The sequence below is a fragment of the Cervus canadensis genome, chromosome 24 (genome assembly GCF_019320065.1).
Source record: "Cervus canadensis isolate Bull #8, Minnesota chromosome 24, ASM1932006v1, whole genome shotgun sequence".
In the NCBI taxonomy this organism is placed as follows: Eukaryota; Metazoa; Chordata; class Mammalia; order Artiodactyla; family Cervidae; genus Cervus; species Cervus canadensis.
The window spans coordinates 15307135-15376571 of record NC_057409.1 but is presented as its reverse complement, the minus strand read 5'-3'; the positions used below and the strand labels follow the sequence as shown (position 1 = coordinate 15376571).

Sequence of the window (69437 nt, the reverse complement as noted above, 5' to 3'; positions counted from 1 at the left end):
GTGGATGTTGGCAATTTGATCTGTGCTTCCTCTGCTTTTTCTAAATCCAGCTTATACATCTGGAAGTACTGTTAGGGCTTGAAGGATTTTGAGCATTACCTTGCTAGCATGTGAGATGATTGCAATTGTGCAGTAGTTTGAACATTCTTTGGCATTGCCCTTCTTTGGGTTTGGAATGAAAACTGATCTTTTCCAGTCCTGTGGCCACTGATGAGTTTTCCAAATTTGCTGGCATATTGAGTGTAGCACTTTCACTGCATTATCTTTTGGGATTTGAATTAACTCTGCTGGAATTCCATCACCTTCATCAGCTTTGTTCGTAGTAATGCTTCCTAAGGCCCACTTGATTTCACACTCTGGGATGTCTGGCACTAGGTGAGTGATCACACTATCGTGGTCATCTGGGTCATTAAGACCTTTTTGTACATGCTGTTACTTAAAAAAATAAAAACTTATTTATTTTCCACTGCATAAGGTCTTCATCCTTTGTGAGGGCTTGCTCTAGTTGTATCACACGAGAGATACTCTCTAGTCGTGGGGCACCGGCTTCTCATTGCTTTGGCTTCTCTTGTTGTGGAGCAGAGGCTCTAAGCATGTGGGCTTCAGTAGTTGCAAGTCATGGGCTTTAGAGGCAGGCCCAGTAGTTGTGGCACACAGGCTTAGTTGCCCCACAGCATATGGAATCGTCCAGAACCAGGGGTCAAACCAGTGTCCCCTGCATTGACAGGGGAATTCTTACCCACTGCATCACCAGAGAAATCCAGTTTTGTGCTGTTATTGATGTAGACCTCCAGGCACCCAGAGCAAGCTTCACCAATGACAATGGAGGTGGGGTGCTTCAAACTGTTTGGTTTTGTTTAAAGTTTTATGTTCAGGGCTGACTTCCTGTCAGCTCTGTACCATGGGTGATGAGCTTGTGTCGGGGTGAGGAAGTGGCTGCCACTTCTGTGGCTGTTCCCTGGTCTGGATTACAGGTATTATTTGTATTATAGTTTTTTTTCACAGGAACTTTTGGTAAGCCACTTGTTTGTTTTGGAAGATTCATTTGTTTAAAACTACAATAGATCATACAGTCTATAAACTTTCTTAGCTCAACACACTCAACCTTACTCTGTCCCAGCCCACTGGAAGTGAGGAAACAGGGAGGAGATGCTATGTCAGCCCCCTGCCTGTAGCATCCGTATTCTCTTCTCCAGGACACCTACCAACCATGCTGGAGGGTGGGTGCCTGGTTGAAACTGTTGTTGATGAAAAATGAATCAATGATGATCTAAAGAGATAGAGAATTTTATTTGACCCATGAGGATTATAACTTGAGAGAGAATCTTAAAAAACTCCAAGGACTGTCCATACACATTTGTGAGATAGAGGATCATACATGAAAATGGCACACCCACATATTACACTTAGGTGTAAGATACAGGGTTCAGATAAGCACAAACTCAGCAACACATCCCAGGACTCCTTATGGGATTCGGACCGAAAGGTAACATTAAAGGAGTTATGGCCTTTCTCGCTCCCCGGCCATCCTGGCGGCTGCTCTTGGTTGGGGGCGTCCCGCATCTAAAGCAGGAAGATGGTGGCCACAAAGAAGACGAAAAAGTCACTGGAGTCCATCAACTCTAGGCTCCAGCTGGTTATGAAAAGTGGAAAGTACGTGCTGGGGTACAAACAGACTCTGAAAATGATCAGACAAGGCAAAGTGAAACTGGTCATCCTCGCCAACAACTGCCCAGCCTTGAGGAAATCTGAAATAGAGTATTACACCATGTTGGCCAAAACTGGTGTCCATCACTACAGTGGCAATAACATTGAATTGGGCACAGCATGTGGAAAATACTACAGAGTATGCACACTGGCTATCATTGATCCAGGTGATTCTGATATTATTAGAAGCATGCCAGAACAGACTGGTGAAAAGTAAATCATGTACAATTTTTCTTTAATAAAACTGGCCAGGGCTTGTTTTAAAAAATAAATAAATAAATAAAAATAAAGGAGTTATGTTGCTTGTGTCAGAAAACCTTGATACAGCAGGTGACTGAAGCTTCCAGAAGTACAGAATCCTAACTACTGATAGCTTGAGGTGAACAGTGTCAGATTCGTGATCTCTGAAGAAGATTTCACTTCGGGACCAGGGACCAGGCTTGATCATTCAAGAGCCTTCATGTAGCAGAGTTTTATTAAAGGAACAGAGAAAGCTTCTGACATAGACATCACAAGGGGGATGGAGAGTGACCCCCTAGCTAGTCTTATCAAGGCTGTATATACTTTTACAACAGACATCTTAAATTAACAAGATTAGAGCTAGCAATAGGGAGGTCTTAACCAGATACACTCCCACAATACAAGTCTTAAGATAACAAGATTAGTCAGAAGGTTCTTGTTAGGGAGAAACGTGTCCTTGAGCAAGATACTTTGTTATATTGACTAGGACAAAGCAATGTAGGAAGAAAAAATGTTTGTCTTTTTCTCCTTGAGAGCCCCAGACCCTTTTCTCCTTCTCAAGGGCTCTGGGCCCCTTTCTCCTTTTTGGGGACCCTGGACTTCTTATCAACCTACCTAGGAATTGACTCTCTCACTACTGGACTGCCAGGGAAGTCCTGAAGTAGAGAATTTTATATCGCCCAAGTGAAGATTATAACCCAGTAAGAAGTCTTTCAGAAAGCTCCAAGGAATGCTCCTACACATTTTTGAAATAAAGGGATCATACATTAAAAGGAGATAGTCATCTTTTCCACAAAATTCACCTAAAAAAACAGAGTCCAGACAAGCACATACAAAGTGAGCAACAGGTCCCAGGATCCCTTATGGGATTGGGAAAGAAATGGAACATTAAAGGAGTTACATTGCTGGTGTCAGAAAAAATAAACAACATTGATCTTCATGATAGAGCAGGCACAGAGCAAGTGCTCATAGCTTCAAGAAGGTCAGCTTTATGTATAATGCAGGTGCAGGCTGAAGGTTGGGGAGGGCCCACTACAGCAGGGAGTGCATTATGCTTAGATTGTCCTGAAAAGTGAAAGTCACTCAGTTCTGTTGGACTCTTTGTGACCCCGTGGCTATACATTCCACAGAATTCTCCAGGCCAGAATACTGGAGTGGGCAGCCATTCCCTTCTCCAGGGGATCTTCTCAACCCAGGGATCAAACCCAGGTCTCCCGCATTGCAGGCAGATTCTCTACCAGCTGAGCCACAAGGGAAGCTGAAGAATACTGGAGTGGGTAGCCTATCCCTTCTCCAGCAGATCTTCCTGACCCAGGAATTGAACTGGGGTCTCCTGCATTGCAGGTAGATTCTTTACCAGCTGAGCTAAAGATTGCCTTGTCCTTCACTAAATACAAATTTTATTTCATCAAGATAAAGTCTCCAGCATGGAGATAGACATTAAATAGGACCAGGGCTGACTGCCAGGGTTGCTGTAGCAAGGCTGGAATGAGATAAAGCCTGGAAGAGCCAGGCACAAAGCAGGCACACTAGGAGGCCTGATGTCCCTTCAGCCAACCCACTGAGATCCAAATGGGAGACCTGGAGCCCTTGGGTCCCAGACAAGACTCAGGCCAAACAACTCCCCATGACTAGGTGCATCACTCCCTACAGAGTTCAGACTGGGCTCTAGGGGGCGTCTAGGTTCAGTCCCAGCCAGACCTGTAGCACAGCCCATCCCTGGCTCCTGGAGTTCCTCCTTTCTCCCACCCCTGGTCCCTGCAGCAAGCCCAGTGGGGCTCTGGTGACCACACAGGATGCTTCCTGATGGGTAGTCAACGATGCTGCCTGGAAACCTCGGGAGACCTCAGATGAGATGACCTTTGTCAAGACCTTGCTGCTGACACTCCCATCTGAAGCTGTGACCTCCCTGCTTCCAGACATAGGTCTCCCCACTTGCTCAGCACCCGCAGACTGGCTGTAGTGCCTTCCAGGATACCTCCCTCATCCCTGTTTCTGGTAGGACTGGGGGTGCAGAGACCTGCAGAAAGCTAAGCCATATTCTTAGTCGCACCCTCTGATCTAAAGTGACCCAGGGCCTGCTTCCTCCAAGTGAACAGAGCTTCGGGGTTGCTCCTGCACACACGTCAGGCCACAGCTCAGAGTCCCCTTGACATGACATCGCCACCAGGGATGCCCAGTCTATGCCACTGTGCCAGGCACAGTGCCCAGGATCCACTTGTGTGTCCCTGGAGAGGCCCCTCAATGAAACTATGAACCATGCTGCATAAGGCCACCCAAGACAGACGGGTCATGGTGAAGAGTTATGACAAAACGTGGTCCACTGGAGAAAGGAATGGCAAACCACTTCAGTATTCTTGCCTTGAGAACCCCATGAACAGTATGAAAAGGCAAAAAGACAGGACACTGAAAGACGAACTCCCCAGGTTGGTAGGTGCCCAATAGGCTACTGGAGAAAAGTGGCGAAATAACTCCAGAAAGAATAACGAGACAGAGCCAAAGTGAAAACAACACCCAGTTGTGGATGTGACTGGTGATGGAGGTAAAGTCCAATGCTATAAAGAACAATATTGCATAGGAACCTGGAATGTTAGGTCCATGAATCAAGGTAAATTAGAAATGGTCAAACAGGAGATGGCAAGAGTGAACTAAAATGGACTGGTATGGGCGAATTTATTTCAGATGACCATTATATCTACTACTGTGGGCAAGAATCCCTTAGAAGAAATGGAGTAACCATCATAGTCAACAAAAGAGTCCAAAATGCAATACTTGGGTGCAATCTCAAAAACGACAGAATGATCTCTGTTCATTTTCAAGGAAAACCATTCAATATCACAGTAATCCAAGTCTATGCCCCAATGAGTAATGCTAAAGAAGCTGAAGTTGAATGGTTCTATGAAGATCTATAAGACCTTCTAGAACTAACACCCCAAAAAGATGTCCTTTTCCTGGACATTGCATTCCTGGACTGGAATGCAAAGGTAGGAAGTCAAGAGATACCTGGGTTAACTGGCAAATTTGGCCTTGGAATACAAAATGAAGCAGGGCAAAGGCTAACAGAGTTTTGTCAAGAGAACTCACTGATCATAGTAAACACCCTCTTCAAACACAAGAGATGACTACACATGGACATCACCAGATGGGCAACACCAAAATCAGATTGATTATATTCTTTGCAACCAAAGATGGAGAAGCTCCCTACAGTCAGCAAAAACAAGACTGGGAACTGACTGTAGCTCAGACCATGGACCCTTTATTGCAAAATTCAGTCTTAAATTGAAGAAAGTAGGGAAAACCACTAGACCATTCAGGTATGACCTAAATCAAATCCCTTGCAATTATACAGTGGAAGTGACAAATAAATTCAAGGGATTAATTCTGACAAAGTGTCTGAAGAAATATGGACAGAGGTTGGTGACACTCTATAGGAAACAATGATCAAGATCATCTCCAAGAAAAAGAAATCCAAAAAGGCAAAATGGTTGTCTGAGAAGGCCTTACAAATAGCTGAGAAAAGAAGAGAAGCAAAAGGCAAAGGAGAAAAGAAAAGATATACCCATTTGAACGCAGAGTTCCAAAGAATAGCAAGGAGAGATAAGAAAGCCTTTCTCAGTGACCAATGCAAAGAAATAGAGGGAAACAACAGAATGGGAAAGACTAGATAGCTTGTCAAGAAAAGTAGAGACACCAAGCGAACATTTCAAGCAAAGATGGGCAGAAACAGTATGGACTTAATAGAAGCAGATGATATTAAGAACAGGTGGCAAGAATGCACAGAACTATACAGAAAATATCTTCATGACCCAGATAACCACGATGGTGTGATCACTCACTAGAGCCAGACATCCTGGAATGTGAAGTCAAGTGGGCATTAAAAAGCATCACTACAAGTAAAGCTAGTGGAGTGAAAGAATTCCAGTCGAACTCTCAAATCCTAAAAGATGATGCTATGAAACTGCTGCACTCAATATGCCAACAAATTTGGAAGGCTCAGCATTGGCCACAGAACTGGAAAAGGTCAGTTTTCATTCTAATCCTGAAGAGAGGAAATGCCAAAGAATGCTCAAACTACCACACAATTGCCCTCAACTCACACGCTAGCAAAGTAATGCTCAAAATTCTCCAAGCCAGGCTTCAACAGTACGTGAACTGAGAACTTCCAGATGTTCAAGCTGGATTTAGAAAAGGCGGAGGAACCAGAGATCAAATGGCCAACATCTGTTGGATCATCAAAAAATCAAGAGAATTCCAGAAAGACATCTACTTCTGCTTTATTGAGTATGCCAAAGCCTTTTGACTGTGTGGATCACAACAAACTGGAAAATTCTTCAAGAGATGGGAATACCAAACCACCTGACCTGCCTCCTGAGAAATCTGTATGCAGGTCAAGCAGCAACAGTTAGAACCGGACATGGAACAACAGACTGGTTCCAAATTGGGAAAGAAGTACATCAAGGCAATAAGTATATTGTCACCCTGCTTATTTAACTTACATGCAGAGTACATCATGAGAAATGCTGGGCTGGATGAAGCATAAGCTGGAATCAAGACAGTCAGGAGGAATATCAATAACCTCAGATATGCAGATGACACCACCCTTATGGCAGAAAGCAAAGAGGAACTAAAGACCCTCTTGATGAAGGTGAAAGAGGAAAGTGAAAAAACTGGCCAAAAACTCACCATTCCAAAAATGAACATCAAGGTATCTGGTCCCATCACTTCATCGCAAATAGATGGGGAAACAATGGAAACAGTGACAGACTTTATTTTCTTGGGCTCCAAAATCACTGCAGATGGTGACTGCAGTCATGAAATTAAAAGATGCTTGCTCCTTGGAAGAAAAGCTATGGTTAAACCTAGACAGCATATTAAAAAGCACAGACATTACTTTGCCAACAAAGGTCTATCTAATCAAAGCTATGGTTTTTCCAGTAGTCATGTATGGATGTGAGTTGGATTATAAAGAAAGCTGAGCACTGAAGGATCGATGCTTTTGAACTGTGGTGTTCGAGAAGACTCTTGAGAGTCCCTTGGACTGCCAGATCAAACCAGTCAATCCTAAAGGAAATGAGTCCTGAATATTCATTGGAAGGACTGATGCTGAAACTGAAACGCCAATGCTTTGGCCACCTGATGGGAAGAACTGACTCATTTGAAAAGACCCTGATGCTGGAAAGATTGAGGGCAGGAAGAGAAGGGGATGACAGAGGATGACATGGTTGGATGGAATCACCAATTCAAAGGACATGAGTTTGAGCAAGTTCTGGGAGTTGGTGATGGACAGGCTTGGTGTGCTGCAGTCCACGGGGTCAGAAAGAGTCGGATATGACTGAGCAACTGAACTGAACTGGACTGGTCTTTCAGGGAGGAAACGGCCACCCTCCCATCCAGATGTTGAGGTCACCGTCCACCTCAGTAGGGAGCACCCAGCTCTATGCCGGTTCTGGTCCTTTCTCTGCTCACCAGATTTGTCAGTTCCTGGTCATCAGCAGCAGGGCACCCCCTCTGCCCCCACCCCAGCCTGGGCTCCTCGAGCAACAGGAAAGGCATCACTTTCGGACCTCTGTCAGCAGTGACCGCGGTCAGCAGTGACCGCCATGGTTTGGTCCCTTGGGAAGCTAGGAGGGTTTTTTTTTTAATGCAAAGTAGACATGGAGAGACATGGTTTTGCAGCACCAGGGGACCACGGCTTGTAGATCTGAGCTGCCTGCCCCCCAGTGAATCAGCTTGAGCGGCAGCCAGAGGCTCGCAGGTCTGGGCCCAGCTGAGGTCGGGGGGCCAGGCGCCATGTCCTTTTCCTCTGACCCAGTGAGCTCATGCTGGCCCACAGCCCGGCTGCAGGGCTGCTCAGAGGGCTGGACCCGAGGGATGGGCGGTGTGTCCCCCGCAGCCCCTGCAGTGGGAGCCTCCCACCCTGTGCAGGAGGCAGGGAGCGTGGGAAGGAGGGAGGCATCCACGGGCCTGGCTGGGCTGGGCCCTTGTTGAGGACAGTAGGCCACAGGGCAGAGAGGGACTGAAGGACACCCCCATACTAGTGTGGGGGGACATGGTCAGTGGAACCTGAGGGTTGGTGCCTCGAGGGTGGCCTGTAACCGAGTGAGGGCTGAGAACCCCACCAGGGCCAACAAAGAGGCCCCAGATGAGCCATAAGCCATGTCCCGTGAACAATGTTTGCGACAAAGGCTGGTGTTGGGTCTGCAGGCCTGGTAGACTGGGGTCCCCTTGAATGTATGGGGCAGGGACCCCACCAGGACACCAGGTCTGAAGACCAGTTCCCAGGAGGGCTCTGCAGGATGGGTCAGGACAGAACAGGGCACGACTAGCTTTCCCCAAAGGTGAAGGGGACTTGGAATGTGTGACCCCAGCCCCTGGTGGTCTTGGACATGAGGACAGTGGTTCTGTGGCTGCGGCAGGGGCCAGTCACCCTGGCCAGCCTCAGGGTGAAGTCCACCCTGTCAGAGTCCTGCTTAGCTACATGCTATCCAAATTCGGGGTATCCTCCAGGAAAAGGGAGTCTGCAGAGAAAGGACTTCTAGGGGGAGGATGGGCTGAGATTCATACTGTTCTGAAACCTTCAAGAATCCCATGAATTTTAAATAGCATGTTCAGAGGCCTGCATTTTTCTGTCTACAGTCTTGGACCTGTTTGGTTCTAATCAGTTTATGTGGTCCCCTCAGGCTATGTCATTCTGTTAAAAGTTGTGCCTTGCCGCTTCCTTCCTGTTTCAAGACCAGATAGGCAAAACATAAAAAGATTACTGATAATTAAAGAAAATCAGTCATCTCATCTTAATGAAAGTTGTGATGTGATGGTTTATAGGCTGCAACATCTTTTGTTTACTGATTTGACATGGAACTTTTTTTTCATTGACATGGACCAGCAATTGCTTGGGGCAACAGTTAAGCTGGTTAATCAAGTGCAAGACTGATAAAAGGTCTTGAGTTCCTTGGATCAACCTTTCATCAGGGACCCTTAAAGCCTTTTAGATGAGAATGGATAAAATGGCCAAGTGAGGGGGCGGTGATAAAAAGAAAGATTTCTGGGACTCCTTGCAAGATGGAGACTTGTTAAGGGGGTCCTAATGGAGGCTCCCCTGGTGGCTGAGTGGTAAAGAATCCACTTGTCAAGTAGGAGATGCGGGTTTGATGCCTGGGTCAGGAAGATCCCTTGGAGGAGGAAATGGCAACGCACTGCAGTATACTGGCTTGCAGAATTCGATGAACAGAGGAGCCTGGTGGGCTACAGTCCATGAGGTCACAAAGAGTCGGACACGGCTGAGCGAATAACGCTTTCTAAATGTAATATACCTCCTGGGGCACATGTGCCATGGATTTACCCAGAGTAGAACTGAAACAGGAGAAAAGAGGGCAGGGCACAAACTTTAAAAGAATGACATAGCCCAAGGATACGACATAGACTGATTAGAAGCAAACAGGTCCAAGATGGCAGATGAGTTCACTTACAGGAGGCCTTGAGCCTCAGTATACAATCACTGTACACACATACACAAGCTATGTGACACACCCACAGGCACCATGACAGCTCTGAGGCCAACCATCAAAGACCAAACAGTGGGGTGGCTGTTGGCTCAAATCCTGGAAACCCTGCCCTTTCTCCTGAAGTAGATAAAATAAACCTCCCCCCTCACTGGCCTATGAAATTACCCAGACCATAAAACTAACCACACCATATTTCAGGTCCATGCTCACCTTCTGAGATGGTCAACACTCTGTCTGGAAAGTGTGTTTCTCTCTACATGAATCCAATACTAACCTATCACTTTGTCTTTCACTGAATTCTTTCTGCCATAAGACATCAAGAACCTGAGCTTCATGAATGATCCTGCTTTCAAATATTTAGGATTGTGGTTGCTGTTGTTTAGTCCCTAAGTTGTGTCCAAGTATTTGTGAACTCATGGAATGCAGCACACCTGGATTCCCTGTCCTTCACTATCTCTCAGAGTTTGTTCAAACTCATCCATTGAGTCAGTTAGTTCAGTCACTCAGTTGTGCCCAACTCGTTGTGACTCCATGAACTGCAGCACACCAGGCATCCCTGTCCATCACCAACTCCCAGAGCTTGCTCAAACTCACGTCCATCGAGTCAGTGATGCCATCCAACCATCTCATCCTCTGTCATCCCCTTCTTCTGCCTTCAGTCTTTCCCAGCATCAGGGTCTTTTCCAATGAGTCAGTTCTTCCCATCAGGTGGCCAAAGTATTGGAGTTTCAGCTTCAACATCAGTCCTTCCAATGAATATTCAGAACTGATTTCCTTTAGGATTGATCATCCTTGATCTCCTTGCAGTCCAAGGGACTCTCGAGAGTCTTCTCCAACACCACAGTTCAAAAACATCAATTCTTCAGCACTCACCTTTCTATATAGTCCAACTCACATCCATACATGACTGCTGGAAAAACCATAGCTTTGACTAGACAGACCTTGTTGGCATAGTAATGTCTCTGCTTTTTAATATGCTGTCTAGGTTTAATCATAGCTTTTCTTCCAAGGAGCAAGTATCTTTTAATTTCATGGCCACAGTCACCATCTGCAGTGATTTTGGAGCCCAAGAAAATAAAGTCTGTTTATTGTTTCCCCATCTATTTGCGATGAAGTGATGGAACCAGATGCGATGATCTTCATTTTTTGAATGGTGACTTTTAAGCCAGTTTTTTCATTCTCCTCTTTCACTTTTATCAAGAAGCTCTTCAGTTCCTCTTTGCTTTCTGCCATAAGGGTGGTGTCATCTGCATATCTGAGGTTATTGATATTTCTCCTGACTATCGTGATTCCAGCTTGTGCTTCATCCAGCCAAGTGTTTCTCATGAGGTACTCTGCATGTAAGTTAAATAAGCAGGGTGACAATATACTTATTGCCTTGATGTACTTCTTTCCCAATTTGGAACCAGTCTGTTGTTCCATGTCCGGTTCTAACTGTTGCTGCTTGACCTGCATACAGATTTCTCAGGAGGCAGGTCAGGTGGTCTGGTATTCCCATCTCTTGAAGAATTTTCCACAGTTTGTTGTGATCCACACAGTCAAAAGGCTTTGGCATACTCAATAAAGCAGAAGTAGATGTCTTTCTGGAATTCTCTTGCTTTTCTGATAATCCAACAGATGTTGGCCATTTGATCTCGGGTTCCTCTGCCTTTTCTAAATCCAGCTTGAACATCTGGAAGTTGTCGGTTCAAGTATTCTTGAAGCCTGGCTTGGAGAATTTTGAGCATTACTTTGCTAGCGTGTGAGATGAGTGCAGTTGTGCAGTAGTTTGAACATTCATTAGCAAAGACTTTCTTTGGGATTAGAATGAAAACTGACCTTTTCCAGTCCTGTGGCCACTGATGAGTTTTCCAAATTTGTTGGCATATTGAGTGCAGCACTTTCACAGCATCATCTTTTAGGACTTGAAATAGTTCAGCTGGAATTCCATCACTTGCACTAGCTTTATTCATAGTGATGCTTTCTAAGGCCCACTTGACTTGGCATTCCAGGATGTCTGGCTCTAGGTGAGTGATCACACCATCGTGGTTATCTGGGTCATGAAGATCTTTTTGTATAGTTCTTCTGTGTATTCTTGCCACCTCTTCTTAATATCTTCTGCTTCTGTTAGGTCAATAATTAAGTTAGTAGTGGCATCCAACCATCTCATCCTCTGTTACATGCTTCCTCCTCTCCTCAATCTTTCCCAGCATCAGGGTCTCTTCCAATGAACTGGCTCTTCACAAGAGGTAGCCAAAGCATCGGAGCTTCGGATTCAGCATCAGTCAGTCCAATGAATATTCAAGGTTGATTTCATTTAGAATTGACTGGTTTGATCTCCTTACAGTCCAAGGGGCTTTCAAGAGTCTTCTTCAGCACCACAGTTAGAAAGCATCAGATCTTTGGTGTTCAGCATTCTTTATGGTCCATCTCTCACATTCATACACGACTACTGGAAAAACCATAGCTGTGACTCGATGGACCTTTGTGGGCAACGCGATGTCTCTGCTTTTTAATATGCTGTCTAGGTTAGTCATAGCATTTCTTCTAAGGAGCTAGCATTATTTAATTTTGTGGGTGCAGTCACCGTCTACAGTGATTTAAGAACCCAAGAAAATAAAATCTGTCACTGTTTCCACTTTTTCCTCACCTATTTGCCACGACGTGATGGGATCGGATGCCATGATCTTCATTTTTTGAATGTTGAGTTTTCAGCTAACTTTTTCACTCTCCTCTTTCACCTTCATCAAGAGGCTCTTTAATTCCTCTTCACTGTCTGCCATTAGGGTGGTATCATCTGCGAATCTGGGGTTGTTGATATTTCTCCCAGCAATCGATTCCAGCTTGTGAGTCATCCAGTCTGGCATTATGCATGATATACTCTACATAGAAGTAAAATAAGCAGCATGACAATATACAGCCTTGATGTACTCCTTTCCCAATTTAGAATCAGCCCAGTGTTCCATGTCCGGTTCTAACTGTTGCTTCCTGTCCTGCATATAGGTTTCTTGGGAAACAGGTAAGGTGGCCTGGTATTCCCACACTTTAAGAATTTTCCACAATGTGCTGTGATCCACAGAGTCAAAGACTTTAGCACAGTCAATGAAACAGAAGTAGATATTTTTCTGGAATTCCCTTGTTTGTCTATGACCCAACAGATGTTGGCAATTTAATTCCTCTGCCTTTTCTAAATCCAGCTTGTACTTCTGTAAGTTCTCGGTTGACCCCTGCTAGCCCTTTATAGAAACCTTACACAGACACAAACAGCCGAGCGCCCACCCGACCTGCCCAGGCCAAGTCTGGTGAGGAGCTGGGCAGGGGGTGGGGCAGCCAGGCCACTCCAGTATCTCCCTGCCTCCAGGCCTCATGGCAACAGGAAACCAAACACAGGCCCTGGGCCCAGCTGTGTGCTTCCAACCCCACCTCCCTCAGCACTCAGAACCAAACCAGGCTAAAGCTGACTTTTAAAAACTACAGAACATATGAGGAGAAGGAAAGATGGCTCTCCCACAGGACTTGGTGAGCAGAGGGATGGGAGCAGCTTCTGACAGGACCTCGAAAATGTTCCTTAGGCCAAAGACAACTGCACCTTAATTCCCACCCCACCCTTAGGAGATCACTTGTGAGAGAGGGACCTGCCTCCTCAGGACCCCTGCTGGCTCAGCCACACCCACCACGTCCCTCTGGCAACAGGGCTCAAAGTCATAGGGCAGGTGAGGGGCAGGGTGTGGCCACCCGGGGCACTGGGAGGGACACTGGAGACTTTTATAGCAGGGAATTAAGCCCGGGCAGCCAGTGTTGCAGCTTGTAACCTGGTGTCCCAGCCTTGCCCGAGACCCGGCCTCCCCAGGTCCCATCCTGACCCTCCGCCATCACACAGCCATGCAGGTGGCCTGCGTGCTGCTGCTGCTGGGCCTGCGGCTACAGCTCTCCCTCGGCCTCGTCCCAGGTAACCAGGCGGCTCCTGAAGCCCCCCACTCACAGGGGGCGGCCCCAGGCTCACCTGACCTCCACTCTCCCCTTGGGCAGTTGAGGAGGAAGACCCTGCCTTCTGGAACCGCCAGGCAGCCCAGGCACTTGATGTGGCTAAGAAGCTGCAGCCCATCCAGACAGCCGCCAAGAATGTCATCCTCTTCTTGGGGGATGGTGAGTGCGCTAAGCTGGTCCACCCCCTGTCCCCCCACAGTCCTGGAACCCTGGGCTGCTGGCTGACCCAGGCTGGCCCCAGGGACTCAGACCTGACACAGTGTGTATCTTCAGGAATGGGGGTTTCCACGGTGACAGCTACTCGGATCCTAAAGGGGCAGATGAATGGCAAGCCGGGACCTGAGACACCCCTGGCCATGGATCAGTTCCCCTACATGGCTCTGTCCAAGGTAAGGGCCAAGTGACCTCAGGGTGGTCTACACTGGAGGGGTGGGTGTGGGCCTAGGGAGCGGGGTAGGAGGGAAAGCCCCAGGAGGGCTGGGGTCTGAGATAGGGGCCAGGAGCTGTGAGGATGGGCCCAGGGCCTGGGTCAGGAGCTGGGTGTCTACCCCAGCAGAGCTGAAGGCATCTCTGCCCCCAGACATACAACGTGGACAGAGATGTGCCTGACAGCGCAGGCACGACTACCGCCTACCTGTGTGGGGTCAAGACCCGTATGAAGGTCATCGGTGTAAGTGCAGCTGCCCTATTTAACCAGTGCAACACGACACGTGGGAACGAGGTCACATCTGTGATGAACCGGGCCAAGAAAGCAGGTGGGTTTTTCCATCAGTTTCCTGGGCAGGGGCAGGTTCAGAGACCTCAGGGGCCCACCATGACCTCTGCCACCCTCAGGGAAGTCAGTGGGAGTGGTGACCACCACCAGGGTGCAGCACGCCTCCCCAGCCGGGGCCTATGCGCACGTTGTGAATCGAGACTGGTATTCCGATGCTCAAATGCCTGACCAGGCTAAGAAGGAGGGCTGCCAGGACATCGCCACACAGATGGTCTACAATATGGACATTGACGTGAGTTGCGACATGAAAGGCAAGGGGCAGGGCTGGGCAGAAGGGATGGGACACACATCTGACAGTCCTAGGTAACCCACAGCGCTGGGGCCTTGGGAGGTCTCTGTATGTTTGCAGGCAGTATTGTTGGCAGAGGTTGGGGTGGGGTGGGCGTGGGGCACAATGTAAGAATTAGAAGTGGGGACAGGCCTTTCTCACAGACCTGGTGGGTGAAGAGTCTAGGGGCTCTGTGTAAAAGGAGCAAAGGGCCAGCCAAGACCCAAACCCACCTGTCTTAATCTCTGGTCCCAGGTGATCCTGGGTGGAGGCCGAATATACATGTTTCCTGAGGGGACCCCAGACCCTGAATACCCAGAAAATGGCAGACAGAACGGAGTCCGGAAGGACAAGCGGAACCTGGTGCAGGAGTGGCAGGCCAAGCACCAGGTGATGGGGGCTCACGGGCAAGGGGGTACAGCGGGGCCGGGCCCGGGGTGTCAGGCTATGGGCTGAGGCCTGGTTCTGCCCCTCTCAGGGAGCCCAGTATGTGTGGAACCGCACGGCGCTCCTTCAGGCGGCCAATGACTCTAGTGTAACACACCTCATGGGTAACAACCCCACCCTCCCCCACTGGCCTCCCCAGGAAGGGTGCCACGGGCCCCCCATTCCCATCCCCAGCTTGCAGGTCACCACTGGTCCCATTTCCCACAGGCCTCTTTGAGCCGGGAGACATGACCTATGACATCTACCGAGACCACACCAAGGATCCATCCCTGGAGGAAATGACGGAGGCAGCTGTGCGTGTGCTCAGCAGAAATCCTCGGGGCTTCTTCCTCTTCGTGGAGGGTGAGTAGCAGCTCCTTGCGGTTCAGAGGGGAAAGGCGTGGCACTCAGGGTGGTTTTGGCATCACCCACCTTCCACATGACCTTCTTGCAGGAGGCCGCATTGACCATGGTCACCATGAAAGCATAGCTTATCGGGCACTGACGGAGGCGGTCATGTTCGACAATGCCATCGCCAAGGCTAGCCAGCTCACCAGTGAAGCAGACACACTGACCCTTGTCACCGCCGACCACTCCCATGTCTTCACTTTCGGTGGCTACCCACTTCGTGGGACCTCCATTTTTGGTAAGCCAGGGATAGTGGCAAGTTCTTGTCCTAAGTTATGTTGCACAAAGTGCTCTTGAGTCAGCTCCCTTATCTGCAAAGTGGAGTAATATTAATAATAGCGGCTGCCCTGCCTGGCTCTGCTAAGGATTAAGCCAGTGAACAAACCAGAGGTGCCTGAGCTCAGCACCCAGGAGGCACCTCAAAAGCTGGGGTCAGTGTGATCACGGGGTCCCCTCTTCCCTGCAGGGCTGGCCGATGGCAAGGCCAGTGACCACAAGTCCTATACCACCCTCCTCTATGGCAACGGCCCAGGGTTCCGGCTGAACATGGGCTCACGACCTGACGTGAATGAAAAGCAGAGCAGTGAGTGCAGTGGGTGGGCCCTGGGGAGCAAGGGAGGGGCGCATGGGAGGAGGGAAGACCCTACTACGGAACTCCTGAGAGGGGGAGGCCGCCTCCCTGCCCACCCTGAACCCCCTCCCTCCTCTCAGTGGATCCCGAGTACCGGCAGCAAGCCGCCGTGCCCCTATGGAGCGAGACCCATGCTGGTGAGGATGTGGCAGTGTTTGCACGAGGCCCGTGGGCACACCTGATGCACGGCGTGCAGGAGCAGACCTTCGTGGCGCATGTCATGGCCTTTGCTGCCTGCGTGGAGCCCTACACCACCGACTGCCGCCCTCAGCCCCCCAGCAGTCCCTCGGACACCGCCCACCAGGCTGCCTGCCCATCCTCACTGGCACTGCTGGCCGGGGCCCTGCTGCTGCTGCTGGTGCCCACTCTGCACTGACCCCCACCCACCCGGGCCTCAGGGCCTCCTCCCCACCCCCAACCTTAGTGGGCCCAAACCACCCTGGAAGCTGAGATCCTGACTTTCCTGTGAGAGCCACAGTCCTCGGTGCCCCCACCTCGGTAGCCTCAGATTTTATTGGAGCTGCCCGAGACCCCAGGAAAGGCAGGGGCTCAGACCACCCAGTCTCTGCTCCCCACCTAGTAGCCCTGCCTGAGGACCAGGCTGGCACCAGAGGTGACCCCCCGCAGGGAACCAGGACCTACCAGCCCCCCACTGGGGGCTTCCGGGAGTCGTAGCTTCTTGTTGCGTGACTTCCGGGAGGCGTGGTTTCTGAGGAGGTGTGGTTACTGAGGAGGCGTGGCTCCCCGGGAGCTATGACTTCTGGTCGTCCTGGAACCCATCCTGTGGGCACCTCGTCGGCAAAGGAGACGTCTGGGGCCAGGAGCGCTGGGGGACCCTGGACACAGAGTCTTATTGGCCCCTCCTAGGAACCCAGCGGTACCATTACAGAGAGGGGACAGCGACACAGAGGAGAGGACACTTGTCCCAGGTCCCTCAGCTGCTGTGAGGGTGGCCCCGGTGCCCCTTCCAGGCCAGGAGCAGCGGGGGAGCTGGGGGGTGGGGACACAGGCCACACACTCCTGGGAGGGAGGAAGCAGCCCTGAAATAAAACTGTTTCAAGTGTGATACGTGTGGGAAGAGAAGCCCTTAGCAGGTGGGGGCACAGTGTGTGTGTGTGTGTGTGTGTGTGTGTGTGTGATTCACATCAGGAGGTCAGGGAGGGGCTGATGAGGGGCTGACATTGAGCAAAGGCCAAAGGTGGTGAGGGCGGAAGCTACGCAGGACAGAGCAATTCTGATAGCTCTGAGGGAGCGTGGGCAGGGCCAGGTGAGGCCAGCAGCGGGACCAAGTTGGGGCTTTCCCCTCCCCGAAGCCAGGCTTTCACCTTCTCTGAAAACAGAAGGACATTCCTGAGCTTCAGTGCTCACCCCTCCTACCTCCCTGCCTGACGCCCAGGTGGTCATCTGGTGGCTTGTCACCTCCTTGGTCCCGTGAGGTCCACTAGATGCAGCCCTCAAAAGATAGAGACCAATATAAACTTGTGTTTCCTTTCTGCATCCCTGCTCCTGGAGGCGGGGGGGGGGGGGACATTCATACCACTCCCTACAAGGCTCAGTTCAGTTCAGCCATTCAGTCATGTCCTACTCTTTGCAACCCCAAGGGCTGCAGCATGCCAGACTTACCTGTCCATCACCAACTCTCGGGAGCTTGCTCAAACTCATGTCCATCGAGTCGGTGATGCCATCCAGCCATCTCATCCTCTGTCGTCCCCTTCTCCTCCTGCCTTTAATCTTTCCCAGCATCAGGGTCGGAGGCGAAAACAGGAAGTGGGGAGGAGGTCCAGGGAACTCTTCCTCCTAGAAAGGGGCCCTCCATTTATGCAAAGTGCTGGGCTTGGGGGCAGGGGTGGTGGTAGTGATTTAGTCGGTAAGTCGTGTCCAGCTCTTTCAACCCTGTAGCCCACCAGATTCCTCTGTCCATGGAATTTCCCAGTCAAGAATACTGGAGTGGATTTCCCCATAAGATCTTTAACTCAGGGATCAAACCCAGGTCTCCTGCATTACAAGCAGATTCTTTACTGACTGAACTACTATGGAAGCTCCCCCCAACCAGGGGGAGAGCCTTTCTGTTCCCAGCTGCTGTCCTGCTCCCCCTGAGGATAGAATTCTCACTGAATCCTGCAGGGGACATCCTGAGTGGGTGGTGGGATGCAAGCAGAAAACATCTCCCCATGGATCAGCTGGGCTTCCCTCGTAGCACAATCGGTAAAGAATCTGCTTGCAATGCAGGAGACCTGCGTTCGATTCCTGGGTTGGGAAGATACCCTGGAGAAGGAAATGGCAACCGACTCCAGTATTCTTGCCTGGAGAATATCATGGACAGGGAAGCCTGGCAGGCTACAGTCTATGGAGTTGCAAAGAGTGGGACATGACTACACCACCACCACCACCTATCAGCAGGTGCTGAGCTGGCCTTCATATTGCCCAGCCAGTGGCAATGCCTATGTCAATGTGAAAACTTTGTCTCACATCTTGTTGAGTGTGGAGCCAATAGACACCACCAACCCAAACGTGAGAAGTAAGGTTTTATTATGATTAGCACAAAGTAAGAACTCTGGACCTTTCCCAAAGTAGTGTCTCCTTGAACAGAAAAACTGGGGGAGTGGTTTTTCAATCTTTTAAAATAAATATTTATTTTTAATTGATGATTGGTTTATAATATTGACTTGATTTCTGTCATACATCAACATCCCTCCTTCCTGAATCTCCCTCCCAACTCCCACCCATTCCCACCCCTCTAGGTTATTACAGAGCCCCAGTTTGAGTCCTGAGTCACACAGCAAATTCGCATTTAAGTCAAAGCGAGTTTTAGGCATATTCATGAGGGACTTGAGCAGAGGAGGATTCAGCATAGGACTGGAGCAAGTTCTATAGTTAGTGATAGTGGCTCAGTCGTGTCCAACTCTGTGTGACCCCATGGACTGAAGCCATCAGGCTCCTCTGTCCATGGAATTCTCCAGGCACAAATAGTGGAGTGGGTTGTCATTTCCTTCTCCAGGGGATCTTCCCGACTCAGGGATTGAACCCAGGTCTCCCGCATTGCAGGCAGATTCTTTTTTTTTTTTTTTAATGGTAAATGACATGTTATTTATTTTCAATTACTATGGGGGGGAAAAAAGAATGCAGTATTCATACATGCTACAACATGAATAAACATTAAAACCATCTTTAGTGAAAAAAATCCATATAGAAAAGGCCACCCAGATCCCATATTTGCCATGTCTGCTTTAAATCCATCAAGTTTGTCCAAATAACTGAAAAATCTCAGTAACACTCCAGACAAACTTCAAGGGAAGCTATGATGCTCACTGCCCTTGAAGGAGTCCACACGGAATGAAGAAGTACTGTGGGAAGTCTATTAGTAACCACCATGTCTTGGGTTCTCTGGATGACCTTCTCGCGCAGCTCCTCATCCCCTACCACCGGAAAGGCCACCGGACCCAACCGCCCGCCCGGGACGCAATGCCTTCCAGACGTCCCTCCCTCCCTTCCTTTGCAGGCAGATTCTTTACTGTCTGAGCCACCAGGGAAGCTTCATTGAAATCAAGAGGGTCAAAACCATCATCCATCCTCCACCTGGTAGGGGCCTTAGGACCAGCAATTCTCCAAGATTTATTTGTGTAAATCCCTAAGGAGGGTTGTAGAGCTCTGCTTTATCTGCACTATTATTTGACTGCATTTTTTCTTGCATTCCTTTGTTCTCTTAAGATAAGTAATTACTGAGAGCTTTTCAAGGTCAAGCACTGAGCTCAGGCTGAGATTGAAAATAACTTAGGTCAAACTGGCTTCTCTTATGTCTTAAGCCCTTGGACAGCAAGGAGCAAGGTTTGATACCAGCCAAGTCTAAAGGAAATCAAGTCTGAATATTCATTGGAAGGACTGATGCTGAAGCTGAAGCTCCAATACTTTGGCAAACCTGTTTCCAAGAGCCAACTCATTGGAAAAGACCCTGATTCTGGGAAAGTTTGAGGGCAGGACAAGAAGGGGCTGACAGAGGATGAGATGGTTGGATAGCCTCACTAACTCAATGGACATAAGTTACAGCAAACTCTGGAGATGGTGAAGGACAGGAAAGCCTGGAGTGCTGCAGTCCATGGGGTTGCAAAGAGTGGGATGTGACTGAAAAACAACAATAAATGTCAGGTAAACCATTCCTAGTCTCTTTCTCTGGGTACTCCCTAACTTATCTGCTTACACCTATGTGGGGCATCATGCTGGGGGCTAAGACAGGCCCCAGAGAGCCCAGGGTGGTAAATGGGGACACTGGTGGAGGGTGCTGGGCTCCAGATGAGACCGCACAGGACTAGGCCTTCTTCCCAGAGAAGAGGGAGATCCACAACCATCTCCCACAGAGCAGGCTCCATGGAGCTGACTATCCCCTGGCCCCAGGCATCTAAAATCTCAGAGTACAGGACTGGAGGTGTTATCTCTTACTGCAGAGCAGAAGTCATGCAGTCTGCTGCCTGGTCATCCCTGGGCCCCAGGGGAGGGGGCATGACAGCCTCTCATCTCACTCAGGTGACTCAAGCCTGGGGTAGGGGGCGGGGTGGGGGGGGTGGGGGGAGCTGGTGGCCAGGGGCCCTGGTGGGAACTTGGACAAACATTTTTATTTGCTGCAGTGACATGTGGTTTGTATTTGGTCTCAGGCCCTACCCAGGCCCAGGATAAAATTCACAAGAAATCAAGCAAGAGCATAGCTGATGATCACTTAATGTTATCATAAGAAGAACATTCAAAGACACTTTAGGAACTTCCCCAATGATCCCAGTTGTTAAGAATACTTCTGCCTATGCTGGGAACCTGGGATCAGTTATCTGGTCCAAGAAGTTCCCACATGCTGCAGGGCAACTAAAGCTTTGTGCCACAATTACTGAGCCAGCGCTCTAGAGCCTGCTAGTCGAAACTACTGAGCCCACATGCTCCAGAGGCTGTGCTATGCAACAAGAGAAGTCACCGCAATGAGAAGCCCTCACATCACAGCTGGAGAGTAGCCCGTGCTCAGCAACAAAGACTCAGTACAGTGAAAATAAATGAATTTTTTTAAAAGAAGAAACTTTATATGCCACACCTATCAGAAGGGCTAAAATTTTAAAAATGTAAAAAAAAAAATACCAGTGTCAACACCAAATGATGGTATGAATGGAGAGAAGCTGAATCCCTCACACATTGCTGATGGGAACGCAAAATGGTGTGAACACTGGAAAATGGTTTGGCAGTTCCCTTCTTTTTGAGCAGGAGTCGGGATCAAGGGGAGATCTCCTAAAACAAAAATCAAAAACAAAAACTAAACATGCAACAACCATGAAAGTGAAGTGAAAGTTGCTCAGTCATGTCCGACTCTTTGGGACCCCATGGACTATACAGTACCTGGAATTCTCCAGGCCAGAATACTGGAGTGTGTAGCCATTCCCTTCTCCAGGGGATCTTCCCAACCCAGGGATTAAACCCAGGTCTCCCACATTGCAGGCGGATTCTTTACCAGCTGAGCCACAAGGGAAGCCCAAGAAGACTGCAGTGGGTAGCTTATCCCTTCTCCAGAGGATCTTCCCGATCCAGGAATCAAACTGGGGTCTTCTATATTGCAGGTAGATTCTTTACCAACGTAGCTATGAGGGAAGCAATTGCATTCCTGGGGGCTTACCCAGAGAAACTGAATGCAATGAAATGCTCACACAGAAACCCATTCATGAAGATGTGTGGCTGTTTTCCTTTTTCTCTTTAGGCCTCACTGTACAACTTGCAGGATCTTAGTTCCCTGACCAAGAATCGAACCAAGACCCACAGCAGGGGTAGTGCCCCTTCCCAACCCCAGGACCACCAGGGAATTCCCACAGCAGCTTTATTTATAACAGACAAACCTGGAATTGGCCCAGAGGTCCTTCCACACATGAACGGTGAAGCACGGCCTAGGGTCCACTCCATCTCAGACACAAGGAGTCAACTCCTGAGCCCTCCTCCAGTGAATGCCCAGGGAGTTAGGCTGAGTGGGGGGAAAAGCCATTCCCAAAGATTGGCTGATTCCATTCCTGTAACTTACTTGCATTGACAGGGTTTTGGGTTTTTGTTTTTTTGGTTGCACCATGCAGCATGCAAGATCTTAGTTCCCAGGCCAGGTATGGAACACCCATTGCCAGCAGTGGAAGTGTGGAGTCTTAACCAGTGGACCAAGAGGGAGTCCCTAAAATGACAACATTTTACAAACACAGGAAGCTATTAACAGAGGGCAGGGTGATTATACAGGGGTCCTAGGGGTTGGAGCTGTTCAGCGTCCTATGGTGTGATTACATGAACCCACATGTGTGATAGATGGTACAGAACCCACACACACGCAAGTGAGTACAGGTAAAACGGCCGACTCTGAACAGAAATGTGAAAATCTGAGTTATACCCTCAGAGAAGATTGGAGAAAGCATGCAAAGGATGTCTGTGTTATTTCTTATAATCACATGTGAATCTACAGTCATTTCATGTCAAAAATTCAAATTTAACAAAGGGACTGGGAATACACTGGACTGAAGACAAATCTTGCAGTAATAAAAATTTAACTTACGGACTGATCAAAAGAATCAATTAATAAAGGGCCTGCCCAGGAGTTAGTCCCTCCTGACATTTGGCCAAGAATTTTCTGAGCACAGGACTATGAGGGGGACAGAGGCAGCTGTGGGGCAGCTGGCAAAGGCAGGAAGGATGCCCTCCACCCCAGCAGGCAGGTCCCCTAAAGCAGGGGTCTCCAACCTTTTCGGCACCAGGGACCAGTTTCCTGGAAGATAAATTTTCCACAAACTGGAAAGAAGGGGGATGGTTTCGGGATGATTCAAGTGCATTACATTTTATTGTGCTCTTTATTTCCAATCAAATTCTGCCACTGATCTAACAGGTGGTACCAGTCCTCAGGCTGGAAGGGTTGGGGACCCTTGCTCTAGAGGGTAAGTAGAGGATACCCTGGGTTAGCGTGCTGAGTGAGTGAACAGCAGGTCAAGGGAGGAAGAGCCCAGAGGCTCTGCCTGAGGGGATGGCACGCTGGAGAGCTGGCTACCAAGGTCCACTGGGGTGGGCGGGACTGGGAGGAAGGGCTTTTTTTTTTTTAATTGTTTTTTTTGGACATGTACATACTGCTATTTATCATTTAGTTATTTATTTTTGGCTGTGCTGGGTCTTCCTTTTGCATGGGGGCTTTCTCTAGTTGCAATGCAGAGGCTTCTCATTGTGGTGACTTCTCTCGTTGCAGAACACAAGCTCTAGAAGCACAGCTTCAGCAATTGCAGCACTCTGTAGTTGGAACTCATTGGCTTTCCTGCTTGCGAGCTTCTGTAGCTGCAACTCAGGAGCTCATGAGTCGTGACTCCCAGTGACTACAGCGTTTGGCCTTCAGTGGTTGTGGCACAGCCTAAGTAGTTGCAGCTCCCAGGCTCTAGAGTGCCGGCTCAGTAGCTGTGGCACCCAAGCTTAGTTGCTCCATGTCGAGTGGAATCAACTCACCAGGGATCGAACCCATATCCCCTGCACTGGCAAGCAAATTCTTATGCCCTGGGCCACCAGGGAAGTCTGAAAAATTTCTTAATTCTGATAAAAAGCACAACATAAAAAGTACCATCGTGGGACTTCTCTGCAGTCCAGGGATTAAGATTCCACAGCAGATGGCATAGATTCCACCCATGCTTGGGGAACTAAGATTCAGAGTGCTCTGTTGTGCATTAAAAAAAGAAAGAAAGAAAATTTAAAAGGGAAAAAAAGTTACCATCTTCACCATTTTTATACCCAGACCATTAATGTTATGTCTATTCACATAGTTGGTCACAGATCTACAGAACTTTGTCATCTTGTAAAACTGAAAGCCTGTATCTTGAACAAGTCCACAGTCCCCCTCCTTCCAACTCCTGGTGCCACAATCCAAATTTCTGATTCTAATCATTTGACTACTTGAGATCCCTAGTGAAGTAGAAACACACAGCGTTTGCCTTTTTCTGACTGACTTTTTTCACTGAGCATCATGTCCACAAGGTTCATCCATGTTGTAGCAGGTGTGAGACCCACCTTCCTTTATAAGGCAGCATAGTATTTCACTGCATAGATACATCACAATTTGTTTATCCATTTGTCTGCTGTGGATGCTGGACTTGCTTGCACCTCTTGGCTACCATGAATAAGGCTGCTACAAACGTGGGTGTGCAAATTCCTCTTCCAGATCTTAATGTCAGTTCTTGGGGATACACACCCAGAGGCGAGATTGCTGGATGGGAGGATTGCTTTTGAACCCAACCTGGGGTTACTGAAACCTTTTAGCTCCTAAGCTATTCCTGCGAGAGTGTGTGGCCTGTGGAGAGAACAGACTCACCCCCAGCTTCTATCTATCTGTCCAAGCGAGCAGAGGTCAATGTCACGTACAGGGCACTGGGCTCACGCCTCTCAACCTATTTCAGGCACCTTACACACACACACACAAACAAACAGCGGTGCAGACCCAGCACTTCAGTAACTGAAGACACAGGCAAGGCCCCCGCTCCGCTCTCACCTCCAGCCCCATCCTTCTCCACAGCAGAAGCTGGGCCCAGGCTCCCAGGGGCCCCCACTAGCCCAGTGCCCACACCTCCTGCCCAGGTCAAGTCTGGTGAGGAGCTGAGCAGGGGGCAGGGAAGACAGGCCACCCCATGGAACTCTGCCTCAGGGCACCAGGGAACTAACCCAGGCCCCGGGCCCAGGCTGTGTCCCTCAGCACTGGGAACCAAACCAGGCCAAGGCTGAGTCTCAGAAAACACTGAACACGTGAAGGAGAGATGGTTCTCCCACAGGACTTGGTGAGCAGAGGGCTGGGAGGAGCTTCAGTCAGGACCTTGAAAATGTTCCTCAGGCCTAAGTCATCTGCCCCCTAATCCCCACCCCACCCTGAGGAGACAAGACAGCTGGGGACCATCCTGTGAGGGAGGGACCTGAATTCTCAGGACCCCTGCTGGCTCAGCCACACCCACGACCTCCCCCTGGCAACAGGGGTCAAAGTCAGAGGGCAGGTGAGGGGCAGGGTGTGGCCACCCGGGGCACTGGGAGGGACACGGAGATTTTACAACAGGCAACCATAACCTCCCCAGATTTAAGCCCAGGCAGCTAGTACTGACCTGGTACCTGGTGTCCCAGCCTTGCCCGAGACCCGGTCTCCCCAGGTCCCATCCTGACCCTCCGCCATCACACAGCCATGCAGGGGGCCTGCGTGCTGCTGCTGCTGGGCCTGCGGCTACAGCTCTCCCTCGGCCTCGTCCCAGGTAATCAGGCAGCTCCTGAAGCCCCCCACTCACAGGGGGCAGCCCCAGGCTCACCTGACCTCCACTCTCCCCTTGGGCAGTCGAGGAGGAAGACCCTGCCTTCTGGAACCGCCAGGCAGCCCAGGCACTTGATGTGGCTAAGAAGCTGCAGCCCATCCAGACAGCCGCCAAGAATGTCATCCTCTTCTTGGGGGATGGTGAGCACGCTAAGCTGGTCCACCCCCTGTCCCCCCACAGTCCTGGAACCCTGGGCTGCTGGCTGACCCAGGCTGGCCCCAGGGACTCAGACCTGACACAGTGTGTATCTTCAGGAATGGGGGTTTCCACGGTGACAGCTACTCGGATCCTAAAGGGGCAGATGAATGGTAAGCTGGGACCTGAGACACCCCTGGCCATGGATCAGTTCCCCTACATGGCTCTGTCCAAGGTAAGGGCCAAGTGACCTCAGGGTGGTCACTGGAGGGGGGGGTGTGGGCCTAGGGAGCGGGGTAGGAGGGAAAGCCCCAGGAGGGTTGGGATCTGAGATAGGGGCCAGGGGCTGTGAGGATGGGCCCAGGGCCTGGGTCAGGAGCTGGGTGTCTACCCCAGCAGAGCTGAAGGCATCTCTGCCCCCAGACATACAACGTGGACAGAGATGTACCAGACAGCGCAGGCACGAGCACCGCCTACCTGTGTGGGGTCAAGACCCGTATGAAGGTCATTGGTGTAAGTGCAGCCGCCCGCTACAACCAATGCAACACGACACGTGGGAACGAGGTCACATCTGTGATGAACCGGGCCAAGAAAGCAGGTGGGCTTGGGCGTCAGCTTCCTGGGCAGGGACAGGCTCAGAGACCTCGGTGGCCCACCGTGACCTCTGCCACCCTCAGGGAAGTCAGTGGGAGTGGTGACCACCACCAGGGTACAGCACGCCTCCCCAGCCGGGGCCTATGCACACACGGTGAACCGTAACTGGTATTCGGATGCTCAAATGTCTGCCGGGGCCAAGAAGGAGGGCTGCCAGGACATCGCCACACAGATGGTCTACAACATGGATATCGACGTGAGTTGTGACATGAGGGGCTAAGGGCAGGGCTGGGAAGAGACAGTAGAACACATGTACCAGTCTCAGGCAACCTACAGCCTGGGGTCTTGCAAAAGTCTCTGTGTGCTTGCCGGGATGGGGGGAGGTAACCATGTAGGAGGTACAGGTGGGGACAGGCCACTCCACAGACCTGGTGGATAGAGTTAGGGGCTGTGTGAAGGTAGAGCCAAGGGCCAGCCCCAAACCCACCTGCCCTAATCTCTGGTCCCAGGTGATCCTGGGTGGAGGCCGAAGGTACATGTTTCCTGAGGGGACCCCAGACCCTGAATACCCAAGAAATAGCAGACAGAACGGAATCCGGAAGGACAAGCGGAAGCTGGTGCAGGAGTGGCAGGCCAAACACCAGGTGATGGGGGCTCACGGGCAAGGGGGTACAGCGGGGCCGGGCCCGGGGTGTCAGGCTATGGGCTGAGGCCTGGTTCTGCCCCTCCCAGGGAGCCCAGTATGTGTGGAACCGCACGGCGCTCCTTCAGGCGGCCAATGACTCTAGTGTAACACACCTCATGGGTAACGACCCCACCCTCCCCCACTGGCCTTCCCAGGAAGGGTGCCACGGGCCCCCCATTCCCATCCCCAGCTTGCAGGTCACCACTGGTCCCATTTCCCACAGGCCTCTTTGAGCCAGGAGACATGATCTATGACTTCTACCGAGACTACACCATGGACCCATCCCTGGAGGAGATGACGGAGGCAGCCGTGCGTGTGCTCAGCAGAAATCCTCGGGGCTTCTTCCTCTTCGTGGAGGGTGAGTAGCAGCTCCTTGCAGATCAGAGGGGAAAGGTGTTGCACTCAGGGTGGTTTTGGCATCACCCACCTTCCACATGACCTTCTTGCAGGAGGCCGCATTGACCACGGTCACCATGAAAGCATAGCTTATTGGGCACTGACGGAGGCGGTCATGTTCGACAATGCCATCGCCAAGGCTAGCCAGCTCACCAGTGAAGCAGACACACTGACCCTTGTCACCGCCGACCACTCCCATGTCTTCACTTTTGGTGGCTACCCACTTCGTGGGACCTCCATTTTCGGTAATCCCACAGACAGTGGCAGGTCCTTGCCCCTAACTTACCTGGCACAACATGCTCTGAGCCAGTCCCCTTATCTGCCAAGTGCAGGAATATTATTACCAACTGCTCTTCTGAGTTCTGGTGAGGAGTAAGTCAGTGAGCAGGCAAGAAGTGCTTGGGCTCAGCACAGAGGAGGCACCCCAAAGACTGGGGTCAGTGTAATCACGGGGTCCCCTCCACCCTGCAGGGCTGGCTGATGGCAAGGCCAAAGACGGTCGATCCTACACCTCCCTCCTTTATGGAAATGGCCCTGGATTCCAACTGTACTGGGGCTTACGACCTGATGTGGATGAAATCGAGAGCAGTGAGTGCATTGGGTGGGCCCTGGGGTGCAGAGGGTGGCAAGAGGGGAGAACTCAGGCCTGGAACTCAGGCGAGGCCATGGCCAGCTCCTTCCCACACTGAACCCCCTCCCTCCTGCCAGTGGGCCCCAGCTACAAGCAGCAAGCGGCAGTGCCCCTAGGGAGCGAGACCCATGCCGGTGAGGACGTGGCAGTGTTTGCACGAGGCCCGTGGGCACACCTGATGCATGGCGTGCAGGAGCAGACCTTCGTGGCGCATGTCATGGCCTTTGCTGCCTGCGTGGAGCCCTATACCACCGACTGCCGCCCTCAGCCCCCCACCAGCCCCATGGACACCGCCCACCAGGCTGCCTGCCCATCCTCACTGGCACTGCTGGTTGGGGTCCTGCTGCAGCTGCTGGTGCCTGCCCTGCACTGACCCCCCACCGGCCCAGGCCTAGGGAACTCTTGATTCCCTGCCTGGAATTTTCAGTGGACCTGAACCACCTGGAAGCTGAGTTTTGACTATCCTGTAATACCCACAGTCCTCAGTGACCCCATCTTGGTGGCCTCAGATTTTGTGCAGATCTGCCCCAGATCCCAGGAAAGACCAGGGCTCAGACCACCCAGTATTTTCTCCTGACCTAAGAGCCCTGCCTGAGGACCAGGCTGGCACCAGTGGTGTCCCCCAGGGGGCCAGGACCTACCAGACCCGAGGTGGGGCTTCTGGGAGGTGTGGCTTCTGGTTGTGTGGCTTCCAGGGAGCTGTTGCTTCTGGGGAGCTGTGGCTCTCTGTCCTCCTGGAACCCAATCTGTGGGCACCTGGCCGGCCAAGGAGGCGTCCAGGGCCAGGACGGTCTTGGGGCCCTCGACACAGAGTCCTCAGCAGCCCCTCCTAGGAACCCAGCGGTACCATTACAGAGAGGGGACAGCGACACAGAGGAGAGGACACTTGTCCCAGGTCCCTCGGCTGCTGTGAGGGTGGCCGCGGTGCCCCTTCCAGGCTGGGGGATCCCAGGAGCAGCAGCGGGGGAGCTGGAGGTGGGGACACAGGCCGCACACTGCTGGGAGGGAGGAAGCAGCCCTGAAATAAAACTGTTTCAAGTGTGATACAGGAGTGATACGTGTGGGAAGAGAAGCTCTTAGCAGGTGGGGGCACAGTGTGTGTGTGTGTGTGTGTGTGGTGGGGGTGTGATTCACATCAGGAGGTCAGGGAGGGGCTGATGAGGGGCTGACATTGAGCAAAGGCCAAAGGTGGTGAGGGCGGGAGCAATGCAGAAGGACAGCGCTACAGGGACCCCGAGGGAGTCAGCAGGGCCAGGTGAGGACCTAGTTGGGGCTTTCCCCTCCCCCAAAGCCAGGCTTTCACCTTCCCTGAAAACAGAGGAACATTCCCGAGCCCCAGTGCTCACCCTTCCTACCTCCCTGCCTGATGCCCATGTGGTCATCTGGTGGCTCGTCACCTCCTTGGTCCCGTGAGGTCGACGAGATGTGGCCCTCAAGAAAGGCCTTCCCTGGCAGCTCAGCTGGTAAAGAATCCTCCTGCAATGTGGGAAACCTGGGTTTGACCCCTGGGTTGGGAAGATCCCCTGGAGAAGGGAAAGGCTATCCACTCCAGGATTCTGGCCTGGAGAATTCCATGGACTGTATAGTCCATGGGGTTGCAAAGGGTCAAACACGACTGAGTGACTTTCACTACTTTCACTATAAGCTTGTGTTTGTTTCTTGCATGCCAGTTCCTGTGGGGACATTCATACCACTCCTACGGGGCTAGTGGGAGACAGAAATGAGAGGTGGAGGTGAGGGCCCAGGGAGCACTTGCCCTAGAAAGAGAGCCTCCATTTCTGCAAAGTTTGGGGAAGGAGTGGCTTGGTTTTAGATCTTCAAAGCCCTTCTGTTCCCAGCTGCTGCCCTGCTCTCTTCTGGTGGCAGGACTGTCACTACATCTCCAGGGGACATCCTGAGATTGGGAGGGCAGGAGGCAGGCAGAAGGCATTCCCTCCCCACCCCCATGAGAGAGCACCTCCTGGTGCTGCAAGGAGCTCAGCATCGCCCCCTGCTGACAGTGCCTACCCTGGGGGTTGAGACAAGGCCAAGAGAGCCCAGGGTGGCAAATGGGGACAATGGTGGAGGGTGCTAAGCTCCAGGGTGGCAAATGGGGACAATGGTGGAGGGTGCTAAGCTCCAGGTGACACCCCACAGGACAAGGCCTTCTTCCCAGAGAACAGAGACTGGAACACCCATCCCCCACAGAGCAGGCTCCATGGAGCTGGCTTGGCCTCCCAGGCATCCATAACCGCAGAGTACAAGACCAGAGGTGTTATCTCTTACTGCAGAGCAGAAGCCACGCTGCCTGCTGCCTGGTCATCCCTGGGCCCCAGGGGAGGGAGCATAACAGCCTCTCATCTCACTCAGGTGACTCGGGCCCAGAAGCGGGTAGCCAGGTGCCCTGGTGGGAGCTTGGACAAACACGCTTTGTTTACTGCAAGTGACACATGGTTTATATTTGGTCTTCAGTCCCGCTCAGGCACAGGAGAAAATTCCTAAGAAACTGAGAGTGATCATAGCTCCTGATCATATAATGTCATCATAAGAAGAATATTCAAAGAAACTTTAGGGACTTCCCTGGTGGTCCAGTGGCTAAGAATCCTTCTGCCAATGCAGGGAACCCGGATTCAATCTCTCATCCAGGAAGTTCCCACATGCTGCAGGGCAACTAAGTCCTAGTCCCACAACGACTAAGCCAGCTCTCGAGAGCCTGTGCTCTGCAACAGGGAGAAGTCACCACAATGAGAAGCCATCCCACTGCAACTAGAAAGGAGTCCCTGATCACCGCAACCACAGAAAGTCCATGCTCAGCAACAAAGACCCAGGGCAGCCAGAGTAAATAAATACTCCATACCTATCAGAATGACTAAAATTAAAAACAGTGGCAACACCAAGTGGTGTGAATGGAGAAAAACTGACTCCCCCATATATTGCAAGTGGAAATGCAAAGTTGTGCAGCCACTCTACAGAACAGTTTGGCAGTGTTATTTTTTTTTTTTTCGGGGGAGGTGTTGGGGGAGGTGAGATCCTAAAAAAAAAAGAAGAAGAAAAAGCTACACACACAGCAACCATATGACCTAGCAATTGCAGTCTTGATCATATACCCAAAAAAACACAATAATAACAGCCAAACCTGGAATCCACCCAGAGGTCCTTCCACATGTGAATGGTTAAACACCAGCCTAGGGTCCACTCAACCCCATATACAAGGTGTCAACTACTGAGCCTTGTTCCACTAAATCCCCACAGAATTAGGCTGAGACTTAGGAATTAGGGGAAAAAAGGCCATTCCCAAAGATTGGGTGATTCTATTCCTGTAATTTATTTGAAATGACACGGTTTTATTTATTTATTTTTTGGTTGCACCATGTAGCATGCAGGATCTTACTGAGTTCAAAGGCCAGGTATGGAACATCCACCACTGGCAGTGGAAGTGTGAAGTCTTGACCAGACCAAGAGGGAGTCCCTAAAATGACAACATTTTAGGAACACAGGAAGCTGTTAGGGACAGAGGGCAGGCAGGGTGGTTATAAAGGGCCCTGGGGGTTGGAGCTGTTCAGTGTGCTGATTGTGGTGTGTTTACATGAACCCACACGTGACAGAAGGTACAGAATCCACACACACGCAAGTGAGTGCAGGTAAAATGGCAGACCCTGAACAGAAATGTGAAAATCTGTGAGTTATACTGTTGGAGAAGATTGGAGAAAGCATGCAAGGGATGTCTATTACTTCTTAAAGCCATGTGTGAATCTACAGTCATTTCATGACAAAAATTCACATTTAACAAAGGGACTGGGAATACACTGGACTGAAGACAAATCTTGGAGTAACAAAAACTTAACTTATGGACTGATCAAAAGAATCAATCAATTAATTAAGGGCCTGCCTAGGAGTTAGTCCCTCCTGACACTTAGCCAAGAATTTTCTGAGCACAGGACTATGAGGGGGACAGAGGCAACTGTGGGGTGGGGGACAGAGGCAGGAAGGCTGCCCCCCACCCCCAGCAGGCAGGTCCCCTAAAGCAGGGGTCTCCAACCTTTTCGGCACCAGGGACCAGTTTCCTGGAAGATAAACTTTCCACAAACTGGAAAGAAGGGGGATGGTTTCGGGATGATTCAAGTGCATTACATTTTATTGTGCTCTTTATTTCTAATCAAATTCCACCACTGACCTAATGGGAGGTACCAGTCCTCAGTCTGGAAGGGTTGGGGACTCCTGCTCTAGAAGGTAAGTAGAGGATACCCTGGGTCAGCGTGCTGAGTGAGTGGAACAGCAGGTCAAGGGAGGAGAAGCCCAGAGGCTCTGACTGGGGAGGGGGCTACCAAGGTCCACTGGGGTGGGCGGGGCTTGCAGGAAGGAATTTTTTCTTTGGAAAAGAAATGTTTTTTTGACACGTACACATTGCTGTATTTATTTGCCTGCATGCTAAGTCGCTTTAGTGGTGTCCAACTCTTTGCGACCCTATGGACCATAGCCAACCCACCCCACCCCCCACCCCCCAGGCTCCTCTTTCCCTGGGATCTCCAGGCAAGAATACGGGAGGGGGTTGCCATTTCCTCTTCCAGGGGATCTTCCCGATCCAAGGATTGAACTCATGTCTCTTAGGTCTCTTGCATTGGCAAGCGGTTTCTTTACCACTAGCACCACCTGGGAATCGTGTATTTATTTATTTATTATAGGCTGTGCTGGGTCTTCCTCGCTGCACACAGGCTTTCTCTAGTTGCAGGGAGTGGGGCCTACTCTCTGGTTGAGGTGCACAGGCTTCTCGTTGCAGTGACTTCTCTTCTTGCAGATCATAGGCTCTAGTGGAGCAAACTCTGTAGTTGTGACTTGCTGGCTTCAGGGCGGGAAAGCTTCAGTAATTGCATCACTGGTGTGCATTATTTGGGGCTCCGAGGCTCTAGAGAGGCAAGCTTCAGTAATTGTGGAGCACAGCCTAAGTAGTTGTGGCTCATAAGCACTAGAGTACAGGCTCAGTAGCTGTCTCATCCAGGTTTAGTTGCTCCAGGGCATGTGGAATCTTCCCGGACCACGGATCAAACCCGTGTCCCTGGCACTGGCAGGCGGGCGGATATTATCCACTGTGCCACCAGGCAAGTCTGAGAAAAGATTTCTGATTAAAAAAAAAAAATGTAAATTTTACCATCTTGGGACTTAACCTGCGGTACAGGGGTTAAGATTCCCCACTTCCACCACTTGGGGCAGGTTCCATCCTTTCTGGAGGAACTAAGATCCTGAATGTCTGGCTATGCAGGAAAAAAATGAAAACTTAAAAAGGGAGAAAAAAGTTACCTTCTTCACCACTCTTTTTTTTTTTTTTTTGAAACTAAACACATTTTAATATTCACCACTCTTATGACCCAGTTCAGTAGTGCTGTCTTTTCATATGGTTGGCCACAGAGCTCCAGAACTTTTTCATTTTGAAAATTGAAAGTCTGTATCTGTTAAACAAGTCCCCAGTCCCCTCCTCCCAGTTCCGGAAGGCCACCATCCAACTTTCTATTTCTATGCATTTGACTACTAGAGCTACCTAGTGAAGTAGAATCACATAGCATTTGTCTTTTTTGTGAGTGGTTTTTTCACTGAGCATTATGTCTACAAGGTTCACTCATGGTGTAGAAAGTGTCAGACTTTCCTTCCTTTCTAAGGTTGCATAATATTCCATTGTATAGCTGTCTCACACTTTGTTTATCCATTTGTCTGCTGTGGATGGTTGAGGATGGCTGCACCTCTTGGCTACTGTGAATAATGCTGCTACAAACATGGGCGTGCAAATACCTCTTCCAGATCCTGCTTTCAATTCTTGAGGATACACAGACAGAATTGGGATTGCTAGATGGGAGGAATGCTTTTGAACCAAACCTGGGGTTACTGAAACCTCTTAGCTCCTTATGATGAGCTACACTTGTGAGTGTGTAAATGACCTGTGGAGAGAATAGACTCGCCCTTGCCTTCCATCTATCTGTCCAAAGAAGAGGAGGTCAACGCCACGTACTGAGCACTGGGCCACCCCTGCCGGCCCTTTACAGGCACCTTACACACAAACAGGGAGAAATATCAGCAACCTCAGACATGCAGATTATACTACACTTAAGGCAGAAAGCAAAGAGCAATTAAAGAGCCTCTTGATGAAAGTGAAAGAGGAGAGTGAAAAAGTGAAAAACTCAACATTCAAAAAACAAAGATCATGGCATCTGGTCCCATTACTTCATCGCAAATAGATGGGGAAACAATGGAAACAGTGACAGACTTTATTTTCTTGGGCTCCAAGATCACTTCAGATGGTGACTGCAGTCATGAAATTAAAAGTTGCTTGCTCCTTGGAAGAAAAGCTATGACTGACCTAGACAGCATATTAAAAGGCAGAGGTATTACTTTACTGACAAAGGTCCATCCAGTCAAAGCTATGGTTTTTCCAGTAGTCATGTATGGATGTGAGAGTTGGACCATAAAGAAAGCTGAGCACCAAAGAATTGGTCCTTTTGAGCTGTGGTATTGGAGAAGACTCTTGAGAGCCCCTTGGACTGCAAAATCAAACCAATCAATCCTAAAGGATATCAGTCCTGTATATTCATTGGAAGGGCTGATGCTGAAGCCGAAGCTCCAATACTTTGCCACCTGATGCGAAGAACTGACTCATTGAAAAAGACCCTGATGCTGGGAAAGATTGAAGGCAGGAGGAGAAGGGGATGACAGAGGATGAGATGGCTGGATGGCATCACTGACTCGATGGACATGAGTTTGGGCAAGCTCTGGGAGTCAGTGATGGCCAGCATGCTGCAGTCCATGGGGTGGCAAAGAGTCGGACATGACTGAGCAACTGAACTGATTGATTACACACAAACATCAGTGCTCACCCAGCCCGGCCTTCGGTAATCAAAACAAAGACAAGGCCCCGGCTCTGCTGTCACCTCCAGCCCTGTCATTCTCCATGGCAGAGGGGCCCCATCTAGCCCAGTGCCCACCCTACCAGCCCAGGTCAAGCCTGCTGAGAAGTAGAGTGTCTCTCTGCCTCAGGAAACCAAACCTAGGGCCCCAGGCCCAGGCTCTGTGCTTCCAAGTTCACCTCCCTCAGCACCCAGCACCAGCGCTGAGTCTCAGAAAATACAAATGAGAAGGAAGGAGAGATGGTTCTCCCACAGGACTTGGTGAGCAGAGGGCTGGGAGGAGCCTCAGTCAGGACCTTGAAAATGTTCCTCAGGCCTAAGACATCTGCCCCCTAATCCCCACCCCACCCTGAGGAGACAGCTGGGGACCATCCTGTGAGGGAGGGACCTGTATCCTCAGGACTCCTGCTGGCTCAGCCACACCCACCAGGTCCCTCTGGCAACAGGGCTCAAAGTCATAGGGCAGGTAAGGGGCAGGGTGTGGCCACCCGGGGCACTGGGAGGGACACTGGAGACTTTTATAGCAGGGAATTAAGCCCGGGCAGCCAGTGTTGCAGCTTGTAACCTGGTGTCCCAGCCTTGCCCGAGACCCGGCCTCCCCAGGTCCCATCCTGACCCTCCGCCATCACACAGCCATGCAGGTGGCCTGCGTGCTGCTGCTGCTGGGCCTGCGGCTACAGCTCTCCCTCGGCCTCGTCCCAGGTAATCAGGCGGCTCCTGAAGCCCCCACTTACAGGGGGCGGCCCCAGGCTCACCTGACCTCCACTCTCCCCTTGGGTAGTTGAGGAGGAAGACCCTGCCTTCTGGAACCGCCAGGCAGCCCAGGCACTTGATGTGGCTAAGAAGCTGCAGCCCATCCAGACAGCCGCCAAGAATGTCATCATCTTCTTGGGGGATGGTGAGCACGCTAAGCTGGTCCACCCCCTGTCCCCCCACAGTCCTAGAACCCTGGGCTGCTGGCTGACCCAGGCTGGCCCTAGGAACTCAGACCTGACACAGTGTGTACCTTCAGGAATGGGGGTTTCCACGGTGACAGCCGCTCGGATCCTAAAGGGGCAGATGAATGGCAAGCCGGGACCTGAGACACCCCTGGCCATGGATCAGTTCCCATACATGGCTCTGTCCAAGGTAAGGGCCAAGTGACCTCAGGGTGGTCACTGGAGGGGTGGGTGTGGGCCTAGGGAGCGGGGTAGGAGGGAAAGCCCCAGGAGGGCTGGGGTCTGAGATAGGGGGCCGGGGGCTGTGAGGGCCTGGGTCAGGAGCTGGGTGTCTACCCCAGCAGAGCTGAAGGCATCTCTGCCCCCAGACATACAACGTGGACAGAGATGTACCAGACAGCGCAGGCACGAGCACCGCCTACTTGTGTGGGGTCAAGACCAACATGAGGACCATTGGTGTAAGTGCAGCCGCCCGCTTCGACCAGTGCAACACGACACGTGGGAATGAGGTCATGTCTGTGATGAACCGGGCCAAGAAAGCAGGTGGGCTTGGGGGTCAGTTTCTTGGGCAGATACAGGCTCAGAGATCTTGGTGGGCCACCGTGACTTCTGCCACCCTCAGGGAAGTCAGTGGGAGTGGTGACCACCACCAGGGTGCAGGATGCATCACCAGCCGGGGCCTACGCGCACACCGTGAATCGAGACTGGTTCTCCGATGCTGACCTGCCTGCCGATGCACAGACGTATGGCTGCCAGGACATCGCCACTCAGCTCATCTACAACATGGACATTGACGTGCGACATGATGGGCACGGGGTGGGGCTGGGCAGAGGGGGTGGGACACACTCTCAACACAGTTCCAGGCAGCTCAGAGTCCTGGGGTCTCGCAGGGTCTCAGTGTTGCTGGGGTTGGAGGTCACCTGTAGGAGTTAACTGGTGGGCAGGAGTTGACTGGGGAGGCAGGGACTGTGTGAGGGGGCGGGTGAGTAAAGGGCCAGCCAGGCCCTGAACCCACCTGCCCTAATCTCTGACCCCAGGTGATCCTGGGTGGAGGCCGAAAGTACATGTTTCCTGAGGGGACCCCAGACCCTGAATACCCACACGATGCCAGTGAGAATGGAGTCCGGAAGGACAAGCGGAATCTGGTTCAGGAGTGGCAGGCCAAGCACCAGGTGATGTGGGCTCATGGGTGCAGGGGCTACAGCGGGGCTGGGGCTGGGGCGTCGGACTATAGGCTGAGGCCTGGTTCTGCCCCTCCCAGGGAGCCCAGTATGTGTGGAACCGCACGGCGCTCCTTCAGGCATCCACCGACTTCAGTGTAACACACCTCATGGGTAACGACCCCACCCACCCCCACTATCCTGTCCAGGATGGGTGCCATGGGCCCCCCATCCCTAGCTTGAGGGTCACCATTGGTCCCTTTTCCAATAGGCCTCTTTCAGCCAGGAGAAATGGCCTATGACATCTTCCGAGACCACACCACGGACCCATCCCTGGAGGAGATGACGGAGGCGGCCCTGCGAGTGCTGAGCAGAAACCCTCGGGGCTTCTTCCTCTTCGTGGAGGGTGAGTGGCATCTCCTTGCGGATCAGAGGGGGAAGGGGCGGCACTCAGGGTGGGCCTGGCATCACTCACCTTCCACATGACTTTCTTGCAGGAGGCCGCATTGACCATGGACATCATGCAAACATAGCTTATCGGGCGCTGACTGAGACAATCATGTTTGACAATGCCATTGCCAAGGCTAGCCAGCTCACCAGTGAAGCAGACACACTGACCCTTGTCACCGCCGACCACTCCCATGTCTTCACTTTTGGTGGCTACCCACTTCGTGGGACCTCCATTTTCGGTAATCCCACAGACAGTGGCAGGTCCTTGCCCCTAGATAACCTGGCACAAAGTGTTGTGAACCAGTTCCTTTATCTACCAAGTGGAGTGATAATAGCAACTGCCCTACCTCACTCCAGTAAGGATTAAACCAGTGAACAAACCAGAGGTGCCTGAGCTCAGCACCCAGGAGGCACCTCAAAAGCTGGAGTCAGTGTGATCACAGGTTCTCCTCTACCCTGCAGGGCTGGCTGATGGCAAGGCCAGTGACCACAAGTCCTATACCACCCTCCTCTATGGCAACGGCCCAGGGTTCCGGCTGAACATGGGCTCACGACCTGACGTGAATGAAAAGCAGAGCAGTGAGTGCAGTGGGTGGGCCCTGGGGAGCAAGGGAGCCGGGGTGGTGGGAGGAGGGAAGACCCTACTATGGAACTCCTGAGAGGGGGAGGCCGCCTCCCTGCCCTCCCTGAACCCCCTCCCTCCTCTCAGTGGATCCCGAGTACCAGCAGCAAGCCGCCGTGCCCCTAGGGAGCGAGACCCATGCTGGTGAGGACGTGGCAGTGTTTGCACGAGGCCCGTGGGCACACCTGATGCACGGCGTGCAGGAGCAGACCTTCGTGGCGCATGTCATGGCCTTTGCTGCCTGCGTGGAGCCCTACACCACCGACTGCCGCCCTCAGCCCCCCAGCAGTCCCTCGGACACCGCCCATCAGGCTGCCTGCCCATCCTCACTGGCACTGCTGGTTGGGGTCCTGCTGCTGCTGGTGCCCACCCTGCACTGACCCCCACCCACCCGGGCCTCAGGGCCTCCTCCCCACCCCCAACCTTAGTGGGCCCAAACCACCCTGGAAGCTGAGATCCTGACTTTCCTGTGAGAGCCACCGTCCTCAGTGCCCCAGACCTTGGTGGCCTCGGCTATTTTGAGGAGCTGCCCCATATTCAAGGATATTCCAGGCAGGACCTCAGACCACGCAGTCTCTTCTCCCCACCCAATGGCCCTGGCTGAGGACCAGGCTGGCACCAGAGGTGTCCCCCACAGCAGACCAGGACCTACCAGACCCCCACTGGGGGCTTCCGGGAGGTGTGGTTCTGGTTGCCTGACTTCCGGGAGGCGTAGCTCCCAGGGAGCTGTGGCTTCCTGTCCTCCTGGAACCCACCCTGTAGGCACCTCGCCTGCCAAAGAGACGTCTGGGGCCAGGCATGCTGGGTGGCCCTCAACACAAAGTCTTCAGCAGCCCCTCCTAGGAAGCCAGCGGTACCTTTACAGAGAGGAGACAGCGACAGAGGAGAGGACACTTGAGTGTGGGAGGGGAATGGAAGGCTGTGAGCATGGACATAACAGGACTGGATGACTCTAGAAAATATCATGCTGGCTACTGAGAAGGGAGTGACAGAGGATGAGATGGTTGGATGGAATCACCAAATCACAGGACATGAGTTTGAGCAAGCTCAGGGAGGTAGTGAAGGACAGGGAAGCTGTGTTTTTGTTTGAAGGCTGATGGATGGGGTGGGCATGGGGCAGAGGTGGGAGCTGGGGAACCAGAGAGGAAGTACAAGTGAAAGTGGAAGTTTCACATTTCTTCCTTTCTTTTGGCTGTGTTGGGTCTTTGTTGCTGCTAGTGGCCTCTCTCTAGTGGTGAGTGGGGGTTACCATCTAGCTGCGATGTGAGGGCTTCTCGTGGTGGCTTCTCTTGTTGCAGAGCACAGGCTCTAGGGTGGGTGGGCTTCAGTAACTGCAGTTTGTGGGCCCAGTTGTATCACACCCTGTGGGATCTTCCCAGACCATAGATTCAATCCCTGTCCCCTGAACTGGCAGTCGGATCCTTAATCACTGGACCACAAGGGAAGTCCCTAATATTTCTGAGCTCTAAAAACATTCCAGAGCAACCACTCCAAAAAAACTATTTTGATTGCGTATGTAACTCATCCTAAAGGGAGTATTTCAGCCATATTTTCCAATAAATTTTACACAGTTACAAATTTCTTTGTACATTTCCAAAGTTGCAAGAAAGCATTTTGCTTTCACTAGAAAAGTTAATATGACTGAGTACGCTTCCCTATTTACTAAACTTTTGATTTAGCAGTATAAAACATCGATTTGAAGGCCAGGCTTTCAGGGCTATTTACTGAAACTCTGGGTTGTTGTTTAGTCACTCAGTCATGTCTCTTTGTGACCCCATGGACTGTAGCCTACCAGGCTCCTCCGCCCATGGGATTCTCCAGGCAAGAATACTGGAGCTGGTTGCCATTTCCTTCTCCATTATGTTTCATAAATGCGTTCAAAACCCAAGGGAACTCTGCATTTTTAAACCACAGGTTTTAAAAGCAAATTATTCTGGAATTCATGGTGATCTCGGCACAATTTTGAATATCCCAACAACCACTGAACTGTACATTTGAAAAGGGTGAATTTTGTGGTATATAAATTATACCTAAATGTTAAAAAGTTTCTGTTTCCAAGTTTTTTCTAAATATATAAGCATGAGGGATTTTATTAGCCAGACACCGTGTTGACCACAAGATCATGAGCAAGTTCTCAAGCATCAGTTTGTTAAAAGTCTTGACCTTGAAGAGGCAGATGCAGGGGAAGTATGCTTACTTTTCCAAATTTTATTGGGTGCTCAAGATGGATAGCGCTTGTCACTTCAAGAACTCTCAGCACATGGGTCTTTAAGAAAGGAGTCAGGAAGAAAGAGGGCAGGAGGACTCATGCCAGCCCCCTTCAATACCTTGCTAACATGGCTCATAATGTGGGGCTGATCTGGAACATTCTCATGGTCACCCCCAATCTCATTACCAAGTATCTATCATAAAGCTTCTCCTTTACTCGGACAATCTTGGTTTTGAAAGTTAACACCACCAATTGCTTCCCTCATAGCTCAGTTGGTAGAGAATACACCTGCAATGCAGGAGACCCCAGTTCCATTCCTGGGTCAGGAAGATCCGCTGAAGCAGGGATATGCTACCCACGCCAGTATTCTTGGGCTTCCCTGGTAGCTCAGATGGGAAAGAATCTGCCTGCGATGCAGCAGACCTGGGTTCAATCCCTGGGTTGGGAAGATCCCTTGAAGAAGGGAAAGGCTACGCACTCCAGTATTCTGGCCTGGAGAATTCCATGGATTGTATAGTCCATGGGGCCACAAAGAGTCGGACACGACTGAGCGACTTTCACTTTCACCACTGATGGCTCTTACAGCATTTTATGTGCTCTCAAGGTTTCTGGATCTTCCCTGCAATGGTTGACCATGAATGGACCAATGAGTGAGCTGTGCAGGTTCCGCTACCTCTGCAGCTTTTTATCATCCAGAATCCTTTAACATCACATCCTATGGAGTAGCCATTCCATCAGTGGGTGCACTTACAGTGTTCTCTCCAAATGACAGTTTTTGTTAAACAGACAATGAACTGTTGAAATCATATATTCCCTGCTATATCTTACCTCTAGTGGCTCACTCACAAAAAAAAAAAAAGAAAAATCTGGTCTGCGTATTTCATTATTGGAACAGAATCCAGCAAATACCTTAAGCTGAGATGTGTAGAAACATCTGCGCTTTCAGCCAACTGTTCCTCCCACACTGGGTAATTTGCTCTGACACTTTTTTTTTTTCAATCTACAGCAGTGTTTTTTCTACATCTTCCAATAGTAATCATTGATGAAGAAATGCCAAAAAAAAAAGAAAGAAAGAAATGCCTTTTGGTTTTTCCAAAGACCATTTTCTGTTCACTGTTTCTGCCATTTTTACTGCAGCAGAAAGAAGAAATATTTGCCTGGTGTTAGGTGCTTTTTGTAGAGCCTTCCAAATATTCATCAATGCATAGGAAAATATCAAAAATACTAGTGGAACAGCACATCACTTTAAACATCACTGGAAAAGAACTCTCTGTGTCTGTCTTCATGTTGGGATAGCTTAGTTTTTGAATGTCTTTCTAAACAGGAGGGTTTCTTGCTGTTATTGAGAATACCTCAAATTGTGCAGAGCAAACGTCCCCCAAGCAGCAAGCTCAGAGAGGTCCTGGGGTTGGGAGGGGCTCACAAACACCAGAGGAAGGGCACAGGCCTAGGTACAAAGGCTGGAAACCACCCGGAGTCCCCAACAGCGAGTGGGCCTGGGGCCTGGCCTGCCTGCCACACGCGGAGTTGGAGGGAGGGAGAAGGCTCCTAGCGGCCACCAGCCACTGTAGACACCGTCCGTCCATCACCGTCCCCTGCCCGCACACAGGTGCCCGCTGCAGGCTGGGGAGACCCCTGTAATAAAGCGCCGGGCACCGGGCCTGGCACATAGTAGGCCGTAAATAAAAGGCTGTTTTCTCTGCGTTTCCAGTCCCCGACCAGATTAGGGGAGAGGGGAAGCGGAGGCCAAGAAAAGGAAGTGTGGTCAGTGCGGCGTCTATGCGGCCCCGGAAGCCGCCTTCAGCTTTCCGCACTGGAAGCAGACGCTCAAGAAGGAGACTCGAGAACCATACTTTGTCCTCGCGGCTGTCCGCAGAGCCATCCCCGGCCCCGTCCTCTCTATTCAATGGTCAGAACCCTCACCAGTCCCTTTCCCAAGCCCCTGCGCCGGCGCGCCGTCCCGCCCAGGATCAGGGAGAAAGACCCGACGGCCCTAAAGGACCAGAAACCGGTTCCGTCCCGCGTCCTCGCCCCCAGCCCCTCCCGGCTTCAACAGGTTCTCCCCGGAACCCAAACTTGGACGAAGTTTCATTCCCGGCACAGAGCGAGCTGGCCCGGTGCGCCCCGAGGCCTGGGTGCACAGCCTCCGGCGTCGCGCCGGGCAGTCCGCGGAGCCCGAGCACCGAGCCCGGGAGTCGCCGCCGGAGCCGGAGCCGGAGCCGGAGCCGCGAGGACGCAGACAAAGCCTGGAGGCTCGGCGCGGCGGCGGAGGTGGCTGACGGTGGTCGCGGCGTCGGCGGGCTCGGGTGCCACTTACCCGGCAGGTGCGCGCTCGGGCGGCGCGGAAACAGCTCGGATGGAGCCCGAGCCGGAGCTGGAGCCTGGGCGGAGCGGGGCGGCGACGAGGGACGCCCACCGTCCGCCGCTTCCCCGCGCACTGCCTCCTTCTGCCTGCATCCGGGCTACCTGTCAGCCTGGTGGCAGCTCGAGGTGGGGGGGTGCAGAACACACTCCCCAGGGTCTGGCATCGATTCTGGGCTCGTGGATTCCAGATTTGGCCGCGTCCGGAAAGGAATGAGACATCTGGTACCCCAGGTTAGGAATCTCCGTAGACCCGCCTCTACTCAGGGATGCCGAGCAGGGCCTCAAACCGAAAATAAAGAAGCCAGTGATGCAGTCCAGCCTCCAGGACTGGAGCTCCGTCCAGGGAGGACTCGCAGAAAGGCTGTGGGGGTGCGCTGAAATAGTGCCCATACCGCCTGGCACAGCGCCTGTACCAGCGTGGACTTAAGAAGGGGCTTTCTGGGTCCTGCCCTTTAGCTCCTGCTCTTGCTACTAGCCCTCCCCGCCCCCGCACCCCCCGCCCCCAGCGGGCGCCTGGAGTGTTGGCAGTGGTGGGGGAAGGGCCCCAGATACTGCTAAAAGAAGGGGCCATCTCACCCTTGGCTGGCCCTGGTACCAACTGCTCTGGAAGCCCCTGATGGGAAGGGGACAGTGGGCAGGGGGTGTACAATGACTAGAGGCTGATGAAAGAGCTCATCTTTTAGGAGTTGGGGGGGATGGCTGGAAGGTGGGGACTATGAATTGATCCACCCACTCCCTTCTTTAGGTTCAATTTGCTTTTTAAAATATGGGACCTCCCTTCCTCCCCAGTCACTGGACACAGGGCCTACTTCTACCAGGCTCACTCACCACTGTACCCACAGGGAACTTGTGTCTTCTTGGATGAATGGTACGGTTTCTATAGCCCCTGCTTTCTCTGCCTTACCCTACCCATCCCCTCTGCTTCTAGCATTCTTAGGAGGGCACCCCACAAAGCACCTGCTCTCCCCTGCTGGCCGGATGGTTCCAGCTTGCAGGGCTGGCCTAAACAACCTGAGAGGGACGTCCCTGATGGTCCAGTGATCAAGAATCTGCCTTACAATGCAGGGGACAAGGATTCAATCCCTGGTCAAGGAATTAACATCCCACATGCCACAAGGAAACTAAGCCCCCACACTCGTGGCTGAGCCTGGGCATTGTGGAGCCTGTGTGCCACAACTGAGACCCAATGCAGCCACATGCACACATACATAAAAATTTAAATTAAAAAAAAAACAAAAAAACAGGAAGCAAAACCCAAAAAAATAACCTCAGAGACAGCCCAAGACTGCTATGGAGCCCCATCTGATAAAAACCACAGTGAGGCAGGGACTAAAGTACCTAACACCCTGTGCCCTCCTTGGGGCTACTCATCAGCCTCACTACTGGCCACTGGCCATGAGTGGCCACCTCTGTCTCCATCCTGCCAGACCCTTGTCTGTCCCTGTGTCCACCTCTGCTCTACCACTCTGGATATTCGCTGCCTCCATCTCTGGGCATCTCAGGGTCTTCTTTGACCTGTGAGTTCTTCTTTCAACAAATTCATTCTGCCTAGGGAAGGCAGAGTTGTGTAGAATGTTGTGATTCCATAAAGGAGGACAGAAGGGCAGTGTCTCTTTGTGGTTTTAATCTGCATTTTCCCCTCAACATTTTGTCTCCAGGAGGATAATTTCCCAGCCTTTTCAGGCGCTGATTGGTATCATTTCTCCAGCAATGACAGCTTTTATTTTCCCTGAAATGAATGCCGTGAAATTTCCAAGAAACATAAAAATGGATATTGTCTCAGGGAGCCGACTCTCTTCCGACAGAAAAGTACAAAGGCAAACATGCTTCCCCAGGGACTCTGCCGCTCCAGCCACTGGGGTGTGGGGGACCCAGGCCCTCAGCTCCTCCTCCATCCCCCCTTCCTCCCAGGTCAGCCATAGGACCTCCCTCACGGCCAGCCCTTTTCTACATACCCAGCTGCCATTGATCCGTTCATCTGCCTCCCAACTGCCCTGGACCGGCCGCCCTGTCTTCCTGGTTCCATCTCTCTCTGTACAGCACCTCACCCCCACCCCCAGCCCAGAGGCTCCCCCAGGCCTGAGCACAGCCACCAGGGCCCACGGGGGCTGAGTGGGGACTGGGCCCAGGACCCTTCAATCCTATACCCCCCTGCACTGCCCACCAATAAAGAGTGACCAGCCCTGCCTCCCAGGCACTTCTGTCCTCAGAAAGCAGAGCTGAGTGGAGGTGAGTGGAGGGCAGTAGGTATCTGGCCTCCGGCTCCCTCACTCTCTTTTTGAGGTTCCCAGTGTCCAGTGTCCCTTCTTGTTGTCAAAATGACTCCCTGACTGAGAAGCAGGAGGATGACAGGACACAGCCAAGCCCAGAGGAGGCAGCTGGATGCCTGGTTTGGGGGGTGGTGGGCAGCAGGGGAGCTGGTTAGAGAGGGAAAAGGAGGGCAGCGCTAGGGGCAGAGGTAGAGGGACCCTCTACCTCTCCCCTTCCCAAATGGCAGGCCATCCCTGCTGGGCAGGGCATCCCTGGCACTGGGTCTGGATGCCTGGGGAGGGGTGCAACCCCTTGTGTGCCCACACTGAGGACTCAGGTCTGTTCAGCTTCCACCAAGTCAGGTGCTAAGTGCTTGACTTCACAGGAGGGCTGCTGACCTAAAGCCAGCCTGGCCCCACCTGGCGCCTATGGTGATTAGAAAGATATATAAATACATTCTTGTTTTATATAGACAGCATATTAAAAAGCAGAGACGTTACTTTGCCAACAAAGGTCCACAAAATCAAAGCTATGGTTTTTCCAACAGTCATGTATGGATGTGTGAGTTGAATCATAAGGAAGGCTGATCGCTGAAGAATTGATGCTTTTGAACTGTGGTGTTGGAGAAGACTCTTGAAAGCCTCTTGGACAGCAAGGAGATCCAACCACTCCATCCTAAAGGAAATCAGTCCTGAATATTCATTGGAAGGACTGATGCTAAAGCTGAAGCTCCAATACTTGGGCCACCTGATGTGAAGGACTAACTCATTGGAAAAGATCCTGATGCTCGGAAAGATTGAAGGCAGGAAGAGAAGGGGATGACAGAGGATAAGATGGTTGGATCGCATCACTGACTCAATAGACATGAGTCTGAGCAAGCTCTGGGAGATGGTGAAAGACAGGGAAGCCTGGTGTGCTGTAGTCCATGGAGTCACAAAGAGTCCAAGATATGACTGATGACTGAACAACAGCAACAACAGCAAAATGGGACACAACAAGCTGTGTGATTTAGTGCCCTGTACCTTCACCCACAGGCAAACACAATGTCTTCCACATAAAAGCCCCTAGATCCATCATCCCGAACAGTGGGACACTGGTTATCTCACCCACACCCATTTGGTCTCCAAATTCTGGCCTTATCTAGTGTCCTTCCTCTTACCCTAAGCATGGCCCACCCTGCCCACCCTCCCTGCTCCAGCTCTGCTACATCCCCTGGGGCTATGTCCAGGTGGTGGCCCAGCCTTGCAACTCTGCCCTCTGGCCTCAGGTCCCACCTTTGGCTTCTGGCTCAGGAGGTGCCCTGCGTTCCAAACCCAGCTCTTCTTTACCTTTTCTCCTCTTCCTCATTCTTTCTTGTTGTTGTTCAGTAGCTAACTCTTTGGGAGTTAGCTCTCTTTGGGACCCCATGGACTGTATGTAACCTGCCAGGCTCCTCTGTCCATGGAATTTCCCAGGCAAGAATACTGGAGTGGGTTGCCATTTTCCTCTCCAGGGGATCTTCTTCACCCAAGGATCAAACCCTGTGTTTGATCTCCTGTGTTCTCTACTCTTGAGAGTCACTTGGACTGCAAGGAGATCAAACTAGTCAATCTTAAAGGAAATCAACCCTGCATACTCATTGGAAGGACTGATGCTAAAGCCAAAGCTCCAATTTTTTGGCCACCTGATGCAAAGAACTGACTCATTGGAAAAGACCCTGATGCTGGGAAAGATTGAAGGTAGGAGGAGAAGGGGATGACAGAGGATGAGATGACTGGATGGCATCACCAACTCAGTGGATGTGAATTTGAGTAAATTCCGGGAGACAGTGGAGGACAGAGAAGCCTGGTGTGCTGCAGTCCATGGGGTCACAAAGAGTTGGACACGACCAAGTGATGGAACAAGAGCAGGATGCCAGGGCTCCCAGCCCCAGGTAGACACACAAGCAGGAACCCTGGCTGCCAAGGGTCTGCCTCCCCTCCACCCCTTACAGCTGGAGGCAGGTGCTCTGTCCCCACAGAGGCACCAGCAGTGGGCACACACCCACAGGTCCCAAGTAGCAGCCACACCTGGAGCCTCCCTCAGCCTGGCACCAAGCTCCCTCCTAGCGGGATGTCCCAGGGCCTTCTGCCCGAACTGCCAAAGTGGGTTCTTGGTTTTCTTTTTTTTTTTAAGTTGCTCAGTCGACCCTGTGGACTGTAGCCTACCAGGCTCTATTACCAGGTAACAAATCACCACAAATGTAGCAACTTAAAACAGCACAAGTTTATTGTTCCCATTTCTGCAGGTCAGAAGTCCGGGCACAGCATGGCTGGATTCTCTGCTCAGGGCCTCAGAGGGCTGAAGTCCGGGTCCACTGGGGCCAAGCACTCCTCTGGGGCTCCTCTCCCAGCTCATGGGTTGTGGCTGAATTCTGTTCCTTCAGCTGAAGAATCAAAGTGCCCCTCCTTTGCTAGTTATCAACCAGGGGCTGCTCAACTTGTAGAGGCCACTGTGTCCCCCCGTGTTGAGGCCCCACCCCAACTCCAAAGTCAGCCAAGTGGAATTCCCCCAAGTGGAATTCTTGTCATACTTGGGATCTGACTTCCTTCATCCTCCGCCCAGAGAAGCTGTTTTTAAAGACCCTTGTAATTAGGACTGATAATCTATCTTAACATCAACTGCTTTGGAATTTTACTCACCCTCGGGTCTTTTTCCTTTAACTTATTTGCCTCTGATCCTCAGATCTTTTGGAAACTTAAAACAGCAATCAGAAAACAGTACAGAGGCTTTTCTCAACCTCTCTTCAAGCTGACTCTTGCCTCTTTCACCAACTAATGTATTTTTGTTTGGTTGGTTTTTGTTTTGGGTTTTTAAATTAGATAATATTATATAAATGCGGCTTATATGCACTTTATTTTCATGTTTTTCTTTTAAATAAACCATTACTAGGGTGAAAGTGAAGTGAAAGTCAGTCAGTCGTGTCCGACTCTTTTGCGACCTCTTTATAATGCATGGAATTCTCCAGGCCAGAATATTGGAGTGATAGCCTATCCCTTCTCCAGCGGATCTTCCCGACCAGGAATCAAACCAGGGTCTCCTGCATTGCAGGCAGATTCTTTACCAACTGAGCTATTTGGGAAGCCTGTATTATTAGGGTAATAACATTTATTATTAAGAGGAGAGTGAAAAAGTTGGCTTAAAGCTCAACATTCAGAAAACTAAAATCATGGCATCTGTTCCCATCACTTCATGGCAAATAGATGGGGAAACAGTGGAAACAGTGGCAGACTTTATTTTTTGGGGTTCCAAAATCACTGCAGATGGTGCCTGCAGCCATGAAATTAAAAGATGTTTATTCCTTGGAAGAAAAGTTATGACCAACCTAGACAGCATATTAAAAAGCAGAGACATTACTTAGCCTACAAAGGTCCGTCTAGTCAAGGTTATGGTTTTTCCAGTAGTCATGTATGAATGTGAGAGTTGGACTATAAAGAAAGCTGAGCACTGAAGAATTGATGCTTTTGAACTGTGGTGTTGGAGAAGACTCTTGAGAGTCCCTTGGACTGCAAGGAGATCCAACCAGTCCATGCTAAAGGAAATCAGTCCGTGGGATTTCCTAGGCAAGAACACTGGAGTGGGTTGCTATTTCCTTCTCTAGGGGATCTTCCCAACCCAGGGATTGAACCTGTGTCTCCTGCTTGGTGAGTGGATTCTTTTACCACTAAGCCACCAGGGAAGCCCCTTATAAGACTTTATAGGTGTAAAAAAAAAAAAAAAAAAAAGAGGCCCCAAAAGCCTTATTTCAAAAATTATAAACCAAAAATCAAAGTATTGACATTGGAAGAAAACTTAATAAGCCTCTTAGATAGAGTCTATAATTCACATGTCAAAACACCAAGGAAACGACCAGTAAATGTGCTGAGAGGAGTCCGCACATGACCTCCCTTGCCCTTCAGTCTTTGGTTTTCTGAGCCTACGTCCCCAGCCTCACGGCCATGGCCGCAGGCTGCTCCTTGCCAAGTCCAGGGCTCTCTGTCTCTCTCTCGCCTCTTCCTCCCCAGCATAAGGTCTGCACGGCGGACACCTGCCCACCTGCACCTTGCTCCCTGCTCTCAGGCCCCTCGGACCTCCTCGCCCCGCTCTGCGCCCCCGCCCCCTCCACCCTCTGCGCCCATGACCAGCTCGCTCCCGGGGCCTCACCTGCGTGTAGCTCTGAATGCGGGCCTGCCCTCTCCTCCCCTGTCTCTGCTGCTGCCTGCAAGCCTCAGCCCCTCCGCTTCCACCTGACTGCCCAGGGCCTCGGCTCCCTGCACCCCGGAGGCCACATGTGCTCCTCCCTGACCGTCCTCACCCAGTGTCTCCCCCAGCTCCCCCCTGCGCCCCCATCCTGGAGTCTGGCTCCCCAGGCCCCACCCTCACCTCTTAGCCCTCCTCCCTCGATCCCTTATTTTCCAGACATGCCTGATGCTTTCTTTGCTCTTCTCCATAGCTTGACTCTTTCATCCTATTTGTGTAAAGTGTTTCCCACCTCTTGGCCATTGCTTGGGATTCATAGATTTGTGGGTGTATCCCCACCCTCACCCCTCCACAAGGCTGAGGGTTCCTGGCAGCAGCAGTGCCCGGGACACGGTGGAGGCAGTTGGGACTTGAGGTCCAACAGGCAGGCGGTGAATCCCAGCTGCTGGTTATGGAGCCAAGGGACCTGGGCCTGGCCACCTTTCCTTTTTGCACCTTAAGCTTCACCCTGCATCAGAAAGGGGTGAGAGCACCTCCCAGGCTGCAGGCGGGTTTGATGGGCCTGTGGCCTGTCCACTGTCACAGGATGTCTCTTCTCTTCCGCCCTGTACCCACCCACAGCGGCAGCTCCAAAGATTTGGAGGGTGAGGCAGTGAACAAATGAATGGCTGTAGATGGGAGACACCTTACTCTGGTTGGTTGAAATGACAAGGCCACCAGCTTCCTCTAAATGGGGATTGGTGCTCTGTAGACTTGGAAGACGGGGAAATGGCAGGGGGGGGCTGTAGGGGAATGATGTCAGTAGAGCTCTTTTCTTTGGCAGAGCTTTATGTTTTCAGCAACCTTTAGCAGCAGGTGTAAGTGGATCGGAAGTATAAGTGTGAGGGCTGTGTGCCCACACAGAAAGGGGGCATTGTGGCAGGGACCTGGTCCTCTCTACACTTGGCTGTGCCCCTTCCTGGGAATCCTTCATCACGCACAGGTTTATTGAGCATCTACACTGTGTTATTACTCACACTGGGCTCAGGGTAGGCAGCACGGGGTAGAGAGGGGAGACACAGCCTGTGATTAAAGGGGTGATGACCGTGCGGGCTGAGTGCTGTGATGGGACAGGTCTGGGCGCCCGAGAAGCACGCAGCAGCCAGGTGGGCATCTCATGCTGCCTCCCCAGAGGAAGGGTCATCCAAGAAAAAGAGATTCAAGGAGAAAGGTCTCGGATTCCAGGCTCAGGGAACAGCAGTGCAAAGGGACAGAAGCAAGAAAGAGGCCCAAGAATGAGCTGGAGTGTGAGGGGTGGGGGACAATGAGAGGAGAGAGGTGACCTTGACACCTGACAAGAGGTGGCCTAGAAAGCCTCGTTTTACCAAAAGGTGGAATTATCCGGAGGATAGGGTTTGCCACTGAAGGGCTTCAGGCAGGAAAGAGGCATGACCAGATTAACCTTTGAGAAGGAAAGCATCTTTCTGTGATGACAGGAATAGCTGGGAGGGGCCAGTAGTAGGAAGGCTGGTGGCTTAGAGATGAAGGCCTGGACCCAGGTGATGGCATTGGGGTGGGAAGCCTTTGGGATCTTGCTGTGTTCAGCCTGCATCCTAGGCTTGAGGCACCCAGGCTGGTCACCCTCAGCATGCATAAGGACCAGGTTCTTGTCTATTGCATGTCCATTGTTTCAGGTAAATAAATTGAGATTCAGAGAGGTTAAGAAATTTATCTAAAATCACACAGCTAGTGAGAGGCAGAGTCAGCCCGCAAGGCAAGCTGCTGAGCTGGTACCACTAACCTCTCCCCTTCTCACTTTGCCCTAGGCTGTGCATATGCAGCAAGGAAGGAACTGGGTCAAGTGAAGAGCACACAGTCCTCACTGTAGGACACTCCCACCCACTCAGCCAGAGGCCTTCTTTGGCCAGGGACACACCCAATTCCTTTCTGCACAAGGATGGGCAGCCTTCCTTTGAAGGGGGAGGCATTTTAGCCCATCCCTCATTTAGCCACCAGAGCTTCACAGGTGCCTCAGATTGTGAAGAATCTGACTGCAATGCAGGAGACCTGGGTTCAGTCTCTAGGTCGGGAAGATTCCCTGGAGAAGTGAATGACAACCTACTCCAATACTCTTGCCTGGAGAATCCCACAGACAGAGGAGCCTGGCAGAGTCCATGGAGTCACAAAGAGTCGGAATGACTGAGCACTAACACTTTCACTTTCATTTGGCCACTGTCTGACCCCTGCCAGGCACAGTGGCCTTTCCCAAATGTAATACAGGACTTCTCTTGTGGTCTAGTAGATAAGAATCTGCCTGCTAATGCTCAGCACGCAGGTTTGATACCTGGTCCAGGAAGATCCCACATGCCCCGGGGCAGCTAAACCCGTGTGCCACGACTACTAAGCCTGCACTCTAGAGGCCACGAGCTGCAACTACAGAAGCCCATGAACTCTGAAGCCCATGCTCTGCAACAGGAGAAACCATGGCAATGAGAAGCCCACACACCACAACTAGAGAGTAGCCCCTGCTTGCTGCAACTAGAGACAAGCCCTCACACAGCAATGAAGACCCAGGGCAGCCAAAAATAGATAAATAACAAAACTTTTTTAAAAAGATGTGATACAATGAATGCTGCATCCCTGTAGCTTCTCAGCAACTCCTGATGCACATTAACAGCTTAAAGGCAAAGGGTCCTATGATAAAAAAAAAGAAGGTCACATAAAATAAGACCCTAGCATTTCATACATTTTGTACTGATGTTTTCGAATGCAAGCGCTGGAGAAGACTCTTGAGAATCCCTTGGACAACTAAGAGATCAAACCAGTCAATCCTAAAAGAAATCAACTCTGATTATTCATTGGAAGGACTGATGCTGAAGCTGAAACTCCAATACTTTGGCCACCTGATGGAAAGAACTGACTCACTGGAAAAGACCCTGATGCTGGAAAAGATTGAAGGCAAGAGGAGAAGGGGGCGACAGAGGATGAGATGGTTGGATGGCATCACCAACCCGACCAACATGAGTTTGGGCACACTCCAGGAGATAGTGAAGGACAGGGAAGCCTGGTGCGCTGCAGTCCAGGGGTTTGCAAAGAGTTCAACACAACTTAGCGACTGAACAATAAAAACAAATACCTTTTTCATTAAGTAACATTAACAAACTTTAGTAAAGACCATTCTAGACAAGGCGTCTTTGCTTCGTGAGGAGGGTGTGTCATTGTGTATAGGTTGCTTGTTGTCTTTCCCTGCCATCTGCTGTAGCCGGTGATTGTGACATGTCTAGGCTTGCTTACCTCCTCCCTGGGCTGAGAAGCCTTCCCCTCCAGCACCCAGAGGCCCAGAGCACAGGTGGGTGGGGTGCTGCGGACTGAGTGCTGCTGAGCTTGCATCCTGGCATGGCCCCGGTGAGCCGTCCATGTGTTTGTCACAGCAGAGCCCGCCCCGGCACTCCATGTCACGGGGCCCCTGGTGGCACTGGGCTCCAGATAGATGCTCAGCGATGCCAGGCCTGAGACCAACCCCAGCTCTGACCATGTGGCCTGCTGTCTGGAAGGTGCTCTTGGCTGGCGGCCTTCCCTGAGCCTTATTTAGAGCAGTTGTTCCAGGCGTCTCAGACAGTAAAGAACCCACCTACAATGTAGGAGACTCAGGTTCGATCCCTGTGTCAGGAAGATCCCCTGGAGAAGGAAATGGCTACCCACTCCAGTATTTTTGCCTAGAGAATCCCATGGACAGAGGAGCCTGGTGGGTTATAGTCTATGGGGTCACAAAGAGTCAGATACAACTGAGTGACTACCACACACACAGAGGAGATCCAGCGACACACCCCTCTCCGCCCCTGTCTTCCCTGCAGAGGGGAGTGATCTCACACCTGTGTCAGGCTGGGGCGGGGCAGGGTTACCATCAGGGCAGAGACCCTGACCAGCGAGTGTGCCCGGCTCCATCCCCACTTGGTATCAGACCCCTGTGTGTGCAGTTTGCTCTCAGAGGATGTTCTAACCACCCAAGGCAGCTTGTATCCCCATCTGAGCTCTGGCTTCAGGCCTGGGCCTGCAGCTCTGCCCCTCAAAGGCGGGAGGAGATCAGGGTCAAGGGTGACAGGTCAGCGGTGGGAGCTTCTTCTAACAGCCCGTTCCTGCCAGAGTGAGGCGCTCAGCCCAGAGCTGGCCTTAGACAAGGAAACACACACTGACTGGAGCCCAGAGACCCCTGGGCCTGGGTTTGCAGGGCTGCAGTTTATAAGCAAGGCTCTCTCCTGCCCAGAAGTTCCTGGGTTCTCATCGGCTCCTGCCATGTCCTGGGTCCTGCGGGAGGGAGATGCTGGGCGCCCCCTGCAGGCCTGTCCAGGAACTGACCCTCAAGGGGCCCAGGGGAGCCCTGAGAGAGGGGCCCCTTTGTTGGCCCAGATGAGAGCCCCCAGGACTGGCCAGCCCCCTCCCCTTCCGGGTGCCCAGCCCTGTTGCTGACTGTGAATCTGAACTCACTAGAATCTGACTTCTGACCGCTGGCCTTTCCCTTGGCTTCCTCTTCCCATGCTGCATGGGGAGACCCCCACCATCTGTGCTATGCCCTTTGCCCTCACCCCCCACCCCTGCCAGGGCTCCACTGGCTTGGGCTCCCCAGGCCCTGCTCCAGTTTCTCAGGCCTGCACACTTGCATTTCCTCTCTCTCCCTCCTTCCCACTCCTCAGGGATAAGGAAGGCTTAATGACAGGGAGGGAAAGTTATGACAAACCTAGACAGTGCATTAAAAAGCAGAAACACCATTTTACCAACAAAGGTCAATCTAGTCAAAGCTATGGTTTTTCCAGTAGTCATGAATGGATGTGAGAGTTGGACTACAATTGCAGAAAGCTGAGCGCCGAAGGATTGACGCTTTTGAACTGTGGTGTTGGAGAAGACTCTTGAGAGTCCCTTGGACTGCAAGGAGATCAAACCAGTCAATCCTAAAGGAAATCAGCCCTGAATATTCATTGGAAGGATTGATACTGAAGCTGAAATTCCAATACTTTAGCCACCTGATGCGAAAAGCTGACTCCTTGGAAAAGACCCTGATGCTGGGAAAGAGTGGGGCATCACCGACTTGATGAACATGAGTCTGAGCAGGCTCCGGGAGATGGTGATGGACAGGGAAGATGGTGTGCTGCAGTCCATGGATTGCAAAGAGTCGGACAGGACTTAGCAACTGAACAACAGCAACAACAAAGGACAGGTTGTGGGGAAGTGGCCCCTGAAGCTGTCCTAGACACCAGGGGTCTGTGTACCCCCCTCCCAGGGGACACTGATGTTTTCCTGGGAGGAATGCTCTGCCTCTCTGAACTGTGTTGGAGCAAGTTCTGCAGGCTGTCCCTGAACCCCCGTTCCCCGTCCTGAGGGAGGCACAGAGACACCCAGGGGTGGGAGCCCCCCAAGGCACCAAGGGTCTCATCCAAGTTCAGCCCCCATGACCAAGGCGTCCCCAGACTCTCTTCTCAAGGTAAACAGCAGCACTTGTTTTTCTCTTACCACCCCAGCTAACGCATGGCACAGTACCAGGGCCCAGGGCAGACAAGTAGTGGGGTGACCAGAGAAGCGGGGGCTGAGGGCTGTTGTCACTGCTGGGGCTCCAGGCTTCACGCCCACCCTGTTGTCCCTTCTCTTTGGGGTCTCCTCCTTAAGGTGGGAAGCGGGGAGGGGCCCTGCAGGAAATAGGGGCACAATCACAGCTCCTGACTGGGGGTCCACGCACATTCAGTTCCTTTGACCTGAGGCCGTGTGGGTGGGGGCTCACGCTGGAGCTCCCCGCCCTGACCTGGGCTGAGCTCACACAGCCCTGTCACGGGGCCATGCTGTCCCCTGCTGGCCACGCCGTGAAATGCAGCCCAGGTCAGCCCCAAAGTGCAGGCTGGAGACGCGGGGCTCCGAGGAGCAGGCCGAGCGCCCACCCCACCACCCCCCAGCCACAGCGACACTCGGACTGCAAGGGGAGACATGTCTGGATCTACCTGGCACACAACCGTGTGCCAATCCCACTGCCAGTTTCTGGAAGCCACCCAGCCCTGGAGCTCCAAGGTAAGGGGTCCCCTCCTCAGTCATCCAGTTCAGTTCAGTCGCTCAGTCGTGTCCGACTCTCTGTGACCCCATGGACTGCAGCACGCCAGGCCTCCCTGTCTATCTCCAACTCCCAGAGTTTACTCAAACTCATGCCCATTGAGTCGGTGATGCCATCCAACCGTCTCGTCCTCTGTCGTCCCCTTTTCCTCCCACCTTCAATCTTTGCCAGCTTCTGGGTCTTTTCCAATGAGTCAGTTTTTCGCATCAGGTGGCCAAAGTATTGGAGTTTCAGCTTCAGCATCAGTCCTTCCAATGAATATTCAGGACTGATTTCCTTTAGGATGGACTGGTTGGATCTCCTTGCAGTCAGTCCAAGGGATTCTCAGTCACCCAGAGCCTGACAAAGACCAGACTCACCATGGCCTTGCCTGCAGTGACCTCAGACACCAGCCTCTGCCTGGGATCTGATCTCAAGGAGGGACCAGAGAGACCAGGGTGCCTGGTCCCCTGTCTTTGCCCCATTTTTGGGTCCCCATCCATCCCACCCTGCCCAGAGACACCCCCACTGCCCAGGAAGGGGGCCAGGGCCCTCTGCCCTCCTCACCCAGCTCGTCTTGGGAATTGGGCCACTGCTGAGGACAAATGCCAAACGTGGCTCCCAGGGGAGGCGGCTCCCACCTCCGTTGTCAACTCACCCTGGACGTATCCAGGGCCCAGGGGGAACTGAAAGTCAAGTGGAGTCGGGCAGCAGAGCAGGTCAGCTCCCGCTGCGTCCTAGCTTCCAGGGCCTTCGATCACAGAGTAACCAGAGCTGGCTGTGCGTTTGGCCCAACACACGGGAGGGTGTGAGGGTGTGAGAAAGTGAGTGTGAGGGTGTGAATGTGAGCAAGTGGCAAGGGAAGGAGCGAGTGAACACACGTGAGTGTGACTGAGGCCCTGGCCGAGAAACCTGGTCACTGGCTCCCAGGCACCATGGCATCTCCAGGGACGGTGCCCCGGGCTCTCAGCACAGCTCCACCGTGGGAGCCAGGCTGTTTGCTGTGCCCCTAGAGACACTCAGTGTTCCCCCCGGGCCTCAGTCCTAACTCCTGCCCTACAGGAGGGCCTTTTGACCTCAGCGCTTGGGGTCTTGGTCTCAGGACAGGTTGTCAGAGACAAGGGCCGAGGCTGGGAGGCTGGCCGACCACTGCCTGCAGCGAGCCGGGGTTACTCTCTAGTTGCAGTGGGCAGGATTCTTACTGTGGTGGCTTCTTCCATTGCAGAGCACGGGCTCTAGGGTACTCAGGTTCAGTAGTTGTGCACGGACTTTGTTGCCCCACTGCATGTGGAGTCTTCCAAGACCAGGGATCAAACCCACGTCCCCTGCATTGGCAGGCATTTTCTTATCCAATATATCACTAGGGGAGTCCCAATGAGGATTTTTAATTTGGGTTTTGTTTTTTCTTTTAAGGCCTTTATATTTTTATTTACTTATTTATTTGGCCACGCCTCATGGCATGTGGGTTCTTAGTTCCCTGACTGGGGAATCAAACCTCTGCCCCTGCAGTAGAAGGGCAGAGTCCTAACCACTGGGCCATCAGGGAATTCTCTAATTTTGTTTTTAACAACCCAGGGTTTTGTTTTTATTTTTTTCATCCTGTTTTATTTCTGCAGCGCAGTTTTTAAGCTGGAGAGGGGAGAAGGTGGGGTTGGCTGGACAGAAGGCTGAGGCCTGGCCGGTGCTCAGCCGCCCAGAGCTAGACCCGGTCCTCCCAGAGGCCAGCCCCCCTGCTGCCCCGTTACCCACTGCCCGACCCTGCCCAGGAAACCAGGGGGTTTTAGCAAATCAGTGTCATGGAATAAAATCAAGTGTGAAGTGCTGTCTGGTGTGTGGGGCGGCTGGGCGCCCCTTAGACCCAGGATGTGGGGCCTAGCCTGGCTCTACCCCTCATGGCTCAGCTGGGGCGGCCGCCCTCAGGAATCTCCCGTCAGGTCCAGGAAGATTCCCGGAGCTGGCTGCATGACAGATGGAGGCCAGGGCCTCAGTCTGGCTGATTAGAAATGGAATTAGAATGCCAGACGGCAAGCGCACCCATCACCCTGTGCAGGTGGCTATGACCATCCCCACCCCCACTTCCTCTTGGCCAGCTGGCCCCCCATAGCCTCAAGAGGGGGGCCTGGGTCCTGTGACACCCCCACTGCCAAGGCTGGAGCTCTGGGTGACCCTATCCACCTCCTTTAGTGGGATCCAGCACCCCAGCACCTCCAGTCCCCATCTGTACCTTGACAGCCGATGGGGAACCTGGGGGCAGAGCGAGGCTGTGCCTGCCCAAGGGGAGGGACCTCCAGAATGGCCTTCCAGACTAGAGAGAGGAAAATGGGCTCCAGGTGGCCCTGGCCTGGCCCAGTTGACTGCTTGGGACCTGCCCGAGCACCCAGTAATCCTTGGGGACCCAGGGACAAAGGTGGGAGGCGCCCCATGGGGCTCTCTCTGCAGCTGGTTTGACCTAAACCTGTGCTTCTTGCTTCCTCACCAAACTGGAGAACCCCAGTTGGCTTCCCCAGGAGCTGTCAGAAACTAGAGTGAAAACCATGGTGACCAAGGCCCCAGTACCACCAGGCTGTTTCCTGGGGTATGGGAATTAGCAAGTCACTTGATCTGGTTTCAGTTAGTTTTCTTCAAAGAAAAATTCAATATAGCACCTTGCAGGAGGGCCTCACTGTGACTGGAGTCATGACTGGGCCTGGCTGCCTTGGTCTCGGCCACCGGCTGCCATGGTTCAGGTCCACCCAGGTCCACTGGGCCGGGTGCCGGAGCGGACAAAAGACCCACCACCATCCCTGACCCCAGTTCCCTTCTCTACTCCTCCAACGTCCGGCTGGCCTTCAGTCTGTCCGTCCTGCCACCCCCACGTCTTCCCAGAAGCCCCTGTTCCCTCTCTGCTCCTGCCCCAAAGCCTTCTAGGCCAAGTGTCTGGAAGGGAAATAGGTGAGGTCTGGTGGTTTGGTGATAGGTGAAGGGGTTTCTGCAGCCTGGGCAGCCTGACGGAGAGCCCGAGGGCGAGACATCTCCACCTGCCCCCCACACCCCCACACCCCTGCCCGGGGGGATCAGCTCCCTCTCTTCCAGCTGTCCCCGAGGGCCACCCACAGAGTCTGGGACCCGAGGGCAGAGGAGAGCCTCCTCAGAGGGACACCCTCAGGGCAGAGATGGGTCAGCGTGCTGGGTGGACCCAGGACAGCATGGCCCCAGGCCGGACACCCTTCCTCATGGCTCCAGAGCCCCGGGCCCTGGTGAAGCTTAGCCAGCTTGGTCAGCAGGGAAGGTGTTTGCTGCCTGGACTTGCCAGGGAGGCAGAGGCTGGCCTCGCCCCGATGGGCCCAGAGCCGAGGGACCTGTAGCAGCCCCAGCACCTCTTCCCATTTACAGAAGGGGAGCCACACCCAGAAAGGCGGCAGGTCTCCAGCCAGGCCCAGCGTTCAGCACCTGCCCGCCCCACACCCCCAGCCTGAGGGCCCAGAGCAAATGGCCTGACTGCAGCCATGTCCTTCATCCACATCTGCTCAGATGGCGGGTGTCGTGGACACCATCCAAGTGCCAGGCGCTGGTGGGACACACATCCACCGGTCCAATGAGAGAGCCACTGTGGCCCCTCTCTTGGGGTTAGGGGACTGTGGATAAAGGGGGTGATGAGACACAAAGCTTGTCAAAAAGGAAGCCTCGGTCATTCCTTCAGCTGTCCTGGAGCACCTATGTGCCTCCTCAAGGAGTCACCTGGAGTCACCATGGGCAGGGATGCATAGATGCAAATGATATCACCGCAGGACAAGGTTCTAGCCAAGCTCAGAGGTTAGGGTGTGTGTTTCCAGCCGGGCAGGGGTGGTGCTCAGAAGCAGAAAGTGCTGGCCCCTGGCCCGCGTGGGTGAAGAAGCTGAGACTCCAAGCTTTCTGACGTGAGCCGTGAAGGGCAGAGGTCCCAGGGTCAGAGGGCACCCAGAGGATGGGCGAAGAGACGCTGGTGAGGTAAGAACAGGTAAGTCCTCACGGGCCACCTATGCCAGCCCGACAGCTTGACTCTGTGCTAAAGGCCGTCAGAGCCAGGGGAAGGTCTCTTTGCGGCTGTGACATGATGTGACCTTTGTCCTTCACTCGTTTGTCAACAATCTTGACAGCCTCCCTGTGCCCGTGTCCTTGGGGAGCATGGGGTCAAAAGGGGAAGTTGAGTTTCTAGAGTGGCAGGTGGAGAGTGCACTGTGGACGGCAGGGGAGGAAAACCAGTGCCAAGGAGGGGGCACGTGTGGCTGAGATGTCCAAGAACCATCCGTGGCCACTTGTAGGCACCCCTTAAGGCCAGAGTGGGCTTGGTCAGTGAAGGGGGCTGAAGGGCAGAGTACTGGGGTGGAAGGAGCTAGAAAGAGAGCTGGGGGGCAGGGGCAGGCTCACTTTGGAGATGGAGGGAGAGGGCTTTCTTTGCAGGGTTTGAGCAAGAGAGAGGCACAAGCCAGCATCCGGGATAGACCTAGGGGCTCAATGGAGAGGCAGGGTCAGGGGCCAGGCCAGGTGGAGAGGAGTCAGGGGAAGCAGTGGGGCTGATGAGAAGCGGGCAAGTTGGGGACCAGAGTGAAGGGGAAGTGACAGGATTGCTACAGGAGCAGGTGTGGAAATAACCAGAGGGGTCTGAGTGCAGGGAGAGGCAGAATTGAAAGCCTGCAACAGTGAGCTCAGTAGGGGAGGGAAGTGGGAGTAGCCAGAGGGACTGAATGTCTGAGGTCAGGAAGATAAGAGCCCAGAAAGAGTAGGGTCCTTGAAACCAAGTCCCCCTGAACCTGAGTTTCCCTGCCAAGTTTATGATGAACTGTTCGTCCAGTCTTTCTCCCTTTCTTGTCCTGTCCCTGTTCCCCTCAGGAACGAGGAGGATCAAAGAAAAGGGAAATTGAGGCTGAGCAGGACCCTGTGAGGCCTTTCCAGGTGCAAAAGCCCTGCCGAGTCCCCCATTTCTTGTTTCTAGAAAAAGGCTTTCATCTCCTAGGCCTTCGCTGAGTTCTGAAGAAAGACTCAAGTGTTACTAGTTAGAGAACTGAAGGAAGGGGAAACAGAAAAGCAGTCAAGCTAGAAATGTAAGAAATGCTTAAACAACAGTCACAGGACACCTTGCTCCTTCTCAAGTTTCCAGAACAATCTGACACAAATCTCTGAGCTGTTCTGCAGAAATGAAGACACCCACCCATCCACCCACCCAGGTGGAAGATGGTGACTCCATGCCGACCACAACAGTTAGACAGACCCCGGACTGGTTGGAACCTGAAGTTTGATGACCAAGATTCATAAAAAAGCACCCAGACCACCAACCAATGAGAAGAAGGTTCACAGGCTGATCACATACCTCTGACCCTCACCCCTATTGTTGACTTTAAAACCTTCACCTGAAAGCCATCAGGGAGTTTGGGTCTTTCGAGCATGAATTGCCCTTCTTCCTTGCCTGGCAACTGCATAAACGCTGTATTTTCCTTCCCCACAACCAATGTCAGTAAGTAGACTGGCTTTGCTGCTCGCTGGGGGAGGGGAGCCAAATTCCCTTTGGTAACATCCCGAGGCTTCAGGAAGATTTTTATCTAGGTTGCAAAGGAAAGAAACCTAATGTCAAGTAGCTTCGGGGGAAGGGAATTGACAAGAAGGCTCCTTGTGGTGTATGAACCATCAGAAGGCAGATAAGCCCATCACGTGGCAGTCCTCCAGGTCTCCTGGGGCAGAAATCCCGGTGCCTCCATGGCTCTTGGTCTCCCTTCTCTGAGTCGTTTCCCTTTCTCCTGGTATTCGCTGCTTCCTTCATGGTGACATTCTGGAAACCCAGGCTTCTGTATCTTGCGGCTTACCATCCTGGGGAAAGAGTGACCTCTCTCCCAATTCTAGTTACAAGAGACCCCCGGAAAGAATAGGCCAGGTGCCCACCCCCGGTCCCATCAGAGATGTCATGGTACAGAATAGTAGCTCCTGGGGACCCGAGCAGGTGGGAGGGATTTGTTAGAAGCTGGGGAGCAGGTCCCACAAAGAGATGAATCCACCAGGGAGACAGCCCCAGGTGACCACTGCAGTTGCTAGTACCACAGAGCTGTGATGGGCCAGGGGGCAGGAGACTGGAGGCCAGGTCAGAGGGGCTGCAATAATCCAGGAGAGATGAAGGCCTAAGAGACAGAGCAAGTCCAGGACCTTGCAAGGCCAGGTGCTGAAGTCACAGACAAGGATGGGCTACCAACAGAGGAGGTGGGGAGGGGAGCCCTGGGGGAGTGGTGGGGAAAGGACAGGGCAGGGGACGGGACGAGGCAGCAAAGGCCAGGGGTTGGACTTCTCCTGGGCACAAGAGAGCCTCAAATCCTGCTGCCAGGAGTTGAAAGAATGAGTTTAAGCCTCACAGTAGGGTTAGGAAAACAAGAATGACACAGCAAGTGCTGGGAAACAGAACTTTTCACAATAGCAGCCATGTGGAAACACTCTGAATGTCCGCTCACAGATGAAGGGATAAAAAAGACATGGTTCCTATCAGTTCAGTTGCTCAGTCATGTCCAACTCTTTGCGACCCCATGAACCGCAGCATGCCAGGCCTCCCTGTCCATCACCAACTCCCGGAGTCTACCCAAACCCTTATCCATTGAGTCGGTGATGCCATCCAACCATCTCATCCTCTGTCGTTCCCTTCGCCTCCTGCCCTCAATCTTTCCCAGCATCAGGGTCTTTTCCAGTGAGTCAGCTCTTCACATCAGGTGGCCAAAATATTGGAGTTTCAGCTTCAACATCAGTCCTTCCAATGAACACCCAGGACTGATGCCCTTTAGGATGGACTGGTTGGATCTCCTTGCAGTCCAAGGGACTCTCAAGAGTCTTCTCCAACACCACAGTTCAAAAGCATCAAGTCTTCAGCACTCACCTTTCTTTATAGTCCAACTCTCACATCCATACATGACTACTGGAAAAACCATAGCCTTGACAAGACGGACCTTTGTTGGCAAAGTAATGCCTCTGCTTTTTAATACGCTGTCTAGGTTGGTCATAACTTTCCTTCCAAGGAGTAAGCGTGTTTTAATTTCATGGCTGCAATCACCATCTGCAGAGATTTTGGAGCCCAAAAAAATAAAGTCAGTCACTGTTTCCACTGTTTCCCCATTTATTTGCCATGAAGTGATGGGACCGGATGCCATGATCTTGGTTTTCTGAATGTTGAGCTTTAAGCCAACTTTTTCACTCTCCTCTTTCACTTTCATCGAGAGGCTCTTTAGTTCTTCTTCACTTTCTGCCATAAGGGTGGTGTCATCTGCATATCTGAGGTTATTGATATTTCTCTGGCAATCTTGATTCCAGCTTGTACTTCCTCCAGCTGAGCGTTTCTCATGATGTACTCTGCATATGAGTTAAATAAGCAGGGTGACAACATACAGCCTTGATGTACTCCTTTTCCTATTTGGAACCAGTCTGTTGTTCCATGTCCAGTTCTAACTGTTGCTTCCTGACCTGCATACAGGTTTCTCAACAGGCAGGTCAGGTGGTCTGGTATTCCCATCTCTTTCAGAATTTTCCACAGTTTATTGTGATCCACACAGTCAAAGGCTTTGGCATAGTCAATAATATACAATGGAATATTATTCAGCCATGAGAAAGAAAGAGATCTTGCATTTTCAACAAGAGGATGAGCCCAGAGGGCATTATGCTAACTGAATCAAGTCAGTCACAGAAAATCAAACACTGCATCTTCTCACTGATACATGGAAGCTAAAAGGTCAAACTCAAAAGCAGAGAGTAGAATGGTGGTTTCCAAAGGAGACCAAAGGTGGTGAGTCAAAGGAGAAAAGATGTTGGTGAAAAGTTGCAAAGTTTCAGTTATAAGGTAAGTTCTAGGGATCTAACTTACGGCATTGCGGTGACTCCAGTTATAACATCGTGTTGTATACTTCAACTTTGCTAACAGGGTAAATCTTAAGTGTTCTCACCACAAAAAGAAACAACAATAGTAACTATGAGGTGGTTGATATGTTAATTAGGTTGATCATGGTACTTATTTCATGAAGAATGTATATATTGAAACAATAAGTTGGACCTAGAGGGGTAGGATGGGGGGTGTGGGTGAGAGGCTCAAGAAGGAGGGATATATGTATACATATAGCTGATTCATTCAGTGGTACAGCAGAAACACAACAGTGTAAAGCAATTACTCCAATTAAAAAAAAAAACTTTAAAAAATATATTAATATTTTCTAAGACAAAAAAACCCAAGTTGTATACCTTAAATATATACAATGCCTATGTGTCAATTATTATAAGCAGCAATATCTTGGCCATCTGATGCAATGAGCCAACTCATTGGAAAAGACCTTGATGCTGGGAAAGATTGAAGGTAATAGGAGAAGGGGGTGGCAGAGGATGAGATGGTTAGATGGCATCACCAACTCGGTGGACATGAATTTGAGCAAACCCCGGGAGACAGTGAAGGACAGGGGAGCCTGGCGGGCTGCAGTCCATGGGGTCGCAAAGAGTCAGACACAGCTTAGCGATTGAACAACAGCAACAGCAAATGTGTCAATTATACATCAATTAAGATGCTAAACAAATCAATTGATTACATAGATATGGAGGGTACATCCCGCCCTTTGAATCTGGACAGGCTAGGCAGAAATGTGGCACAAGGGACACTCTGGCAGCTACTTCCTGCCTCTTGGAGTCCACACCATGTTGTGAGGAAGCTCAAGCAACTCTGTGGAAAAGCCCACATGGGTGGAGAGGGACCAGTTTGTCAGCCATACAACTGAGCCATCTTGAAAGTGGATCTCCTAACTCCTATCCAGCCACCCTAGTTAAAGAGTCCCAGAATAAACACAAGGTATTCCCTTCAAACCCTGTCCAAATAGCAAATTTGTCATCAAATAATTATTGTTGCTTCTTAAGACTGTTTTTGGTTGGTTCATTACACAACCATAACCCACCGCAGAATACCAAGAGAGTATATCCATAAATGTAGTTTTAAAATTCAAAAATGAAGAAGTATGTGATTTAGAAACAATGGTAAATATCCACATAAAATTCAAAAGGGGGAGAGATGGTTACCTCAGAGAACAGTGAGGGAGACAGGAAACTGTTTTTGTTTTATTGCTACAAACCTTACAGATCTATCTGATACTTTAAATCACATTAACGTATAACTTGGATAAAAATTAAAGCTAAAACTAAAAAAAAATTTTTTTCCTTTTTTTTTGTTTTTTTTTTCCCTTAGCAGGAATGAATATGCAATGGGTTTAAAAGGTTTCTTGTACATTCAGCAACGGATGTATTAAACAGTCCATTATTCCAGTAACCAAGATAAAATTCTTGCTGACAGGAGACCTGGTATTGCCACTTAGCTAAAATGCTGCCTAAGGTCTTTCATTTAAAGATTCAGGTAACAGTCTGGGGGTGACGAGTCCTGGTTGCCCGGAGCCTTGTTTGTTCTGTATCTGAGCCCAAGCCTGGGTGTCCGGGGTGAGGGGCCGGCCAGGCAGGAAGCAGCCACCTGGCTGGAGAACGGTGGTCCCTCAGGTGAGGCTGCCGGTCCAGGTGTGGCGGCTCCACAGAAGAGCTGTGCCTTGAGGAGCCCTGGCTGGAGGAGTTGGTGGGTCAGAGTCATGGACTTCAGGGTTAAATGGAGGGGGCGGGTAGGTATGGAAGCAGATTGAATGGAAGGAGGAAGGTGCCTTCCACAACAAAGAAGTTTCTGGACATGGAGGAGGGTGCTTTCATCACTTGCCCATGACTGAGTTAGTGTGGCAGGATCATCTCTTTGAACCTTGTCTTTTTATGGGTTTTTATGATTTGAGGGTCTTTGTTGTTTAATATGTAGAAACCCATCTTAAGGGGGGGGGGGAATACATTTAAATACTTTAAGAAGTTATTGTACTTAACCAGATTCATGAGTTGCATTGCTTCTTTAACATTCTTAAACTGTACTTCCTCAGTTCTGGAAAGCCGTCAGCCAAACACTGAAAAAGCAACAGAGACTGAAGTGCAAAATGAAACATGAAACAAAAACTCTCCTTTAGCATAAATTTACCTTAATAGATTTTCAAACTAACCAAGCTTCTATTGGAATAAAATTGTCCTCGTTCTTACGGTGCAAAATCAGAGTGAAATTGGTTTCGGTTCTGAGTTACAAGAGGCTCTGACTTTCTTAGGCTTTCATTTCCACACGTTATATATATCCATGCCCAAACCACCTTGTAGCACCAGAGCTGTCTTTTGTATGGAATAGCCCCCATGCTCACCCAGTGCCCTCCTACCTACCAGGCAGACACCCAGGAAGCTCAGCGACATCCCACGTAGGCCCCCAGGAAAAGAGGACAAAATTAAACTTGTGTTCACTTCCTGCATCCCAGCTGCAGTGGGGACATTTATACCATTTCTGTGGGGCTGGTGGAGGCAGAGATGAAAGGTGGGGAGGAGGGTCCAGGGAGCACTTGCCCTAGAAAGGGAGCTTCCATTTCTGCAAATTTCTGGAGTATGGGGACTGGGGGTGGGGTATCAATGATCAAAGGCTTCCTGTTCCCAGCTGTTGCCCTGCTCTCATCTGAGTGACAGGACTGTCACTACATCTCAGGGGACATCCTGAGATTGGGTGAGCAGAACGCAGGCAGAAAACATTTCCCCAGGGATCCCCTGGTGCTGCTGTGGACTCCACATTGCCCCCTGCTGGCAGTGCCTGCAGTGGGCAGCATGCTAGGGGCTGGGACAGGACCCAGAGAGACCAGGGTGGTAAATGGGGACAAAGGTTGAAGGTGCTGGGCTCCACATGAGACCCCACAGGACTAGGCCTTCTTCCCAGAGAACAGAGAGACCGGGCTAACCATCCCCCACAGAGCAGGCTCCATGGCGCTGGCCATCCCCTGGCCCCAGGCATCCATAACTCCAGAGTGCAGGACTGGAGGTGTTATCTCTTACTGCAGAGCAGAAGCCACACTGCCTGCTGCCTGGTCATCCCTGGGCCCCAGGGGAGGGAGCATAACAGCCTCTCATCTCACTCAGGTGACTCGGGCCCAGAAGAGGGGAGCCAGGTGCCCTGGTGGGAACTTGGACAAACATTTTTATTTGCTGCAATGACATGTGGTTCGTGTCTGGTCTCAGGTCCTGCCCAGGCCCAGGACAAAATTCACAAGAAATCAAGCAGGAGCATAGCTGATGATCACTTAATGTCATCATAAGAATATTCAAAGAGACTGTGCACTCCACACCTGTCACTGTGACTAAAATTAAAGACAGTGGCAATACCTGATGGTGGTGTGGATGCAGAGAAACGGTATCCCTCAGGTGCTGCTGATGGAATCCAAAGTTGTGCGGCCACTCAGCTACCAGTTTGGCAGTTCCTCTGTTTTTTTTTTTTTTTTTTTTTTTGGTTGGAGGCAGGGTAGTGGTAAAAATTTCTTAATAGACAAAAACAAAACAAAACAAAAACCAAACTACACATGCACAACCATATGACCTAGCAATTCCACTCCTGGGCATATATCCCAGAGAAAGGGAAGGAAATGAAATGTTCACAGACAAACCTGTCCTTGAAGATTTGTGGCAGCTTGAATTAAAACAGAGGCAAAACTGGATCAGCCTTGAGGTCCTTACACATGAGAATGGTTAAACATGCCCTAAAATCCACTCACCCTCAGACACTGGCCAGTGGCATAAGGGAGCCAAATGGGATCCTTGCTCTGGTGAATCTCCAGGGAATTAGGTTGAGTGAAAAAGGCAAACATCAAATACTGCACAATTCCATTTATGTAACTTATTTGAAGTGACAAAATTCTAGGACAAAAGGACAGGTGTTAGGGTCAGAAGGTGAAGTGGTTATAAAAGGGCCTGGGGCTTGGAGCTGCTCAGTATCCTGACTGTGGTGTGTTTACATGAACCCATACGTGTGATAAGATGTGCAGAATCCACACACAGATGTAAGAACACATAAAATGGCAGACTCTGAATAGAAATGTGAAAATCTGTGAATTGTACCATGAGAGAGAATAGGAGAAAGCATACAAGCATACTGTATTATTTCTTGCAACCACATGTGAATCTACAGTTAGATCAAACATCCAAATTAAAAAAAAAGGGGGGGACTGGGAACTGAAGACTAATAGGGGAATAACAAACCTTTAACCGACATCCTGGTCAAAAGAAGCAATCAATTAATTAAGGGCCTGCCCAGGAATTAGTCTCTCCTGACCTTTAGCCAAGAATTCTCTGAGCACAGGACTATTCGGGGGACAGAGGCAGCTGTGGGGTGGGGGACAAAGGCAGGAAGGAGCCCCCCAGTGGGCAGGTCCTCTGGGAGCTGGAGGGTAACCTGGGTCAGTGTGGTGAGCGGGTGGGACAGCAGGTCAAGGAGGAGGAATCTGGAAGCTCTGCCTGAGGGGAGGGCACCTAGGGAGGCAGCTGGATAGAAAGATGCAAGTGGTCGGTGTAGTGTGGTTCGGGGGTGAGGGGGCCCGAGTCGGGAGGGGGCTACCCAGGTCCACTGGGGTGGTGAGGCAGGGAGGAAGGGTTTTTTTCCTTTGAAAAGAACTTCTTAATTGTGATTTTAAAAAAGCACAACATAGGAGTTGCCATCATAACAATTCTTAAGACACAGTTCAGTGGTGCTAAGTCTATTCACATGGTTGGCCCCAGATCTCCAGAACTTGGTCATTTTGCAAAATTGAAAGTCTGTATCCATTAAACAACTCCTCAATTCCCCCGCTTCTCTCAGCTCCTGGCAGCCACCATCCGACTTTCCATTTCTAATCATTTGACTGCTTGAGATGTCTTTGTTGTTGTTCAGTCACCCAGTCCTGTCCGACTCTTTGTGACCCCATGGACTGCAGCACACCAGGCTTCCCTGTCATTCACTTTCTCCTGGAGCTTGCTCAAACTAATGTCCATTGAGTCGGTGATGCCATCCAACCATCTCATCCTCTGCTGTCCCCTTCTCCTCCCGCCTTCAATCTTTCCCAGCATCAGGGTCTTTTCTAATGAGTCAGCTCTTCAGACTATGTGGCCAAAGTGTTGGACTTTCAGCTTCAGCATCAGTCCTTCTGATGAATATTCAGGGTTTATTTCCTTTAGGATTGACTGGTTTGATCTCCTTGTAGTCCAAGGGACTCTCAAGAGTCTTCTCCAACACCACAATTCAAAAACATCAATTCTTCATGCCCAGCCTTCTTTATGGTCCAACTCTCACATCGTATGTGACTATGGGAAAAACCATAGCTTTGACTACATGGACCTTTGTTAGCAAAGTAATGTCTCTGCCTTTTAATACACTGTTTAGGTTTCTCTTGGCGATGCCTAATGAAGTAAAACCACATAGTACTTGTCTTTTTGTGACTGGCGTACTTCACTGAGACTTCCCTGGTGACTCAGCAGTGAAGAATCCACCTGCCAATGCAGGAGACATGGGATTGATTCCTGAATCAGAAAGACCCCCTGGAAATTACCATAGACAGAGGAACCTGGCAGGAAACAGTCCATGGGATGCCAAAAGAGTCAAACACAACTTAGCAAATAAACAACAACAACTGCAACTACATCACTGAGCATCATGTCCTCAAGGTTCATCCATGTAATAGGAGGTATCAAACGTTCCTTGCTTTTGAAGGCAGTATAATATTCCATTGGGGCTTCCCTGGTGGCTCAGTTGGTAAATAATCCACCTGCAATGCAGGAGACCTGGGTTCGATCCCTGGGACAAGAAGATCCCCTGGAGGAGGGCATGACAACCCACTCCAGTATTCTTGCCTGGAGAATCCCATGGACAGAGGAGTCTGGACAGACTTTATGGACAGACAGTCCATAAAGTGGAAAAGAGTGAGACACAAATGAGCAGCTGAGCACAATATTCCATTGTAGAGTTATTGTTCATCCATTCGTCTGCTCTGGATGGTTGAGTTGCTTGCACCTCTTGGCTACTGTGAATAACGCTGCTAACATGTGAGTGTGCAAATACCTCTTTCAGATCTTCCTTTCAATTGCTGGGGATACACACCCAGAAGCCAGATTGTTGGATTGGAGGAATGCTTTTGAACCCAACCTGGGATTACCGAAACCTTTTAGCTCTTTATCAGAAGCTGTTCCTGTGAGTGTGTGTGGCCTGTGGAGAGAACAGACTCACCTCTGCCTTCCATTTACCTGTCCAATCAAGCAGAGGTCAACTTCAGTTACGGGGCACTGGGCCCACGCCTGTCAACCTATTTCAGGCACCTTACACACACACACACACAAACACAAACAGCGGTGCAGACCCAGCACTTCAGTAACTGAAGACACAGGCAAGGCCCCCACTCCGCTCTCACCTCCAGCCCCATCCTTCTCCACAGCAGAAGCTGGGCCCAGGCTCCCAGGGGCCCCCACTAGCCCAGTGCCCACACCTCCTGCCCAGGTCAAGTCTGGTGAGGAGCTGAGCAGGGGGCAGGGCAGACAGGCAACCCCATGGAACTCTGCCTCAGGGCACCAGGGAACTAACCCAGGCCCCGGGCCCAGGCTGTGTCCCTCAGCACTGGGAACCAAACCAGGCCAAGGCTGAGTCTCAGAAAACACTGAACACAGGAAGGAAGGAGAGATGGTTCTCCCACAGGACTTGGTGAGCAGAGGGCTGGGAGGAGCCTCAGTCAGGACCTTGAAAATGTTCCTCAGGCCTAAGGCTTCTGCACCCTAATCCCCACCCCACCCCTGAGGAG

General features: G+C 51.5%; 4 protein-coding genes across 4 annotated transcripts; all 4 read left to right on the top strand.

Moving 5' to 3' along the window:
- Positions 1 to 1500: 1500 nt before the first annotated feature.
- On the top strand, positions 1501 to 1975 carry LOC122426618 (60S ribosomal protein L30-like). Its single transcript, XM_043445684.1, has one exon. It carries the CDS (start codon positions 1577 to 1579, stop codon positions 1922 to 1924), a length of 348 nt encoding a protein of 115 aa, XP_043301619.1. The 5' UTR covers positions 1501 to 1576; the 3' UTR covers positions 1925 to 1975.
- An 11283-nt stretch (positions 1976 to 13258) lies between these two features.
- LOC122426613 (intestinal-type alkaline phosphatase-like) lies at positions 13259 to 16980 on the top strand. The gene is made up of 11 exons (XM_043445677.1): positions 13259 to 13377; positions 13458 to 13574; positions 13689 to 13804; positions 13996 to 14170; positions 14250 to 14422; positions 14714 to 14848; positions 14937 to 15009; positions 15113 to 15247; positions 15339 to 15530; positions 15759 to 15875; positions 16004 to 16980. Exons 1-11 carry the CDS (start codon positions 13311 to 13313, stop codon positions 16297 to 16299), a joined length of 1596 nt encoding a protein of 531 aa, XP_043301612.1. The 5' UTR covers positions 13259 to 13310; the 3' UTR covers positions 16300 to 16980.
- An 8130-nt stretch (positions 16981 to 25110) lies between these two features.
- LOC122426616 (intestinal-type alkaline phosphatase-like) lies at positions 25111 to 28048 on the top strand. The gene is made up of 11 exons (XM_043445682.1): positions 25111 to 25177; positions 25258 to 25374; positions 25489 to 25604; positions 25793 to 25967; positions 26047 to 26219; positions 26473 to 26607; positions 26696 to 26768; positions 26872 to 27006; positions 27098 to 27289; positions 27516 to 27632; positions 27753 to 28048. Exons 1-11 carry the CDS (start codon positions 25111 to 25113, stop codon positions 28046 to 28048), a joined length of 1596 nt encoding a protein of 531 aa, XP_043301617.1.
- A 7079-nt stretch (positions 28049 to 35127) lies between these two features.
- LOC122426615 (intestinal-type alkaline phosphatase-like) lies at positions 35128 to 38605 on the top strand. The gene is made up of 11 exons (XM_043445681.1): positions 35128 to 35246; positions 35326 to 35442; positions 35557 to 35672; positions 35851 to 36025; positions 36105 to 36277; positions 36520 to 36654; positions 36744 to 36816; positions 36914 to 37048; positions 37140 to 37331; positions 37555 to 37671; positions 37802 to 38605. Exons 1-11 carry the CDS (start codon positions 35180 to 35182, stop codon positions 38092 to 38094), a joined length of 1593 nt encoding a protein of 530 aa, XP_043301616.1. The 5' UTR covers positions 35128 to 35179; the 3' UTR covers positions 38095 to 38605.
- Positions 38606 to 69437: the final 30832 nt, after the last annotated feature.

What these genes read in the sequence shown, in the direction of transcription:
- LOC122426618 (XM_043445684.1), top strand. Translation starts at nt 1,577, where the DNA reads ATGGTGGCCACAAAGAAGACGAAAAAGTCACTGGAGTCCATCAACTCT.
- LOC122426613 (XM_043445677.1), top strand. Translation starts at nt 13,311, where the DNA reads ATGCAGGTGGCCTGCGTGCTGCTGCTGCTGGGCCTGCGGCTACAGCTC. An exon ending in CTCCCTCGGCCTCGTCCCAG is followed by an intron (nt 13,378 to 13,457) that starts GTAACCAGGCGG and finishes CCCCTTGGGCAG; the next exon opens with TTGAGGAGGAAGACCCTGCC. An exon ending in TCTACAATATGGACATTGAC is followed by an intron (nt 14,423 to 14,713) that starts GTGAGTTGCGAC and finishes CTCTGGTCCCAG; the next exon opens with GTGATCCTGGGTGGAGGCCG.
- LOC122426615 (XM_043445681.1), top strand. Translation starts at nt 35,180, where the DNA reads ATGCAGGTGGCCTGCGTGCTGCTGCTGCTGGGCCTGCGGCTACAGCTC. An exon ending in TCGTGGGACCTCCATTTTCG is followed by an intron (nt 37,332 to 37,554) that starts GTAATCCCACAG and finishes TCTACCCTGCAG; the next exon opens with GGCTGGCTGATGGCAAGGCC. An exon ending in CGTGAATGAAAAGCAGAGCA is followed by an intron (nt 37,672 to 37,801) that starts GTGAGTGCAGTG and finishes CCCTCCTCTCAG; the next exon opens with TGGATCCCGAGTACCAGCAG.
- LOC122426616 (XM_043445682.1), top strand. Translation starts at nt 25,111, where the DNA reads ATGCAGGGGGCCTGCGTGCTGCTGCTGCTGGGCCTGCGGCTACAGCTC. An exon ending in AGTGGCAGGCCAAACACCAG is followed by an intron (nt 26,608 to 26,695) that starts GTGATGGGGGCT and finishes TGCCCCTCCCAG; the next exon opens with GGAGCCCAGTATGTGTGGAA. An exon ending in TCGTGGGACCTCCATTTTCG is followed by an intron (nt 27,290 to 27,515) that starts GTAATCCCACAG and finishes TCCACCCTGCAG; the next exon opens with GGCTGGCTGATGGCAAGGCC.